Raw genomic sequence first — 72,089 nt, 5'->3', positions numbered from 1 at the left:
TTATTTAAAGCTTAAAGCTCAATAAATAAGCCCAGAAGGATCCGTTGTCGTTTGGTTGAATATTCAAAGAGCAGGAGACGAGATTTTTTTTTCCTCTAGAGCCGTTTGAAAAGCACAGATGCATCGGAGAAGCCACAGGAGAGAAGGTGCAAAGTAGAAGCTAGAAAAGATCCTCCCCAAATTAGCATCTGATGAACAGCGTCTGCAAATAGCAAACTTTTTAGCGGCTGATATCCTCCGTCTATTTACGCTATTTTTCATAACCTGGCGATATTAAAAAAAAGTCTATCGCTGCTTGTTGCAGCGATAGAAAAAATTCTCTCTTTGCAATTTACCAATCAAATGTTGCCGGAGCTACGGAGTGATACTCAACTCTCTGGAAATACTGGCTGGCGGTGGCGAGAGGGATCGCCAGCCACTGTGGTAGCCTACGGGCATGCGTGAACTGGCTGGCACGTGCAGCGAAACTGGAAGTCCAGACTTTCAGTACAAATAAAAAATGTAATAAAAATACCTGTAAAATAAACAAATAAATTAAAATATTTTTTATATATTTGTATTACGAAAAAATGCTTTATTTAAATAACAAAGAATTTTTTTCTTGTGCAGAGTCTCTGATATCACCATCCTGAGACGGCGATAGCAAAAAGGAGGAAAGTGACAGTACTTAAATCGGCTTGCCTGGGCTTTGCAAATGAAAACTAATTCATACTTGCCCACTCTCCCGGTGTGTCCGAGAGTCCACAAATTCCAGATAGGTCTCCCGGACTACCGGGAGAGCAGGCCACTCTCCCGTTCTTCCTAATACAGTGATCCTCTGTGATGTGAATCGCGTTAGTTTGGCCCCGCCCACACAGCAAAATGACGCTTTGATGTCATTACTTTCCGGGAATGATGCCATTTGCTCTGCCTCACCCACCTCTGTCCTTACACTTCAACTGCCCTCCGGGAGACCTCGGAGGGAAAGAGTAATACGTTTGTATGAACTAATTATCCTGCGTTGCTTATTCATTGAGCTTCACCAGTCCGGAAATTAGGAGAAGCCCTAAATCCAGCGAAACACTCCCATATTTCCCAGAAAAAGGGCTTTTCTCCCTCTGCTAAATAGACCCCATGTGAACTTGTAGTTCTACCAGGATTCCCATTTTTTGATTGCTGTAGAAAGCTAACCCAATACAGAGTAGAAAAATAAAATAAAGTTACAGTTAAGAATTCTAGAAACTGAGGCCGTAATTTAGAAATCTTAAACAATTGCAGACGACGGGATCAGTGAGTCAATAGTAGTATAGTGAGTATCTCTCAGTTGGTGCATTAATAATGCATGGTAACAACTCTAATGAAGTGTGGCCATTGCTTAAGAAAACCAATCAGGTGCTGTGTGTCCGATCACCTACAGAAGTCGCAGTAAGTACCAGGACCTACTGTATTGAGCAAACAGATGGGGAGGGATGTAAAAAAAATGTATAGTTATAAATCTGTGCACAGAAATCTGCATTCTACTGCGTTAATGTAGTCAGTATCCAGCAGAGCTGCAGCAGCCATCCCTGTAGATTTTCTCTTCTGAAGTCAGTGCTTTGTCGGTAGAGACGAGTGGATGTTCTCAGATATGTTGCGTTCACCTGACCACAGACAAGACCTGAAACCGAGCAACAGGAGACCAGTGAATTCGGCCACACACCCGGGAGACCAAATTGGTGGAAATGTGTCTGCATGGGGGCGATTCATAGACCACATCTATCTGCACCATAGTTTATTAGTGCGGTCAGAGGATTACCCCTTTACTATGTACGATTTATTGTTAGGCATCAGGGCCATTGAAGGGCCAAGCCGCCCAAGATTTTGGGTCAATTGCCAAATATCACCTGCAACACTACTGCACATTTGCAACGTTTTCCTTTTAGTTTCTTACTCTATTCAAGCAAATAATACAAAAATTGGCAACAGATATGAATTTATTGGTAACATAGTAAAACAAATATTTATATTATAGTTACAACAACAGTACAGGAAATATGAAAAACAAGCAAAACATTGTTTCAATATTCTGTTTTGTATAATGATTACATCACCCAACTTCTGGCTGTTCTCACCTCCATAAGTATCGATCTCATGTTCACCAAATGTAAGAGTCCATCCATAGTTATATTACGTACATAGGGGCTTATTTAATAAAGCACGATAGTGCTTTCAACGGGTCATTAAGGTCCCACAGTGTCCTCCGCAAATTTATTAAGGGGGCATCGCAGCAGATATCATGGATATCTGCTGCTTTGCATTCCTCTTCGTTTTTGGGAGCAGTCACCATTCAACAGAATGGTGACTGCTCCTGGCCGCAATCTAACAAGTCCCGAAAAAACATTTTTTTCGGGAACTTGTCATGTTAATGTACATCATCCGAATTGAGGAAATCTAATGCTCTCAGCTCTGCTCCGGAGAGCAGAGCTGGACAGCGCATGTGTGGAGGGATCACATGATCCCTCCCTGTCACTCAGCGCGCTCTCTCTGCAACTATCGTTGCAGAGACAGAGAGGGGATCTGTGTGCTTCTTGGAACTGGACATGAGCAATTGAAGAGTGAAGAGAAGACCCGAAGACAGCGCTTCCGAAGAGGGGGGTAAGTATGAATTTTTTTATCACTGAAACAGCAGTTTTTCGGAACTGCTGTTTCTATGCAGGGCTGTACATAAATGTGAGAAGTAGTTCAATCCTTATCATTGCGATAAGGATTGAAAACTACTTTTCACTTTATGTGAATAATGATAAATGTGCCCCATAGTTACTAAGAATTATCTTGCAGGTACTTTATTTTAGAAGTATCAGAGGAAAGAGATGGCGGATCTCATACAGGAATATTCACACCCTCCACCGTGCAGAAAATCTAATGGGAACAAATCACTGACTTCCTTTCATAGGAGTCACCGACTAATTTTATCCCTGCTCTTCCGAGATATTATAATGTGAGTGACAATGAGAAGGGTTCGGTGCTATAAATACATCTCTCCCGCATTTCAAGTGGAAAAAAACCCCACATTTAATACTATGTTTGTGGAGCAACCTGACACTTTTTACAAATCTGCCTCACTCTTAATTGGTTTATTTTCTCCCCCCAGCGGTTATATCAGACAGCCGCCATACAGATAGTGTAATATTTTTCCTAATGATGCCAGGGACAGCTCTGTCTGTAGCGTTATAACGGTGCCTGGTAGCAGGTAAGCTTATATTAATCATTGCACAGGTGTCATAGACTAAGGAGACTGTTTAACAAAACAGGGGAAAGCCCCAGTTTTCCCTATTTAACAAAACACCTACAAGGCAAGGGGAAGCCTCTTTACCAAGAACACATGTACTGCCGCCGTCCTCCTAGCGTTATCGCCATCTCAGGATCATGAACACCGGGGGTAAGCGCCTGAAAAAAAATGCTTTATTATTGAAATAAAGTATTTTTTTTAATTAACATTTTTTCTTTCTTTCTATTTATTCATTTATATATCTTTTAAATGAATATTTTACATTTTTAGCGGAAATGGAACTGACAACGCCGGACGGTGCCTGCGCAGAGGTACCCCACGCTGGACTGGCGAGCAGTAAGACGCTGCCAGCCAGTATCGCCGGCGAACTGAGGATCGTGGGAGAGAAAGAGGAGGAAGGTTCTCACCTGCGCGGCACTCCCGTGTGCTGCTCTTATCAGTCGGGCATCTTTTTTCGCACCAAGGACTTTAATGTTCGATTCCAAACTGACCTATGTCACCCTCTGCGCCAAAGGGCAGACCTAGAATTTATTTTAGGGGGGGGCAATTTAGATCCCTGCCCCCTTTTTCACTGCAAGCTGTAGCAGCTGGGTAGGATTCCCCGTCGGCCTCTCAGCCTACAGTACATATTGTGTTAGATGAGGATGGGGGGGGGGGGGGTAATGTTGCCCAATCACTGCCCTCTGGACCCATAACTGTCTGCATCATCCCCGATATGTCCAATCCCACCTTGGAAGTGCCAATGATTATAAGACAATCAGATAACTAAACTGTGATCAGGCTCAATGCATCTGTGTATGTGTAAAAGTAGGTCATTGTTTCATATATACATGTGCTATGTAAGTCACACTCTTTCTTAACTTAGCTAGTTCAACAGACGTGTTGTACCCCAACATTGTGAAGTCTGCTTACCCCCCGCTGTGCCTCCTTCTGGAAGAAGCTCTGTTTTTTGCAAAATAGTAATATTACATGGTCCCTGCTCCTGACAGTTCTCTCCTGTTTGCAAGATGAAGCATCTGTTTGTACACTGAGATATGCTAGGTTAAGTTAGCCAATAAGAGGCTGGCCGGGCATTGCTGGTACTTGTAGTTGTACTTAGAGGCTGATAACGCTGCTACCTAACAAGAGCCACAAGAACTTTCTCCATTCACAACTACAATTGTTATTCTTTTGTGTCAAGTGTTCCCCGCATCTCTTAGATTGTAAGCTCATTGGGTCAAGGCAATCTTTACCTTCAGTGATTTGTGTCATGACGCCCTCAATGTACAGCGCTACATAAATGTTGGTGCTGTATAAATAAAAGATAATAATAATAATAGTTAGACAACAGCTAGAAATCCAAAGTTTGCTAAAGCCCGTACTAGAGACCAATGGTATGAATGACGTCTACAAACTCTCAGGTTATTTCTATTTTGTATGTGTGAAATATACTCATTACTCTAATAATTAATAATCATCTTTAATTAACACCACAAATATTAGTTCCTCCGAAGTATTTGACAGCTCTACAACAGAACATGTCTGAAGAGAACGAGATAAGTTGGAGGTAATTAAATTGAAAACAGTTCTAACCAAACAAGTATAATAATGGTTTGTTGGCTGTCAGAGACGTATTCTGGAACTGCAACAAATCAGGAACATTTATCGTCAGGAACTGAAAACCTTAAAGGGAAGATACCACCCAATATCCCCTTCATGTCATTGGGGATCGATTCTGAAAACTGGATTTAAATGCCATTTGTTTTGAGTGCAGTTTAGAAAATTAAAGCCCATTCCGATTGGTTGCTACATCACCTTTTTGCTTTGCACTACTTTCCATAAATGTCCCCCATTGTTTTTAACAGGAGGTTGTAATTATTAAGTCACACGAACACTCTTTTCCAGGTACGGGACGTTACTGGAGAGAGGCAGAGTTGTCTTTGGAAGCTCTATGTCATATTACTTCAGTAGAAATGTTCTCGTGTTTTGTCCATTGGGCGAAAAAACGTAGAGATAAGTTTACACCGTAGGAAGACAATGTCCCCTCCCAAACATTCTTCATAGATCTTGGTTTTCCTGAAACTTTTCTAGACTTCACAGCAGATTTCAAAGTTATAATTATAAGCATATCTGTTTGAAAAGTTGTTTCCACTAAATACAAATATCGATGAAATGGAAATACATTGCATAAAGACAAATATATTGATTAAGCACAAATATGTTGATTACCTACAAAGGTATAAACTGAATACAGATATATTGATTGGTTGCAGATATGTATTGATTAAATAACAATATGTATAGATTAAATTCCAATTGGGATTGATTAAATAATTATTATTGCTTCAACACAGGAAGCTGCTTAACCTGGAGGACAGCACCCAAATTCGGGACTGCCCCACCAGATTCAGCACAGTTGGCAGACTGTCTCGCACTCTCCTACCTTTTCTTGTGGCTGCTGGTGTCTCAGCTCTGTTGCTGCTTTTCTGGATCCTGGAATGTTGGGGGCCCTGTTTGGAAAAAGAGAAGTACATGAAATTTAGAAACCTCCAACCAGGCCCAGGCATTAAATCAATAGCCCCCACGTTTAATAATTAGGCCTCCCTCCTTGCAAACATCCTGTTAGAAACTTACTTGTCCCACGTTCCTGCTCCACACTCCTGTGCTGCTCATTCCGCTGCCTCTGTGCAGAGGTCAGTCTCCTGGTGTGGGCGGTCACATGACCGAGGTTGGGAGGCGGTATATACAACCTGCAGGGTATATATAGCTCACCTTGACACTGGAGCTGTGTGAGGACAACAGGACACTACCTGGCATCTGGCTTTCCCTGTGTTCCTTACTGGTGTATTCTGATGATTCCCTGTGTATGACCTTCTGGCTTGTTGACTACTGCTTCTGGATATCCTTCGCTGTCTGTGCTCATGTGTATCCGACCCGGCTATCCATACTGACTACTGTGCCGCACTGTATACGACCCGGCTTTCCATACTGACTACTCTGCCGCATTTTATCCGACCCGGCTATCCATACTGACTACTCCACCCCAAAATGTCACATCAAAGTCTGCCCTCCTAACAAGCTGTTTCTAAGGCTAAGGTAATTCTAACAATAATCTACTTTTTAACAGAGCTGCATTGGAATGTATAGTTAACAATAAACAATGAAGTTTATCCTAATTTCAATTTTAATTTTGGGGTGTAATGATCCTTTACCAATATACATGACACAATTGGGGTGCTCACACTTCTCTATCCACGATGCCTTCTTTCATCCCTCTGCAGCAGTCTGTCATGTTAGAAAGATCACCCTTATCTAATACAGCAAGCACAGAGTGACCGAGTGCTCGGGAGAACTGCATTGTGGGGAGTGGTGGATCCAGTGATGTCACAGCAGCTCAAATGACTGCATTCTCAGGCTTTTTTTTGTCCTATATCAATATTTATCAGCTATTGTGGGATAAAAATCCTGAGACACTAAACCCATGAGAGCATTCAGAGCCAATGAGAAGCCTCCTTGAAATCTAGAATACTTCCTAGAGTTTGATCATGTCACAGACGGTTCCTCAGGAACACGTATGAAATAAATAACATTATACATTTTAAAAAGTTAACTATAGATAATTATACAGCTGTAACACCTATTTTGCAATACTAACCAATTGCACATAATCATTTATATTATTCTGTATACACAATGCAATGTCATTATCTATTCTTGTCCTCTGGGCTCTATAAGTTAATATGTATGTGTTTGTTTGTTTTTTATAAACTTTTTATTGGAGTAACACTAATCACACAAAAATCACAACTTACGTCTCATATTACAAAAATGGTCAAGATAAGTGAATGTATTATTAAGTGTGAACAGATACACAATAAGGGCCAGTATGATTGGAACTGAATGGATAACACAGTATTAATTCAAATGTCAGAATTGTAAATACACAGAGGTAATGCATATCTCCCAACATGTAAGCCCCCCGACAATGGGGCAGGGGGGCGTGGCCATGGCACACAGGGGGCGTGGTCATGTTGAGACGGGGCGTGGACTAAAATTGGTATAAATTGAACATAATCTCTAACATGCGTTCCTGATGTAACCAAGTTTTGGAAAAACCAGAACTGTATATAATATATTTGCACTGAAGTATAGGCTTGGGAATACATCGGGCCTGATTCATTAAGGAAAATAAAGCAAAAAAAGATAGCAACTTTGCAAAACCATGTTGCATAGGGGGGGGGGGGGTAAATTTAAAATGTAGGGACAGATTTATAGTTGGATTGGGCATGTTCTAGATCAACTTTAAATTTCAGTGTAAAAAGAAAAGCTATCCATTATTTGTGTGCTACATGCAAAAACAGCCAGTATTTAACTTATGTGCAAAATAATAAACTAATTTGCACCCCTTGCATTGTAACATGGTTTGTCCCGGAGAAAACTTACTCATTTTTTTGCCTTACTTTCCTTAATGAATCAGGGCCAATGTGTAAAAGCGATACCTGTCCATTTGTCAGATAAATAATATGTACATTGCCTCTTATAGGAGCGTCAAGTTAACATGTATTAAAGATGAGCCTTTAAATAGACAAAAATGGCATTATAATCATTTGTAGTGAACATATCCTAATAGGGGTTATAGTGCACCAAAAAATAAGGATAAGCGAACGCTCCTGTACATAAGCGTTAGTTTCGTTTGGCTTTGCGCTGTTACGTGTCTGTTTCAGCGTTGACTGCTGCGCTCAGAAGTGTTAGTGTTTGGTATAATATAATTGAGTTCTGTGGGAGAGCTCATTAACTGCTCTATGCTGCAGGAAACCTTGGCGAGCTGGCTTCAGACGCTGTGTTGCGAGCGAGGAGAGAGAGCGTTGGGTTTGTTTATATTTTAACAGGTTTGGGCTTCCAGCGTCTGTGTGTACGAGCCCTTATAGCTAACTAGGTAACCTGCAATCCCTTGTGTCTATATTTATATACACAAAACTGTATTTTCTATACACACTCTACACAAACATGCACAGGATTTTAATTGTTGCTTAGAAACAAGACCTACCTTTGGAAAGCGCGCAGTTGCCCTGCGAGATGTCTTATTATCCACTTCTTTGAAAGTAATATAATTATGCTGTCAGGAATGAGCAATTTCTCACAACAGACTGAGTCTGCGAGCTCCTCCGAAAAGGCTGATGAAATCCTCTGGTTATTTTTTGCACAGTGATTGCCTCGACTTGTTCCATTTTAATTTAAATCATTACTATCCACCTGTATCCTCAGACCAAACATTCGTTTCGCTCCTCAGTATACACATAGTATAGTTCTATTTTATACTGAGCCAAGACAGAACCAGTATCTAAATATGGAAACATTATATAATTATTAGAAAGGAAAATTTGTTTTGTTTTTTTAAATATGTTTATGAAGCGGGTTTAAAAAACATGCTGCAAAGCGTTTACAGATTTGTGGAAATCCTTTGTTTCTCTGCCAACAATGTGATTTCCGCGGCTTATCCCGTAGGGCTGTGGTCGCAGTAAATTAGAGTGGCTGCTGGCAAGACCAGGGACGTGGCCTATAATGCAGTATTATCGGGAGGTCTGACGGAAGGGGGAAGGGGTATATCTTTGGTTAAATGCACAAACCATACACAAGAAGTGTTATTACGGAAACACACCTAATTATGCAGTTATCGTCATACCAAATAACTGGGGTGCACATTATAGTATGTGCTCTCTCATACTACCTAAACAAATACAATGTAGGATGTAATAATAGCACATTGTCACCGGGCCAACGTGAGCGTTCCTGGGCCCCAGTGTGGCTGCTTTGTTTGGAGCCCCTAGACCAGGGGTAGGCAACCTGCGGCTCTCCAGATGTTGTAAAACTACAAGTCCCAGCATGCTTTGCCAGTAGATAACCAGCAGATAGGTGGCAAGGCATGCTGGGATTTGTAGTTTCACAACACCTGGAGAGCCGCAGGTTGCCTACCCCTGCCCTAGACAGTGAGAACTGCCTAGGGGCAGACAGACAGACCAATAGGTAGTTACTGGTCATCATCGTTACTCTACTCTGTGAATGGGTCTAGAGCCCCATCCGTCCCCATCTAATCACCACCACCTTGTACCACCACAGCGGAGACACCAAATAATGCTGAAGCTGGAGAGAGAGCAGATATGTCAATTTGTCACTAGGCTGTATGTATAGGGGGCGTGCTACACCCCTAGACATACAGGGGCCTGTAGTCAATTAATGCCTGCCCCTTCCGTTTCGGCTCTCCAGGCGTAAGTCTAAGATACTCTCACATTTATGTACAGACACATTTCGTATCCAGTGCGCAGTATGGGAATCCCTATATTTATGTCACAGAAATGGACACGCATCCAAGTTTCAATGAGGCCCATTGTGTTTTATTTTAGAAAAAAATGAACTTAAAGAAGAACTTTGCCGTCACCCTGAATAATAGAATAATCCTCCCTTCCTGCCAACTAAAAAAGGAGGGCGAGGAGCGCTAGCTCGGCTGTTCAGCAGACACTCACCCCAATGGCGCCCGTACAACAGTCCAATCTCCAACTCAAGATAGCAGAAGAATTTTGAGTTTGCTGTTTGAGACGCTGTTACTGTGTCCGCTCAGAGCTATTGTGTCAAGATAAAGGCCGTCTATTTGGATTGGTCATTTCCATTTGGACTAAGGCAGGAAAGGATTTATAAGTAGCTAAACGATGGGCGCGGGGGTGTTTGTATTCAATTACATTTTATATCGAAATTGCGACTTCCGCATTTTTTAGCAATAGTGTAGAGACACTCTGGAGGCTATGAGGCTTGCGTACATTATTATATTGTGTACGAATAGGGTAATGTGACATTTACATGGATGCTATTGTGGAGCATGAACACGCGTCTGTACCCTTGGTATAGAAATACCGCTATGTTTTGTGCATGATGTATCTTGAGATATGTGCGACTCAACATACACATGAGACCGCAATTTTTGGAAAAGAATATTTGTTCATATATTCAAGATGCAAACTAGGACAAACGTTACATAAGGGTCATTGTGTCACTCCGCCTGGGTGATGTAAACACACTGGTGAAAAACACAGAAGGAAAATATTGTGGACGACCCAAAATAGACTTTATTTCTGTACTTAAGATGTTTAATCACTATAATAGTGTCTCTGCTGCAGGATGTCATAGCATAAAACAGGGCAGCCTGTTCAGTATCGGGCTCTGTCCTCTAGGGGGCGCCCTTAACAATGAGTGGGTCCCTTGCCTACAGAGTAAGTGGGACAATGCTGAATAGCTTTGGAACCCTGGTCAGGGTAATCAATGTAAAACCATGGGACAAACTATTGTGGCACTACAAGTTTCAGCATGTATTGATAAAGTACCACGTCATCATCATCATCATCAACATTTCCAGCAAATTCCGTAGCGCTTTACATTTGGGAACAAACATTAATAAAACAATACTGGGTAATACATACAGACAGAGAGGTAAGAGAACCCTGCTCGCAAGCTTACAATCTATAGGACAATGGGAGTTAGAAACAAAAGGGCACGTGCTACATCATATTGCACAATGGACCAGCTAGAACGCAAATGTAAAAGTATTGAGTGTGCTGTGTGTGTTGCAGTGTTGTTGTCTTGCGTTAGCTGTGTAGAGGGTGGTAATAGGGTAATCTAGGGAAATTAAGATGGTGGCTGAGGAATATCATAACCTTGTCTGAAGAGGTGGGTTTTCAGTGAACGCTTGAAGGTTTGAAGACTAGAGGAAAGTCTTACTGTGCGTGGGAGGGAATTCCACAAATTGGGTGCAGCCCGGAAAAAATCCTGTAACCGAGAATGGGAGGATGTGAACATTTCTCTTTTTCACCCAACTAGTGGAAATCCACCACTAGATTAGCCGTGCCCATTACCAAGCCCTAAAATTCTATTTTGCACATTTTTGTTGTTGTTATGTTTAAAGGGGGGTTACAGCATGGAATCCCGCCAGCAAAAATATGTTAAGAAAAAAAAACCTTGCAGTACCATTTTTGACCACTAGGTTCAAAGCTCTTCCATATAACCTGTAGACTTACGGGTGTTTGTAGACTATACCACAGCAGGATTCATAGATACTGTATTTTTTTGCGCACATTGAATATAAAATGTAATTAATTGCAAACACCTCCACATCGTTTGTTTTCCCATTTAACGATCACACAGCAATTCTCGTTCCTGCACAAGTCTAAATGGAAATGCCAAATAAGTGACGGGAATAGCCATCCACGACTTTATATAATGCAGCAGTAACACTTATGAACTAAGAACTATCCGCTGGAGGGGTCCTCCGCATCAGTGCGTATCATTGCGCCAGACCCCAGGCCAACCTGTGGATTTGTCCACGTCTAATTGTGTCGCAATGACGTGAATACACCTGTACTGCGCTACTCTCCAGGTGACCATATTTTTGGTCCATATGCCGAAATGGATATCTAATGCAAAAAAAACCACCAATTCTAAATATGCCCTGTAATATGTATGCAAATACTTACCTCATTGCTGTTGAAATGGTCTGAACGAGTCACATCGAACAGTATTTCCATGTAAAAAAATCTGCTTGCTATACTGTATCCCCCCCCCTTTCACCCACCCCCCTAAAACACAGAATGAAAGCAATAGTGAGTGTGCATGCCAAGCAGAGATTATAAATATGCATTAAATCCAAGAGATAAAACCACATCTAAATATATCACATTGACGTTCAGCACGGCCCTATCTGAGCGCATAAAGCTTTGTTGTTTTGAATTTGGATCACCTTTCAGTGTCTGGGGATTGGTAATTTGGTTTTTCCTCCTATTCTTCCATATCCATATTCCCAGTAGTCAATGTCTTTTTCTGCAGTATAACACGTGAATGTGACCTCAGTAGCTCTCTCTATCTTTGCATCAACCCCCCCCAGGTCTTGTTCAGCAGAGATAATACTTTTAAATCTATAGTCGTTTACATCTACATATTTTTTCCGTCGACTTTAATTTTTTTTTAATTTCCTGCTGAGTCCCTCCTCTGGTGCATTGTAATTCACTTACATAGAATGGAATTTCTCTGTTTTTTTCGATTCACAGGTACTGTCTAAAAATATCCGTTAATTGTAACCGCTGAGATCTATTCTGTTAGGTCTCTTGGCACCGAGCCGAACGTTATACAATGCCAAGCGCCCATGTTTATTTCTTACATGCTAGAAGTTATGGGAACTTTTGCAACTTTTTATGAGCATCCACTTTGTTCATTTAATAGCGCTGTATTCGAAAATTAAGTACTTTGGCATATTCGCAGGGTTCATATTTCTATAATTGCCCCCTTGGGGAGAAATGTGCTAAGCAGTGGTTTGAGCAAGCCGTACGTTTTCATGCACTTTGATGTGTGGTTTGTAAACGGTGCGATTTACTAAAGGCAGAGCTGCGCATCAAAGTGCCTGAAACAAAACTGCAAGGTCTCAAACAGCATTTGCGGATTAGCGTCAATGCTGCCATACAAACCATCCCATGTATCAAGAGCTGATGGTTAATAGTGAAAAAAAAAAAATGAGATGCCCGTTATATACCAAAGGGTAAATGTATTAACTAGCGATTCTAGCAAATCGCCGATATTCAGCAACTCTGCCGGCATAATTTAAAATAGAAATGGTTTTAAAGTTTTGCTTTTAAACCCATTATCATTTTAAATTATGCTGGCAGAGTTGCCGAATATCGGCAATTTGTTCGAATCTCTAATTAATACATTTAATCCAAGTTTTAATTGACAAAATATATAGTGCAAACTCTTGTGGCACTACAAGTGCCAGCATGCACTGATAGGTCATGACTGTTATTGCATGCCGGCCCTCGTAGAACTACAAGCGTCTTCAGGTACATGTTCACAGGTGCATAGTAAAGCTGGGTACACACTGATGCACACATCATATAGTTTGATTTGGTTTTATAACCTTCCTAAAAATCACAACTGATTTCAGGCAAATATGGAAGTGTGCACACACTCACCACCAGCAGTGTAGACAGATATCTGTAGAGTGTACAGAGTCACGATCATTTCAGCACATGGTTATGAGATGAAGATCACAGATCTGAAGGTAAATCATGTAGGTGTGTATAAATCGATATGCTCATCTGGACTTTCAATTGTTGGTGAAAATCATTACAGAAATTGCATCTGAAGTAAGATTGCATAGGTGTGTACCCAGCTTAACACTTACAGTACCACAAATGTGTACTGTATGTGTTGCGCCCATAAATACTAATTAACTAATGTCCCCATAATAAATTAATAAATAACACTGCCGTAATAAAGAGTTAATGCTCCTATAATGAATACTTGAGTTAATGACAACATGATGTTAAAATTATCCAATTTTTGGCTTTATCCATGACATGTATAAGCTGCCGTGTATCTGAGAACAAATCTGAAATAGAGACCTAGGAATTTTCTTTTCCATCATTTCACAATCTCCCCCATAAAATGTATCTCACTCAAAAAGTCTTTATATCGAAAAGAAAATATTGATGATCTTATTTCAAAATTGTTTTATTCAACTGTTATTCAGCATTATACAATACAGTTTTTTCTTGTTATAAACAAATTTTCTTACCTTGTTTCCAATCTTTATTTAAAAATAAATATTATTGGTGGTGATTAATAATGACTTTGACATGTGCCTTTGAAGGAAAAAAAACAAAAACAAAATGTATTAAAATGAAATAATTTACTTAAAAAAATAACAACAGGGGGACTGGATTTTAAAACAAATAAACCCAAAACATTAAACACACCCTACTGAAAAATATTGTTGTTTTTTGTTCGTTCTTCAGGAGAAAAGAAATGTACAGATCATCATAAAAATAACTGCTCAACAGTTCGTGCAAAAACAACGACAAAGATAATTGTGGGAAGAAAATGTCTGATAAGTTATGGTTTTTTTTTTTTGTAACTTGTGTTCGGAAATCATAAACGCCATGCACGCAGCAAGGCTAAGACCAGACTTCTGTTTGTGTTATAGTTTGAAACTAGATGCATTATTTTGGGTGTTTTTTTTGTTTTACTTTTCTGTAAGTTCTCCAAAAATATGTTGTTCGGTTTGTTTTTTACATTTTATGTTCACCGCGAAGTGTTTGCCATGCTTTGTTCAGTCTTTTTCCTGTCCTTTTATTTAATTTGCAGCTTTCATTAAGAGGGGATTGGGATAAGTTCCTATGGGTTGTTTGGTTGGTTTAGGAATTATTCACAAAAATGGCCCATCAGTGGTTGAATAGTAAGAACACGAGCTGATGCAGAATCAACAGGAGCGTGTATACGATCGGATCGCTGGCAAGGATGGGTCCAGTTCCTGTAAGACAACAGATCGTCTGGTTACAATACACTCATTTTCAATGGCTAATTTCACTCGCACAAGTTAAACAGTAAAGTTAGAAAAAAATTTAAAAAACTGTAACCACAGAAAATGTAACATTTATTTAGTTATATTATATGCTGCATTTTTAGATATCTGTTTAATGTTTAGTTCCTCTTTCATATCACTGGCTTAAAGTAGACCACCATGTCCCATTATCTATGCAATTATGGTGGAGATCACACAACTGTTTGGTCAGATATTGCATTAGTATGTACGCTCCCACTATCAACTTTTATTGTAACAAAACACATCACATCTGTTGATTTGGTTTTAAAAACTTCCTAAAAATCATGGTCAACGATGGAATGATGTCGGGAAAATGTGGCAGTGTGTACACACTCACCACCAGCAGTGTAAGAAGATATCTGTAGAGTGTACAGAGTCACAATCTTTTCAGCAGGTGGTTATGGGAGATGAAGATCATAGATCTGAAGGTAAATCGTGTAGGTGTGTACACCTATATGCTAAATCTATATGCTCATCGGGATTTTCAGTCGTTGGTGAAATCGTTACAGAAATTGCATCTGAAGTAAGATTGTATAGGTGCGTACCCAGCTTAACTCAACCCCAGTAATTGCCATTGGAAAATCAGACGGATAAACAGAACATTATCAAGATATTTGCTTCTTTCTCAAAGAGTCAATTTTGTTTTTTGTACTTAAAAATTATAGATGATTTATTCTCCCCATCTAGTACCTAATGGCCAGTTTTCCAGCCCTCGTTCCCGGTACCCCAAAAGGTGAGTCAGGATTTCTTTAATAATGCACAAGTACATTAATCAGACACACATCCCCAGAAATGTAAATTCTCAGAGCAGGACCGGCTACGCTACATGCACGCGGCAATGCTTTGCCGTCCATGATGCAGCGAGTTTGAGCCGCGACTAAGCTGCGTACGACAAGCAGCTACTTGCAGCTCAATTTTACCATAATGTGGATACTGTGACACTGCTGTGAGAATACAGCAGTATCAGTACAGATTTGATCTAATATCGAGGACCCAACAAAAGCCCCTATATTAATCTCTTTCTTCCAGAACATTGTAAAGGTAACGTTACATGCACCTGAGGTGACAGAACAGGACATACTGCACAGCGGTTTAGAATATTTTTAGACAAATAAAAAAATGTAATGCTTCCCAGAATGCATCTCTCCAACGCCAAGATATTGGGTTACCATATATTTGTTTAATGTAGAAAAAGAAGAATTGATGTGACGTGTTCTAAAATGTCACTAATTTATAGATCTCATTTATTTTTTCCTTGGTCAGGAAGACACGGAAAACTATGCACAAGATTGAAGCAACTGTACAGGACATTTTATTTTGTGTGATAAGACAATTGAAATGAGGGAAAGTGGTGAATGGGGCCATTCTTTACAATGTGGAAGACATTTTCACACTGTGAAAATACTTGATCATAATTGAGGCCCATTTTATCATACCTCCCAAATGTCCCGATTTCCTGGCAGAAAGTTGGGAGGTGTGTCCTGTTCAGTGCTACCCTGCAAAGCAACGATGAACGGGTACCATGCGCATCTAACACTGGCGTACGTGGTATTCAAAGGATGTCCTTAGGGGAGGTGAAGGGGGCGGAGGCGGCTCAGCGCGTTGGAAGTGTCAGAAACGGCCCCTGGGGTGTGACCACGCCCTGGGACACTTTAGCACGCCCCCTTTTCATGCGAGCATCCCGATTCCCCATCTTGGAAAGATGGGGGCGGTATGTAACAGTTTGAGATCTCACATCTTCCCTCTTCCTTATTGGCTATAATAGAATCAGACAGACAACTGCCACAGCCAATAGTTTTGCATATTGATGTCCCTGTTCCCGGATTCTACGAAACCAAAAGTGAACATCCCGGCAATTCATCTTATTATAAATTTGGGATATAAATAAAAACAAAAAAGTGAGTGTACATTTCATTTATCGCCCATGACAGAAACTGCTAGACAATAAAACTGAAAGTGATTCAATGGACCCGAATTCATCAGCGCAAGTATCTTCAGATCCGCTCATTGTTGAATTCAGGAGTGCGCATAGCCGATTTACCTGCATTATAAAACAAACGCACGTTGCGCTCTGTGTACGAGCCCTAAGGAATCAGGACCAATAATTGTAACATAGAGAAATATACAGTATATATATATATATATATATATATATATTTTTTTTAAGCATTGATCTCTCCATATTGGGTGTGTAACAGCTCAGCAGCGATCACGGGAGCCAAGATACCTCCATAGAGCCAAGACCAAGGGGCTCTTCCTACCGTACAGCAGATTGTTTGTTTTTCCAACTAAAATTGGAAATGACTTGAATACACAACTATAACTTATACCAATGCCAAGATTTTGCTTCCTATACATTAGTCATAGCAGCTGTAACATATTGTGCCTACAGATGCAATTTCAATTTGTTCAGCCGAGCAATCCATGTGTGCTGGTTTGCAAAATCACTTTATATTCAATTACCCTGTCCCACATGTTCCCTTATAGAAAAAGCCATATATAGCGCAAGGTGTAATTACTGAGCTATAATGAGAAGTAAGCATGTCAGAAATACTAATGTGATATTTATTTATCCACAGAATTGTAAATAAGATCAGATTATTCTCCTGCAGACATTGAGTTCTGGGAGTGTAGATGGGCAAAATCATGGCAATTTTTTTTTTTGATGGTGGATCAGGACGTTCCGGTAAAGCAATATCTAATTTTGACGTTTGACTTGCCATTTCGCACTATGGGCCTGATTCATTAAGGAACGTAATTCTATCGGTGTGGTGCATTTTGCATATTTTCTCTTTGTCCATGCACAAAAACGAGACTTGTGCCAAAGAACGCAACTACATGCAAGTAATGTTCGCCTGTAAATGGTACTTACGATTCTAAGGGCAGAACGGGTAGGGGAAGGTGAGGACTAACGTTGGCAAGGTACAGTAAGGGCGAGCCGAGGTCAAGCGCAGATGCAAACGGCCGATTCAAGCTCTGGGCATCTCTAAGGTGCGTGTTTTTTAGCCGTTATCACTTGCACCTGCTACAGGGCCGTGTGATAGTGATGACGGACATGTAGGCGTGCTAAAAATGTGCAATTTGGAGCAACTTTAGCAACTTTAGCAACTTTAAAAATGAATTATATATACAGTAGGCTTTGAGAGCATCCCGATAAATATATTTCATGTAAAACATTCAAAATTTTTTTTTCCCCTTAATGATTACATTATTACCAGGTGACAATAATTGAATTCTTTTTTTTTCCCACATATGTATTGTACATATCCTGTTGTGTGTTGTGTCTGTCTACATAGGGCAAGTGCCGTATAGGCAGAGTTACTTCAGATCCGCCTGTAGTTGAATACAGGCGTTCAAATTGCATGCGTTCGTCTTAAAACATAAATTGGGCCTGATTCATCAAGTAAAGTAAAGTAAAGCAAAAAAAATTAGTAACTTTTCACCTTGGTAAAACCATGTTGCTTTGGAGGGGGAGGTAAATTTAAAATGTGATGGCAGATTTATAGTTGGGGTAGGACATGTCCCAGATCAACTTAAAATTTCAGTGTAAAAATAAAGCTATCAAGTATTTGTGCGCTACATGAAAAAACAGCCAGTATTTAACTTATGTGCAAAATAAAAAACTATTTGCACCCCTGGCATTGTAACATGGTTTTGTCCAAGAGAAAACTTACTCATTTTTTTGCCTTACTTTCCTTAATGACTCAGGCCCATTGTGTTCACTTTGTGTTCCTTAATGAATCGGGCCCAGTACTGGTAATTATATTGTATGAACAAAATACAGCTGGCAAGATGACAGTGAAATTCATTCTGTTGTGTGGCAAAGCTATAGTAGAGTTGGGAACACTTAAGGAGTAATTCTGCTGGAATATTTCAGTGAAATGTGCAGATTTGTGGGCAAATGTGGAATATATAGTAGAACATTTTTTAGAATTTCCTTCCTATCTTCTCAGAAGACTTGTGTGGTTTTAATACACAGTCATACAAGTAACATCTTAATTAACTGTGTGGCTTTAGTCAATGTCAGTGAAGAAATCATACCTCCCAACATCTTAAACTGAAATATTGGGACAGTATAGACCACATGCACAATTCAACTGGACTACACACTCTACCCAACTAGGTTAGATTTGTGGAGCAGGACGTTAGTTTTGCAGGGTAGCCTAGCTTCGGGGCCAGGAGCTAGGCGGACTGAGCGTGTTCCTTCACAAGTACAAAGTTGGACTAATTTGGAAGAGAGGCATAAAAATGAGGTTTCATTTTCAGGAGCGAGATTACTGGAATCAGTAACAGAGGTTGAGACGGTGTAATGTTAACAGCTCTGAGCTGGATTATCCATTAGGCAACCTAGGCTGCCGTCTAGAGGACAAACGACATTCAGTAGCCAAGATAACTGATTTTGCCAAATCTGCATGACCAGCCTAGGGGTGGTCCATAAAAAGCGGCTGCATCAGGACCCGGTAATCTTCTTGGAGCCTCTGGGTATGTACCTCGCTGAGAGCCGGATGGACCATTTAGGCACCAATGGAAAAACAAGTAAAGGTTGACTGGAATGCAAAAAGTAGAATCTGTGCTAGAAATGTCAGCACAATTGTCTGGTTCCGCTGTCCTTACTGATGAAAACATAAAATGTTCATATCCAAATCATCTAAAATTTAATTTTCCAAATAAATAACAAACTCTATACTGTCTTCACACACTACAGTGGGGCCCGTCGTTTATTCATCATCACCTATTTATTTATATAGATATATATATATGTATTCCCACTTGACTGTACAACACACAGATTATTTCACTAGGTGAAGAATAGCAATATTGTCATTGCTAAGGGGACCTCTAGGTGGCAGGTTTGTTCCTGTTATGAAGCACAAATCACACTCATAGTAATTTCACATTCATGCAGAAATTCAGGAATTATTCAAACACTCCGTAAATATAAATTATACAAATCGTATCTAATTTCACCAGACATTAAAATACTCATTGTAATGTATGAGGATGACCCCTATTCCTATTAATTTTTTTCCTTATGGGCAAAGAAGATCATTAGGAGAAAGCCCAGACTGCTTTGATAGTCCCCTAATGCTGGGATGTAAAGAAAAGATGGACATTTTCATGAACAAATTGCTTTATCTGTGCTCTATTCACTCCTGTTAACAAACATCAAAGGGATTTCCACGTTGGCGTATGTGTTGCAGGGTTTACATAGAACCCTATATTAATGATAGAATAATGTCAGGATTCCGACCTATATCTGTACCCTGTAATAGCAACCCCTGCTGGAGATCTGCTGGAATTACAGCGGGAGAGGTGGAAAAAGGTGGACTCAACTAAAAACTAGCTAATGACTGGTACAGTCCAACCAATCAGGAGACAAGAAAGTACTTTAGTCACGCCCATTTTTCCATTGCAGATTGCTGGTAGAAAAGCCTGGGACAAGTGCTTGAATTTGCCCTCCCAGCCTTAAATTTTTCGAGACTCTGGTGGGCAGTTTTGGCTTTTGCATGGTTGGATGATTTGCACATCAGACAGACGCGGTCTGCTGGAGTGCTGGAAAATCACATTATCACTTTCTTTACAACATATAACAGGAAATAATGTGTCACAGGAGTAAGCGACCTCAGCAGATTCAAGCTGTCAATTATATAGTACATTCTAGATAAATGATAGCTAGGATCTGATTGGTTGCTATGGGCCACACCTACATTTTTCCTTTTCTGAATTTTTTGTAAATCTACTCCTTAGTGTCAGGGTTTACTGAGGTGGGTGGGGCTTGAGGACACAATTGTCCCGCCCACTTGAAGATGCAAATTACATATTTAAGTCCCACCCACTTCTCCACCTATCTCCCGAAAAAGTAATGGACCGATTCATGATCTTTTTTTTTTTGCAGGTTGGCTTAACTTTGCTTTGAGTTATATCCTCTTCTGTAATATCCATTTATCCCCTCAAATATTATATAGAGTAAATAACTAAAAAAAAATATAAATGCTTTTGGGAAAAATAACTATGGCATATAAATATTTGTAATGTAAATGCAAAATATCTACACTATTCAGGTGTAAAATAAATATATTATAAATATGAATGATATATTTGGTCTAAAACTTGTCTTTGGCAATAGAATATTTTTTTCCTAAGTAATTTTCTCATTTTTATGGGCATTTATAAAATAATGACGGTCAGGATAAATAAAACACATTAGAAATGGTTTCTTTGTTATATGAGAAGAGAATAACAGCTAAGATAAATTATTTTTAAAGTGTGACAATGTATTTGTTCCCGGCTGCCGCCTGAGTGTCACACGCATGATACATTGTTTCTCTAGAAATGTCATCACTCATTCAAAGGTAACACGAGGCGCAGCCGGGACGCCGGAGTATAAGGGCAGGTTTGTCACCGATGAATAAACAGCTCATATTGACGCTCTGTCTTTTCTTTCTTGCAAAGTACTGTTTATTAGAGCAGTGTTTTAAGAAACAATTATCAGGCAACAGGTTTTCAATCATTTTTTGTCTATAATCAGATTTTAACATATTGGGTTAATAGATTGTCCTAGCCAACCTGGGATTTAGATATAACACATTCTCTAATGGAATATTAGTAGAGAAGTGGTGGAACTATCGAGGGTGAAGGGGATGCAGCCATTATCACGGGACTCGGAGGTGAGGGGGCCCAGCAATGCAAGTGGCTTCCCCTCTGAAGCCTCTGCAAGAGACAACCCCCCTCCTGACCCCATCTGGACCCCCATATCATGCCCTGAAGCTACTGTTTTGCTCTGTAAAGATTGGAGCCCACCTCTCATCGGGGTCCTGCTGCAGAGATAACTGATCTTCCTAAATTACGCTTACACAAAAAATAAAGGCAATTACCTTTTGAAGATACAATCCCAAAAGAACAATCTTAGATGTCCACTAACCACTTCCTGTGCGCCAGGTCTCTCCCTGGAGATATTTAATTACTCCTGATGTTCCTCCTCAACCTCCTCTCAACAGCTTCATTTTGCCTCATTAGCTCCAACATCCTTTACTGGAGACCTCCATGCAACATACTCCAAAGTACATCGTGGCTGTTGACTAGGAAAACCAGCACATTAGGAAGTGCAGGGAAAGATGGGGCAAATAGTCCAAGGTTACCCCCTCACATTAGAGCAGCAAGGGGCAACCTGACGCACTTTAAACCTTTAAAAATGGTCCCACACTGCCCTTAATCTCAGTAACGAGTTCAAACAATACATCAAAGATAGAGACAGCTATCTATGATAACATATCAGCCGGAATTTTTAACTAGTGTTACAGGGTATAACACACACATCTGACAATAAAGCAGGAAGGAGATGAGGGCCGCAGGTGACGGCTCGGAGGGCCGCCAGCTGCCATCTCTGCATTAGAGAATTTTCACAATAGAGGCGGCTATGCAGACGGCAAGGATAGAGCTGCAATCTGCACTAATTAAGAATTTTGTTTTAGAGCTTTTTATTGCTTTTTATTTGGGAATATGTTGCTTATGTCCGAAAAGCTTTCTATTTGGGAAACGAAGAAAATGGTTTTGTTGCCCTTTAAACAGCTCTTATATAAAAGAGGGAATTCATAACTGTGTATATCTGTAGATCATAGTATAGAACATTATGATTATTTACAGGTGTTAAGTGAGCACAAGAAAATTATAGGGGTTATATTATTTACAATAAAGACCCTTTTCTTGGTATATCCTTTTGATCAATAATACACAGATTCTATATTATATATTCATTCTATGCTCTTTATATAATACACTTTCTTGGGGGTGGTGGTTTACCGTTTGTATTATGCTGAGCAACTAATCCCCATGTAGCTGTGTCTAAACAGGAAGAGTCATTTATTTAGGAAAGATGGCTATTCCAGTTAGAATATCTAATCAGTGATATTTTGATCCGTTGATTGGCCTCAGAGTCCACCGCGTCGCCAGCTCTCATTGTGTATACTTTTATGCAATCAGGGCTGCAGCGTGAAAGTAGAGCAGATGGTAATAATCGTGTATGATGGCCTCAGCACAGTCAAATAATTTGGGTTTTATGCACCGGGCAGCTGCACAAAGGATCGTAATCAGAGATGAGGAAAGTGAAATCTAATCAAAGACATTATCAATCCAGTAGACGCAAGTGGCAGAGCCTCACTGGAAGCTGCAGGCATTGGAGACCCCTGCAGATAAGTTATTGGGCAAAAAAGCCCCCAGGTTAAGATGTTTCCCAAACGGCTCGTTCACACGGATGGATGTTTTGTATGTAGTTGAGTCTAGTAAACATGTCCATTACACTAGCGCATTAAGACTCCCTTGGTACTTTGCGATTAATTGAATTCCTCCCTAACAGAACTTTGGCAGGGTGCTTGATATATAGGCTCTTCCATACAAATGGAGGTTCAAAAAGTGGGCAAGTATGTTTGCAGGGATTCCTCTGGTAGATCGCGAAACCCTGCTCATCCTGGCTACTCTTTCTTCTTCCTTCCTTCTTTTTGTGCCACCAGAAATTTGGTGCAGAGTTATCTTATTACTCAGGGTCACCTCTTTTGCGCACATCATAAAGTACTAACAGCATTATATATAAAAGAACCTTTATGGTGGATAAGTTATTATTAAGTTATTTTATTTATATTTATATACTTGACTGTTTTCTTAATGTAAGCTTTGCCTAGTTTAACCTATATCCTGTCCTGTGTGGTCTTTTAGGGTGGATGTGAGTTGGAGAGGATTGTGCTACACCGAAATAAGAGTACTGTAGATCACTGTCCAGTAGATTGGCCCTTATGGGGCCCAGTGGTGAAAGGGGTCCAGCAATGCGATGTTGTGAACATATGTAACTTAAAGTCCGGCCATCCCATGTTAGTAGATGGACAAAACACAATATCACCCGCTCTTCTGATTTAATCCATAAAATCGACAGCAACAATCTGGGCAACGCAATAAGCAACTAATGGGTAAATTCACTTTCTAATGTGTTGTTACCATTTTTTTTTCCTTATTGCAAGAATATAAAAATCACTCAGTGCTGTTCAAGCTGGAGTTACTGCCAAGCTTAAGTCATTCCTGGGCCAATTTGTTTTGCTCTCCTGACTGGTAACTTGGCACAGCAGAATTCTCCGTAGCAGACTACTGTTCTGCCCAGGGACAAACAAATACAACTTTGCACACCAACGTATTGAAAAGACGTTTTATAGGACGTCATCATTTGGCCGGCCATTATAAACGTCGGTGGAAACCATTAATGAATACCCTGGAACATGGATATTGCTCGTTAGACCTCGTGATTGGAAATAATTCTCTGTTCTGCCGTTCCACTGGTAGGAAAAATAAGGTGAGGTGATGACGGGAACCACAGTTCATCATCCCATAGTAGAATTTGGCTAAGGGCACGGCAAAAAAAGCTCTAACCTCTGGGGCCCCATTTGGTCATACTCAGGTCTTGTTCACGAGCAGTAAAGCAGTAGTCGTGGCTTAACATCACACTCACCAGATCCACGCATGCACTCAGGCGAAGGTGCTCCCAGGGAGTGTTTCCACACTCAAAAAACATACTGGTAGGTCAATTGGCTTCCACCACAATTAACACTAGTCTGGGTGTGTGTGTTAGGAAATTTAGACTGTAAGCTCCAATGGGGCAGGGACTGATGCAAGGGACAATTATTCTCTGTACAGAGCTGCGGAATTTTGGGAGCTATATAAATATATTGTGATGATGATGAGAGTTTGTGCTACATAAAAACTCAAATTAGTTTGTGAGATAATTTGAGGAAAACATACAAGACTAGTAATAAACTATTAAAAGCAAGAACAGTCCTTGACTCCAGCACATTATTGGACATACAAGCAGACCCGGCGCTCCCATTAGGCAAGGTTAGGCACTTGCCTAGGGCGCCGGGCTCTGGAGGGCTGACCATACCTGTCACGGCCGCCGCACAGCATTCAGATGCACGGGGGAGGGGGGAAGAGGCTATTGCTCACCACCGCCGCCTCTCTGCTCCGTCTCCTCCCCTCCACTTACTAGTGTCAGTGAGTGGAGGGGAGGAGACGGAGCAGAGAGGCGGCGGTGGTGAGGTAAGGAAAGACGGGGTGAGGGGTGAGGAGGGAGGAGGGAGGAGGGCGCCGTTTTTGCATGGGGGGGCGGCACCGATTTTTGCGCGGGGGGGGGGAATCGCCGATTTTTTCAAAATGCCTAGGGCGCCATGGACCCTAGCACCGGCCCTGCATACAAGCACGTCATGACAGAGGACGACTTTGGGCTGAAGGTTATTTTTTTTAGGCTGGAGTAAACATACAACATTTCTTTCTATTACAATAATATCACCACTTACTTTCAAACTAATTTGTTTCAGTGGTATAATACTCGCCTACTCTCCCGATATGTCAGGCACTCTCCGGGAGAGAGGAGGGGCTTAATGATGCAAAATGCGCCATTATGCCCCACCCTGCAATACTGCGTATATACGCAGGTAAATAAATCCAAGCTTCTTTGCATGGTCACAGTCATTCTTTGCATAGTCTAGCCCCACCCAAGCAGGATCACCTGACTGCCGCCCAACTAAACATCTGACCTTAGTGGCAGGCTCCGTGACAACTGTGATGTACCTGTTACCTACAAGCAATAGGAGCGGACATTTTTTTGTGTGGTCCAAATTTTCGGGCCTATCAATTCGTTAGGGACTAGTGACATCACGGAGACTTGAGGCTAGATTTGATAGGCTGCTTCTCATGAACCAGATAGTTACCAAGGATGGCTAACATCTAGAATTAGGTAATTGTCTCCACCAATCAGATAAAGAGTAACGTGTGAATAACTATATCGAGGGAGAGAGAAAAATATATTTATTGATATAAATATATTTATAATAATAATGAGCGCAGGAGCACATATCACGAGGCTCCACGGGGAGTGGAAGTCCCACTCCTCTTGCCTCTACTTTTTGTGGGAGACCCAGTTGATGACGTCAACGGGTTCCACTTGAATCCGGGAAAGGATCAGCACAGTACACAAGGTCTAACAATGACCACTATGTCCGGGTGATGAGGACGGGATCAGAACTTGATCCAAATAATTTTGTTTATAATTGAATCAGAAATTCTAAGTTCATAGTTTTTTCGGACGCTTTTATGTAAAAATAAATACATCTACGTTTCTTGTCTACTACTTATGTGAGCGCCGTATGATAAATACATTTGTTTTCCATGTACAAACATGAGTCAAACTATTTGTATCTAAATAGGCAATCAGTAGAAATCTGTTTTGTTTATCATGTTTTGTTTGTCATCCTCTGTTAAAACACAAAAAGACATCAGCAATTGCTCAAATCAGCCTTAAGCTTGTGTCCGGGTGCTCCAAGCGAAGGCTAAATATATCTGACAAGCTGGAATATATTTGCCCTTGAAATCAGCATAATCCTTTCTTTTTTGTTTATTTGATGGGCAAATTAATAAAATATTACAAAATGATGTGGTCTCCTGAGCACCTGCGGAGAATACAGCGAATATTTAATACCAGCTCAGCCTCCTGCTCGATTTACGCAGAGTTTAAAGACATCTGTCTAGGGAACCATTAAATCCATTGTTAGTCAAGGTCCTTCCCCCTTTATTATTAGTTCTTTAAATAAGATGATCCCAGAGACACTTTGCTGCGGTCACGTTTACAAAATCTGATTACAACACACTTTTTGCATTTTAAATCAGCAATCCCATTAAAAAAAAATTTTTTTTTCAGTCTTCAGCCTGACGATATTGGTTTATGATTCTGAACTACCATGGCAACCACAGTCACGTGGCACATGATATAGTGAGCAGGGAGGTTTTGGAACGCCTCTCTGAGCACTGTCTGCACTGTGACATTCTCCTTCCCCCCCCCTCTGCCATCACATGACATGCTGAGAGCTATGAGTCTGTGCCTGTGTAGCAGTCTGACTGTGTCTGTCTGCCATTTTTTCGTTTGCCAGTCAGAGAGATTTTGAAAAGGAGATAATCATTTGAAGGAGGATAACTTAGAAAGATACATAATTAAAAGGTACTTAACTTGCTATTTAAAGAAATAAGATAAATAGATATTCTGGTCTTGATTAATCTTCGAACGCAATGTGAATGCAACTTGTGTTTAACAAACACGCGCATAACTTGCTCGCACGTACACCCGTATTCAATACAAACGGATCTCAAGATACGTTTCCATTTGAATCTGGGATACGTAAATGCATATGTGCAATATAAAGTCCAATCAGAATGCATTCCACAAAAAAATACTTTATAACATTAATTTACAACTCTTAATATTGTAATCATTAGTTAAAATTATATGAGTTTTTTTTTACATTAAATACATAAATCAGGGTGTTGTGAATGTGTCCTGTACATAAAATGTATTTTTACAGTTTGTTCTAATTGCAAACACGTTGCGACAAGCATACATCTCAGTTATCACTATCAATCGGCACTTACACCAGACCTGTAGCTGGAGCAAGTGATACGGCTAAAAAACACCTACCTGAGAGATGCTCAGAGCTGGAATCGGGTGCTTGTGCGTGCACTCAGCCTCGGCACGCCCTTACCGTAGATTGCCTACGTTACTCCCCATTCCCTCCCTGTTCCACCCTTCAAATCGTAAGCAGTCGTAAGCGTCATTTGCATGCAAACAGGAATGGCATGTAGGTGCATTCACTGGCGTAAGTTTTTGCACATACGCAGAGGGATTTTATGCAAGATACAGCATGTAGATGGGCTTATGTTCACTGATAAATCAGGCCCTCTATACTTAATCTGTCCTCTATATTATTCTGTTCAGCTGTCACAGAACCATTAGTACAGGGAAAACGGTTCACGGATGTGCGGAGAGATACAGGGCCGCCTTCAGACGCTCTAATCACCAATGCTCGGTCAGTGATTACAGGACTCAGGCATCAGACGCTGCTGTAATACTCAGAGGTGATCTCCACCTAAACTTCCAAATAAAGTGTTTAACAGAACTAATACTTTGAAGACCGTTATAGAACTAAATTTAGCTTGGCCGGTGGTTTCAGTCTGGAAGTGACCTCGAATTACCGTTTTTTTTTTGCCAGGTACATTAGAGAAAATGTCATTAATCTGAAATGATTTTGAAACAGGTTCTGGAAACAAACACACAATCGTTTCGTAGGAGCCTGGCTGCGTTATGTTTCCATAAATTTGTCTTTTATTTAATGACACTGAATTCATTTATATTTTGGTGCAGGAGAAGCAGGTAAGGGGGGGGGGGAGGGGGGGTTGCGAGGTACCAAATGGGAACCTTGCCTGAAAAAACACATTTCCTAAACACTCGGTGAACGTAGTCTTGGCTGCCTGCGCGGCCCTCCATCTGCCAGGGTGCGTTTAACCGTAACTAAATTAGAGCTTTCCTGCAAGGTCGCAGATGCCAGACAGAGAGTGTTAATTTCTAACTAAAGCCTCCAAAAAGGCCGACAGAGGTGACAGAAAACAGATAATTAGAGGGAAAGATTATATAAAACTCTACAGTAGACGCATCACCCACACACAGCGCAGGATGGCGTTCTGTCTGCTGGACTCAGCCTTGTGACCTGGGGCGTAAAAATCGGCATAGTGCATGTGGCAGCTATAGCGCCTAGCGAGGTAGGGGCCCCACGACCTTTGACCTCTGCTGCAATCGTGCTCCGTGACACAGCGAAACAATGAAGGAGCTGCCTGGTCAGGACGATGGTGAAGGGGCAAAGTTTAGCCCTACAACACAGAACACCTTGCTTTTGTACCCGGGCACTTAAATGGTTCACCCAGCGCATTTCACGTTGCACGTCTACTCTACACTTGCCAAACTATCGCAGAATGCCCAGGAGACTTCTGAATTCCGGGTAGGTCTCCCGGACTCCCGGGAGAACTGACAATTCTCCCGCATCTGCCTACTTCCTAGTTCTCCGCTCTTGGGAAACGGGTCCGCACACTAGGGGCCTGATTCATTAAGGAGCGCAAATTCCGATACGTGTCTTATTTTGCGCAAAATCGCTCTACAATAGCCCAGAAATGGACCATATGGCAGAGAACGCAGCAACGTCCAATTAATCTTTGAGCCCAAAAGACCCTTACAACAGCCCACGATTTCAGGGGCGGTACGGGGAGGGGAATGGGCGTATGCACAGTCAACGTACAGTAAGGGCGTGCTAGGCTCGAGCGCATTCAAGGTACGTGTTTTTTTTTACTAGTGATGACGTCTGTGTATACAGCTAGAACATGTGTTTGCAACTAAGAGCAACTGTAAAAGTGCATTTATGTACAGTAGACATTAATTACATCCTAATAAATGTATTCCATTTATAAAAAAAATAGAACTTGTTTTTTTAAAAAAATCTTTCTATTAAACATGAGAGTGAGGGGATTAGGGGACTATTTCATCACTCATTTGTGTGTTTGAAGCTTTTTAGGCAAAGTCCGTCTAGAAACGCGTTTCTCCTCAGTAGTATATCTAGAATGTGCAAAATGCGTCTCGCTAAAAGTACAGGATGAGAGTGAGAGGAGTCACCAATCTGGCGTGGCCCTCCCCCTTCGGTGGCTATGTACAGGGCCCCAAGAAGTTCAGTATTGGGTCGGAAATTTGTCTTGGGGGCCCAGTGAGAACCCATGCGCTTGAAATCGAGAGTCGTCTGGATGAAACCGCAATCACAGTTTGTACTGCGCCTTGGTTGTGTTTCACTATATAAATTAGACCCTTGTATCTGTAAACCTTATTAATGTCCCAAACCTTTATGTATGTATGGCTGTCCTAGCTCATTAGTTAGTTCCTTTCTGTGTGCAAGACCGTCAAGAGGAAATTCAGGGGCCCCTTCCATAGACAAAGAGGGGGTAGGGGCAAACACAGGATTTGTAGAGAGGGGTTTCCACACTACGCCACCAGTGGGCGTGACCAGCATGCATGGGGGCGTGGCCATAATATTAGACAGTGCTTGGCTGCTCTCGAACTCATCCTATCCCCATAATATACATGGGCAATGCTATGTGCACTACTGTTAGGTGCACGCAGCTCTCCCTTTTCAAGCAGAGCCGTGTGAAGCGGGAGCAGGGTCTAGCCACCTCAATTATACAGTGCCCCAGGCTTTGGGGGGTTTCCAGGCACAAGGAAACCCCCCCGGTTTACTTATGAGGGGGATTGTCTACACCAGGTTAGTAGCTCCTCCCACTACACAGAGAGGCCGGGGCCCCCATACAGGCCGGGGACAACCACATGGGTCTGACAGGTAGGATTGCAACATTGGATTTTACAGGGATGATCCCATTTTATGTATAGAAATACTCTATAAATATTACTTCCAGTCCATATAGCAAACATCATACACATCCTGCTGTGGACTACAGCCTACAAACTGCACTGCTATGAAAATAGGAGTCTGTGTGCACTGTATATGGCAGGATTTCTTTTTATATTTTAACCAGTAAGTCTGCTCCAGGGGGTGGGGGGGTTTCTGGCACCTGGAATCCACCCTGTGTTTGCCTTTAGTTCCAGGTACCGTACTACCGTTTGACAAACCTAGACTTAAGGGGACATCTAAAACACTGATTGAGTGACATAAATAACTCATCCAGTGTTTTTAATGCCTCCGTGGTGCCCCCAAATGGAGTGCTATTTGTCCCTGTACACATCCTTTATATTTGTTCCTCTCTAACCTATATGTGTCCCTATCATTCCAGCTATATGTATACAACAGGTGACTGACGTATCTTTGGCATCTTCATTTTGCTTGCCGTCAAGTCTATGGGCTCCAAGGGGCCCCTGCACAATTTTGCTAAGAGACCCTGCAATTTTTAGTTATTCCTCTGTTGGTGACACCAGAAACCACTGACTCCATTTGGCACGTTCGTGTGATTTGTAGGCTGTTCTATGACGTACTTATGGCCTTGTCTGTAAAAGTCCTGTGCTCGCCCCTGAGATTGACAGGACCTTTGAGTGGGACAGAGTCACAATCCAGGGTCAGTGAACTGAGAGTCACAGGAAACGTGTCTAAGTTCAGACCGGACTCGTTCTTTCTGTATTCAGTCTCTCATGTCAAACTCGTTCAGATCCATTCTTCTACAACTCATTCAAGTCGCACAGCAGGGAAAGTGTTAGACAATGACATAAAAGAGAAATGTATCACAACATCTTTGATGCTTTCTGTGTGAATGTCAAGGTGTCGCAGGGAATGTCAGAAACAAGCGAACGTGACTTTAAGAACAATGGAAGAGAAAGGATTTCAGAGTCACCTCCCAGACAGACATTGTCCTTACTTGCAGCCGCAACTGTCAAAGATATCAGCACCTTCATTCATCCCATTGTCCTTCAATATCAGTTACAAGAGCAGGCAATGCGCTACCCTTTGTAAGAGGACCGACAGGGGCCAAGTCTACAATCATAACTCACTATTACACTCTAAAAGAAGACGACCAATTTTTGGAATAAGGTGCTCGTCTCGTACTTGCCTTCAGTTCTCTCCCGAAATGTCCGGGAGACTGAAGCCTCCTAGAATTCTGGGTGCACAGACTACCCTCCCGCATTACGCCTCTCCTCTTGTAAAGAGGGTGGGGCTTCCATGATGCTATAGGCATCATCAGATTACCCGGACAGGTCCTGATAAGACCCTTGGGGCTAGATTTACTAAACTGCGGGTTTGAAAAAGTGGAGATGTTGCCTATAGCAACCAATCAGATTCTAGCTGTCATTTATTTAGTGCATTCTACACAATGACAGCTAGAATCTGATTGGTTGCATAGGCAACATCTCCACTTTTTTAAACCCGCAGTTTAGTAAATTTACCCCTTGGTGTCATCACGGCCCGTCCCCCCCACTTTGCGATGAAGCCGATTCACGGTACAGAGGGAGAGGTGCAGATTTGCCAACTGTCATTAAAAAAAAAAGTTTTACTAGTTGGCAAGAAACAAAAGTAGGCATCAGTAAAATTGGATCATCTCCTGCTACCATTATTATACACATAGAAGTGTAATAATACGCTCAGATGATGATAACTTATTGTGAAGCAGACGCATGTACTTCTAATGCAGAGGTGGAGACACCGTAAAAATGTTTAATGGGAAATACTAACCGTCAGTAAATTTTTAACACCTTGTCAATAAATATATTTTTATGGCATGGCAACCCTGATAGTATTTAAAGGGGGGGGGGGGGATAAAGGACTAAACAAAACGCAGTGTTTATTAACATGACACAAAATGCCCAAACGTTCTGGAACCCCCTAGGAACCAATCACATGATAGCTTTCATTGTCTAAACTGTGCTGGAAAAATGACAGCTGCAATCTGATTGGTTACAGCACATTTGTGCTCGTCGCCAACATTCTAAAATAAGCTACTGTTAAATTACTACATCTTAATTCACTAAAATTATACCTCAATGCACCAAAATTGATAACAAGTCTTTTCTAAATGGGAGCGGCCGTGGTCTGTTGTCACGGGGACACGGGAAGCTGTTTCCATGACCACGGAGATGGCTCGTTGTCGTCTTTACAATTATCATAAAGTGTCATCAGAATATTAAAAAATAATAGCTGTAAAGGGTGGAATAAACATCGAGCCCTCAAAATATGTAACTGCTTTTGTTTAAGCTGTAAAGCTAACTATTAAAGGGAATTCCACCTTCATGCAACATTAGCGCCATGTCTTGTGCGACTTTTACAAAACGCGTGGCTTTATCTCTCAGGCCGCCGTTTAACTGGTTTCTTCTCTAAACAGTACCAATTTCCTATACACTGCCAGCGACACAGTCATTTGTGCCGTGTATTTGCAGCAAAACATCCCACTGTAAAACAAAATTTAAGTTTTAAATATGGACAGTGTTTCCCGTGGACATCAGCTGAATAATCCTCAGTGCAAGCGGATATCAGAGCAATGTTCTAAAAGCAAAGTATAAAAAGACTTTTTGAAAGTCCTGCTGCTGCTTATCACGCTGTGTTATTGTGCTGCCCACTCTCCGCTGGCGCAGAGAACGCTGCCACGGTACCATTAACCAGACGTAGTCGTTCTGTATTCCTACAGAATTAATGGAGCGTTGCACGTCAGGAGGGGGACAGTAATACCCGGTCTTAAGAACGATCTGCTGAAACTTTATCCTCTTGGATGACTAAACAAACATTGGATACTTATATATAGATGAGATTCTTATCAATCACCCCCAGTTGTGAACCTGTCAGCCACACTGGTGTTTTTAAAACCTCAAATAAGTATTTCTCTAGAAGGCCGTGTGTGAAAAAGATGTTGTAATGACGTTCTTACTTAGAATGCTCTAAAATTCCTCTATTTGCACACAGATATTGTGAGACGGAGAGGAGTCACGGCAGAGTAGGCCACAGGTCTTCTAAGACCTGCTTCACTTCCTTCAGAATTGGACATGCCTTGATGACTCTCTTCACTGCGAAACGCGTCGTCATAGCTCTGGCCTCATCTCCGCTGCAGGAAGGCATGAATAACGTCAGTGGGGCCCAGAGCCACGATGATGAGTATAGCGATGTCACGCTGTCCCACTTGTCCCTTGGACTACCTCTCCGACTTCTCTCATAGGGGACATCTAAAAAGTAGGCAAGTGGGGGCCAGGTTCTGATAGTGTCGTGGCTGCAACTCATAGCTACTTTATTAAAAAAAAAAACATGTGAGAAGTGGACCAGGGCTGAATAACCTATTTAAAGACAGACCAGCAGGGAAAGCAGCTCGTCTGACAAAAAGCAGAGTTGCCGGATTGCTATTTCTGGTCTGCATTTCAGAATCAGAAAGGCCAGGATTCTGTGTCCTTGGAAGCTGCACTTCTAATTATCTAAGGGAGTTATTATTATTCACCAGATTACAACGGTGGGGTGGAGATGGCCTTGAGTAGAAGGACCAATAAGCTGCAAGCTCAGTGCTCGTGGCTTCGTATTGGTCCACGCGGCAACACCCACCCAATCCTATTACAGCATGAGACAGCTCTGGCTTTTGACCCCATCTGTGAGGCGTAGGTAGGAGTCCTGGGAAACGGCTTCGGTGTGTGATGGGGGGGGGGGTGATTTTTAGGTTTTGTGGTTTTTTTAAAACAAAAATTTAACCTTATTGAAACAGATTGGAGAAAAACCAGACAGTCAGCAAGTCTTAGTAACCAACTAAGTAGACCAATAAAATAGTTACTTAACCCTTTGGGATGTGGATTTGTCTCTCAATATATACATTTGTTCTGGAGATGGTCTTGAAATACTGTGTGCTTAAATATAGTATGCATAAGGTGCAGATCCATACAAAAATAAACAACGAAACAGCAAAACAATTATTGCTATTAATAGATACATTTAGCAAATCTGTCTGTCGTTTGTGTAATTCTCTGTACGTGATCAAACATAATCTCCTAAATCTGATGTAATCAATTAGAAGCTCAACAGGAAATGCCCAGACTGAAGAACTGATATCGAGCAACATAAAATGAATTTAAATCAAATAAAAAAGTCTCTATTGCTTGATATTTCTATTTTAGGTATGTTTCACAAGGGTAAGAGCGCCTATTGTAGTCACTCTTCATAAAACAGGAGACACACGGACAAGCCAGAGAGGAACTGGGTGGGGGCTAGAACATCCTGTAGCCATTCAGAGCATTAGAACGTTAGCCGCAGCACAGAGTATGTCAGCTCAGCCATCTCCTGCATGTCCTCGTGTAACAAACTTTAAAGCATATTTGACGTTGGTGGTGAAGCGTCACAATCTCATCATCGCGGCCCCGACCACTGCTATAATAGACCAAAATTGGTATTGTATAGCAGGGAGCGGGGCTTATGACACAATGAGCATGACCACGGCTAAATGGAGATCTCCCAGGGGGTAATCTCCAAAGTTGGCAAGTATGCGCAAATGGTGTCTTTTAGGACCTCATCCCGGATCTGGAAGAAAAATCTGCAGTCCCGGGGGTCAAGGAGAACTACCCAAAATTTGGGAGTCTCCCAGACATTCTGGGAGACTATGAGGACTTTAAGTGGGAGGGGCTACCCAGAAGCCAATCTGCACATCACAGCTGAATCCCAATAGTGTTTCAAATTATTAAATGACATGTAAATGGATAAGCTGAAAACTGGTTCATCTCATAAGCTCTTTGTCTGTTTTACCCAGTTTGTTTATTAGTTTACTGTGTTTGTCCCCATTTTAAAGCGCTACTGAATATGTTGGCGCTATATAAATAAATGATGATGATGATAAGTGACTGCCTCACTGCGTATAGATGACGCGTCTGCTTTAAATATTCAGCCTCCTTTCCACAGGCTGCACATTATAAATGATCAGAATTTTTCTGCATACACTATATATAGCAACACGTATCTCAAAGCCTAGGTGCAATGTCTCACTGGCATTTATGAGGCTGTGAGATCTCCATCTATCCTGGATACAGGAATGTGGTGTCTTTACGTTGGTTTAAGCCCCCGGGAAGGTTGAAATGGCACCGAATCTATCATTTCATGAAGAATATCTGACAGCCGCCAGCCTACTTATCGGTAACACTGAGCACACGCTTAACAGATTGCTGTTGTGCTGAGGGCTTCTTGGAATTTTGAAATGTCATATATTAATACGCTCTACCCTTGTTGGAGATTGCTACACTGTATTACTATAGATCCTGTGCTACCACCTTGTAGCCAAACACCAGAGGATACATTTTCTCTCAGATCCCTGCTGCAATGTTTTCAAGGCATGGGAAAGGTTCATATGTCCGCGCCGAATCTGCGACTCAGGAGATCGCACAGTTTGTGGCACTTTCCATCCCCGCCGGTTTTGCCAAAAATAACGTTTATTTTTTTTACCCTTCTCCAAAAAAAAATAGGAATTGTTTTTGTTATGGATAAGGATTTCTTCTTTTTAAGTGTGGTAATAGATAACTGTGATACAATTTATTCTTACAGGACCAGAAAGTTTTCTATCTGTGCTATTTATATGTGATTTGGGCTCCTTCTGGTTCCACAAAGTTCTAAGAACATTGTGGAAGCCAATGTCCTATTAACATAGGTTTTTAACTGGAATAAATACCACAGTAGCTGTAGTAATAGATCATCGAGTTATATTTTATTAGAGATGCTCAGAACCGAACTTAGCAGATCTGAGTACCGAGCCGGCTCGGTACTTTTGCGCTTTTTCGGATTTGAAACCGAAGCAAAATGTCATTGTTACGTCGTCGTATCTTGCGATTTTTAGATTCCTTTTTAAGATCCAACATCACGGGGGTGGGAGGGAGGGAGGACCCCCCTTTTTCTTTTCTGCCACTGCTGTGTGCTAATGTGTCCTAGATGTGCTAGGAACTGCCGTGTGTTTGTGTCATTGCTCTGTCGCTTACCATCCAGCCAGGTCGCTGCAGTCTTTGTCCGAAAGTGTATGAAAATAATATTGTGACCTGTGAGGGGGTAAAAAATTGACTGCAAATGACTTGAAATTAGTGTGATTGAGGTTAATAATAATGTAGGAACAAAAAAAGAGCAAAATTATGTGATTTTAGCATATTTTATCAATTTTTCCCAAAAATTCAAAACCAAATCAAAACACATGAAGGCGGTTTTGCCAAAACCAAAACATGAAGCTAATCCAGATCCAAAACCAAAACCAGTTCACGGGGGTCAGTGAGCAACTCTATATTTTATTCTTATAGCACCAGAAAGTGTTCTATCTGTTCAGTACATTATTAAATTGCCGTTTTTTTGTTTTTTTTTTCATTTTAAAACCACATTCCACTTAGGGCGACCGCAATATACTTGAGAGATCGAAAATTAACCGCAAAATTCACCAATGTATTCATCTCCAAACTTGTGGTGAACGGGAAACTGACTGTGATGGACAGATAGATGTTGATGGCTTCAACGAAACAATGATGGTGATTTGTCTTTCAGTTCAGTTCAGTCAAATAAATATCTGTGGTTCAAATGATTATAATACAGTTTACATCAAACATCCCTTAAATTGTCTGTCTTGTAAATGCCTCTCATATGGATGAAGTAATTGTAGAGGGGTTTAAGCTATATTAATACTGTGGCAGAAAATGTTCTGTCTTATAAGGGCCTTTTAATCATTAAAAAACAACACAGTGTATATGGCTGAAATGATCGACTATACTGTACACCCCCTGCTCCAAAACAGTCTATGTGATAAACACCTTTGTCCACTTAAATTCATTTAGCAGTAAGCGTGGGTTAAATTATTTTCCAGTAATTAATATACTAAAAAAACCAAAAACAATTTTGCTTAGAAACTAGGGGATAGAATTACAGTTGAATATATAGATGTTCCTGTTTGGATATGAAGTTTCATTTCCAAAAACTGTGTTTTGAGTTCCAAACATCTAATGATACATACCACCTTAAATATAGCGTACAAATGCATCCGGAACAAGGATGTCATCATCATCATCATCCCCACCACTGCCGCCAAACCTTGCACTCAGTTGACCTAGGTGTTAATTATATTTTTGGTAGCTAATATATTTCAAAATTTGTGTAGCCCAAAAAAAAAGATTTGGCCTGTGCTTAAGTTACTGAACTAAACTTGCATATTAATGCCCTTGATGCGCCCTTCGTAGTGCAGGGGACTACCAGGGCCAGTAACGGGGAACTCTAAAGACTGACGCCACTTGTGCTCCTGCGCAGCGAGCGAATGCACTTCCCTGCAACTCTAACAGATTGTGCGAGTATGTAGTCAGACCATGAAGTATATAGCCATAAAGCACCTATAGCATTTGAGGTGTGATTTCACCCACCCCCCCCCAGGTCCCCCTCTCCCCCGGGTGTGAGCACAGCTTTGTCAGATTCTGGCTGCTCGTGCCGTCTAAGAGGAGTGTGACCCCATAGACAAATAGGCTGCTATTGGTCTGCACAGTCACATTCTCCAGACTACCGTCTTTGTCCGTAGCTCCGTCCCCAACATGATCCCCACTGCCAGACCCCAGAGGGAGGCCCAGACCTGAGTACCATGTACTGACCCGCTCTGGTAAGAACAGACTTAGAATGACTTTCAGTAGACAGACGAAGATAGGATGAGATGTACGAACGTATAAAATAGGAGTCGATACTGAGATTACACCCTGTATACAGAACAAGAGAAGTAGTACTATGTATTTGTCTTATAGAAGAGTTTATAAAGAATTATACCCACTAAACAGAAGAAGAGAAGTAGTACTGTGTATTTGTCGTATAGAAGAACTTACAAAGAATTACACCTAGTATAAAGAAGAAGAGACGTGGTACTGTGCATTTCTCTTAAACAGAGAAGAACATACAAAGAATTACACCCAGTATACAGAAAAATAGAAGTAGTACTGCGTATTTGTCTTAGAGTAGAACGTACAGAGAATTACACCAAGTATAAAGAAGAAGAGAACTGGTACTGTGTATTTCTCTTGAACAGAGGAGAACATACAGAGAGTTACATCCAGTGTACAGAAAAATAAAAGTAAAAGTAGTTCTGTGTATTTGTCTTAGAGAAGAACTTACAGAGAATTACACCCAGTACACTGATAGAAGAGAAGTGGTACTATGTATTTGTCTTCCAGAAGAACTTACAGAGAATTATACCCAGTACACAGAAAAATAGAAGTACTACTGCGTATTTGTCTTAGAGAAGAACTTACAGAGAATTATACCCAGTACACAGAAAAATAGAAGTAGTACTGCGTATTTGTCTTAGAGAAGAACTTACAGAGAATTACATCCAGTATACTGATAGAAGAGAAGTGGTACTGTGCATCTGTCTTAGAAAAGAACTTACAGAGAAGTACACCCACTATACAGGAGAAGTGGTACTGTGTATTTGTCTCAGAGAAGGACATACAGAAAATTACACCCATTATACAGATGAAGAGAAGTGGTACTGTGTATTTGTCTTAGAGAAGAACGTACAGAGAATTACACCCAGTATACAGCAGAGACGTGATACTGTGTATTTGTTTTAGAGTGGAACGTACAGAGAATTACACCCAGTATACAGCAGAGACCTGGTACTGTGTAATTGTCTTAGAGAAGAACGTACAGAGAATTACACCCAGTACACAGCAGAGAAGTGGTACTACAGAGTTATCCAGACATGCAGAAAACATACAAGGAACTGTATCCAGCACATAGAACAAGAAGGGATACTGTGATTATATAAAACAATAAGAACATTATTAGTAAATAGCTTCATGTTTACAGACTGATCGCGTTCCTGCCACTTACGATGAGAGAATTGCGTTGGACGGTCCTGTAATTCACACGGCCGGATTCCACCGCCTGAACAAACTGTGTCCAGTACAAGATTCATATAATCAGGGCTGATAAATCTCATGGTCACATTTAATAATGTGGGGGAAGTAGAAGGATGAGCTGGAAACTTAATGACGTATAAGAGATGTCAGGGGCTCATGAAGAGTAAGGAGGGTCCCTGTGCTTCCTCCTTTGGGTCACGCAGCAGATACTTTATATTTGCAGATTGCATGTAAATGCTCTGAGAATTAACACGGTCGTTCTCCCTGCATTTACCACTTTGATGAATGGATCCTCCGAGCCGCGCCGCGCTTCAGGATCATTAGACCATTTTAGCAGACAGATCTTGTTCTGGTGCCAGATTGCGGTGACCTTGAGTAAGTCACTCTATCGCTGCAATGCCCTTTGGCAGGAGCCCAGGCAACTGTGAATTACATGCGGGATAATGCTTAGTACCACTGTATCATCGGAGAAATATTATACTTGTCCTAATTAATTGCTACCAGAGAAACCAAACTGATTGCTGTAACGTGGCCGCTCAGACTCTGTTCGGTGCGGAAATAAAAGTCATTCGGATGTAGGATTCAGGAGTAAAAATGTATCAGAAAACTATTGTTCAATCTGATGTATAAAATAAAATATTATTGCATTTAATAAACATTGTGTTTAAGTGAAAAACAGTTTTGCTGTGTATTGTTTTCTTCTTTCTCTTCTGTGTATTATTTAAAGGACCGTTGCATTGTATAAACATGAAATGATCTCCTATTAGCAAATATTATCCTTATCTTCTAAGGCGGAGGTGCCTGAAAAAATCCTGAAAACATGACCTGTTTGTAGCTCTGTTCTAAGAGATATAATATAGAAGCTGCATTCCTCCAATAACCAATACAAGAGTTGGTACAATGACACCAGGGGTCACCCTCCCCCCTTTCCTAAATTAAGGATGGAAAGAAAACTATCCCAGGTTACAACTTGTTTATAAGATGCTGGAAATTTTGTTTGTTGTTGTGTTGTAAAATATTAACATTATCTGTTAGTTGTTTTATGTTGTTTGATTTTCCTTTACGTCATATTGAACGGGTTTCTGATATGTGACAACAGGGGTGTAACTAGGCATTTGTGGGCCCCTAGCAAAAAATTGGTAAGGGTCCCGCTTGTGCAGCCTTCAAGCTCACATACACATGGGGCTTTCACAGAGGAAAGTGGCCCCCAATTCATAGCAGCGGCAGCCCCCCCGTGTCTAAGGCGGGGGGGGGGGGCTGCAGGACAACGTTGAATAAAAGTCTCACAACCTAAAGTTTGTTTATTCTGTCTAAAGAATCTTTTATATGCTACTTTTACATAAAAAAATAATTCTTGCCAAAGAGAACTCGCCATTCGTACCAGAACTGATGGGGGTACCCCCTGGATACCCCTCTTCCTGGCTTCGATACACACCTGGGGGTGTATTTACTAAACTGCGGGTTTGAAAAAGTGGAGATGTTGCCCATAGCAACCAATAAAGGTTCTAGCTGTCATTTTGTAGAATGTTCTAAATAAATGATTACTAGAATCTGATTGGTTGCTATAGGCAACATCTCCACTTTTTCAAACCCGCCGTTTAGTAAATACACCCGTTGGTAAGATTGTCGGGGCTATGATGACACAAAGATGGAGAGGAGTAGTCTGGGAGGGTGGCTTACTTCACTTTCTCAAAATTCGGGAGCCTCCAAGATATTCCGGGAGGGTAAGAAAGTATGTGGTACAGTGCATGATGTAAATATTTAAGAATAAATGCTCTAAACAGATATTAGAATACAGAAAAGGAGACGGAACTGCACAAAACATTCAGGGCCTGATTCATTAATGTTCGCAAAACAAACGGACATAAATCGGGTAACACACGTCCGTGTTCAACAAGGAGCGGATGTGAAGATACGTCTGGTGATGAATACGGGTCTAGGTCCGCTCTGCTCTAACAGACAATACACTGCAGGATACGTCCAATACATATGTGGAATATAAAGTCACAAATGAATGCACAGAAAAAAAAATGCATTCAAGTAATGTCACCTGTTACTAATATAGTCATTAATTACAAAACTTTAATAAAATAAATATATTATTTTTCATTCCACCCCCTTCAATAAAATACATTTATTAGGATGTTATTAACGTCTACTGTACATAAAATACATTTTTACAGTTGCTCCTGATTGCAAACACATGTTATAGCTGTGTACACATGTTCTAGCTGCATACACAGCCGTCATCACTAGTAATCGGCCCTTAAACCAGACCTGTAGCTGGTGCTAGTGATACGGCAGAAAAACACAGACCTTAGAGATGCCCAAAGCTTGAATTGGACGCTGCTGTGTTAGTGAGGACAGAGCTGCATGTGACGGGTAGTGACATGATGTGAGGATGGGAATGGAGGCAGCAGGAAGTCACAGACTGAGAGTTATATAGTGGGAGGAGCAGGGTCCCCAGCAGCACAGAGTATATCAGGAGACGAGTGATGTGTTAGTGAGGACAGGGCTGCATGTGACAGGGGCAGTGACATGATGTGAGGATGGGAATGGAAGCAGCAGGAAGCCACAGACTGAGTGTTATATAATGGAAGGAGCAGAGTCCATCAGCAGAACAGAGTATATCAGGAGATGAGTGATGTATTAGTGAGGACAGGGCTGCATGTGACAGGGGCAGTGACTTGATGTGAGGAGGGGAATGGAGGCAGCAGGAAGCCACAGACTGAGAGTTATATAGTGGAAGGAGCAGGGTCCCCAGCAGCACAGAGTATATCAGGAGATGAGTGATGTGTTAGTGAGGACAGAGCTGCATGTGACAGGGACAGTGACATGATGTGAGGAGGGGAATGGAGGCAGCAGGAAGCCACAGACTGAGAGTTATATAGTGGAAGGAGCAGGGTCCTCCAGCAGTACAGAGTATATCAGGAGATGAGTGATGTATTAGTGAGGACAGAGCTGCATGTGACTGGGGCAGTGACATGATGTGAGGAGGGGAATGGAGGCAGCATGAAGCCACTGACGGAGAGTTATATAGTGGAAGGAGCAGGGTCCCCCAGCAGCACAGAGTATATCAGGAGATGAGTGATGTATTAGTGAGGACAGGGCTGCATGTGACAGTGGCAGTGACATGATGTGAGGAGGGGAATGGAGGCAGCAGGAAGCCACAGACTGAGAGTTATATAGTGGAAGGAGCAGGGTCCCCCAGCAGCACAGAGTATATCAGGAGATGAGTGATGTATTAGTGAGGACAGGGCTGCATGTGACAGGGGCAGTGACATGATGTGAGGAGGGGAATGGAGGCAGCAGGAAGCCACAGACTGAGAGTTATATAGTGGAAGGAGCAGGGTCCCCAGCAGCACAGAGTATATCAGGAGAGCTTGAATTGGACGCTGCTGCGTGCGCTCCAGCTTGGCACGTCCTTACTGTACATTGACTACGTGCATACACTCCCCTACACCCCCCCCCATCCCCGTTCCGCCCCTGTAGTAAGGGTCCTTTGAATTGAACGTTTATGGGGACGCGCAGAGCGATTTTACGCAAAACACGACACATATCGGAATTTACATGAATCAGTCCTCAACTATCCTGAAAACCAAGCAAGTTTTTGTAATGAAATATATGTTAATATTCACTTATATTTAATTTCTCAGAACATTATTAAAAAATATATTGGTGATAGTTCTCCTTTAAAGTGTTATTCCCCGTGGTTTGTTTATTAGGAATATTAAGGGGATTTCATTCACATAAGAAAACACAGCCCAGCGGGCTGATCGTACTGGAAAGAGACCAGAGCCAACGGGGCTCTCATCTTATCACCCCCGGCTGCTGGGATTCCCGCGGAGAGCTGAGAGGCAAACGACACTGTTTGTGATATTAATTATTCATTTTAAATACTGTCTGGCCGCACTTTGTACTCTGGCGGGAGGCCCCGAGGGCCGGGAATTTCAATCACATCAGTGGATATTTAAAATTTAAATAGACAAAAAGTGACTTTTCGGCACTGGCTCTAAACTCGAACCACCGGATTGTTACTGATACAAGGATTAGTCTGAATGTGCCGGTTTTATCTACTAGATGATCAACTGTTAATGGCCGTGGTGGCAGCAGTCAAAACAATGCAAAACAATTGTTACATAAAGAGAATACATGTGCTGAATCATGAAATAACAGAGTTATATAGAGGCAGCAGGAAGCCACAGACTGAGAGCTATATGGTGGAGGGAGCAGGGTCCCCAGCAGCACAGAGTATATCAGGAGATGAGTGATGTGTTAGTGAGGACAGGGCTGCATGTGACAGGGGCAGTGACATGATGTGAGGAGGGGAATGGAGGCAGCAGGAAGCCACAGACTGAGAGCTATATGGTGGAAGGAGCAGGGTCCCCAGCAGCACAGAGTATATCAGGAGATGAGTGATGTGTGAGGACAGGGCTGCATGTGAGAGGGGCAGTGACATGATGTGAGGAGGGGAATGGAGGCAGCAGGAAGTCACAGACTGAGAGTTATATAGTGGAAGGAGCAGGGTCCCCCAGCAGCACAGAGTATATCAGGAGATGAGTGATGTGTTAGTGAGGACAGGGCTGCATGTGACAGGGGCAGTGACATGATGTGAGGAGGGGAATGGAGGCAGCAGGAAGTCACAGACTGAGAGTTATATAGTGGAAGGAGCAGGGTCCACCAGCAGCACAGAGTATATCAGGAGATGAGTGATGTGTTAGTGAGGACAGGGCTGCATGTGACAGGGGCAGTGACATGATGTGAGGAGGGGAATGGAGGCAGCAGGAAGTCACAGACTGAGAGTTATATAGTGGAAGGAGCAGGGTCCCCCAGCAGCACAGAGTATATCAGGAGATGAGTGATGTGTTAGTGAGGACAGGGCTGCATGTGACAGGGGCAGTGACATGATGTGAGGAGGGGAATGGAGGCAGCAGGAAGCCACAGACTGAGAGCTATATGGTGGAGGGAGCAGGGTCACCAGCAGCACAGAGTATATCAGGAGATGAGTGATGTGTGAGGACAGGGCTGCATGTGAGAGGGGCAGTGACATGATGTGAGGAGGGGAATGGAGGCAGCAGGAAGTCACAGACTGAGAGTTATATAGTGGAAGGAGCAGGGTCCCCCAGCAGCACAGAGTATATCAGGAGATGAGTGATGTGTTAGTGAGGACAGAGCTGCATGTGACAGGGGCAGTGACATGATGTGAGGAGGGGAATGGAGGCAGCAGGAAGCCACAGTCTGAGAGTTATATAGTGGAAGGAGCAGGGTCACTAGCAGCACAGAGTATATCAGGAGATGAGTGATGTGTCAGTGAGGACAGGGCTGCATGTGACAGGGGCAGTGACATGATGTGAGGAGGGGAATGGAGGCAGCAGGAAGTCACAGACTGAGAGTTATATAGTAGAAGGAGCAGGGTCACCAGCAGCACATTGTATATCAGGAGATGAGTGATGTGTTAGTGAGGACAGGGCTGTATGTGACAGGGGCAGTGACATGATGTGAGGAGGGGAATGGAGGCAGCAGGAAGCCACAGACTGAGAGCTATATGGTGGAAGGAGCAGGGTCCCCCAGCAGCACAGAGTATATCAGGAGATGAGTGATGTGTTAGTGAGGACAGGGCTGCATGTGACAGGGGCAGTGACATGATGTGAGGAGGGAATGGAGGCAGCAGGAAGCCACAGACTGAGAGTTATATAGTGGAAGGAGCAGGGTCCCCCAGCAGCACAGAGTATATCAGGAGATGAGTGATGTGTTAGTGAGGACAGAGCTGCATGGGACAGGGACAGTGACATGATGTGAGGAGGGGCATGGAGGCAGCAGGAAGCCACAGACTGAGAGTTATATAGTGTAAGGAGCAGGGTCCCCCAGCAGCACAGAGTATATCAGGAGATGAGTGATGTGTTAGTGAGGACAGGGCTGCATGTGACAGGGGCAGTGACATGATGTGAGGAGGGGAATGGAGGCAGCAGGAAGCCACAGACTGAGAGTTATATAGTGTAAGGAGCAGGGTCCCCAGCAGCACAGAGTATATCAGGAGATGAGTGATGTGTTAGTGAGGACAGAGCTGCATGTGACAGGGGCAGTGACATGATGTGAGGAGGGGAATGGAGGCAGCAGGAAGCCACAGACTGAGAGTTATATAGTGTAAGGAGCAGGGTCCCCCAGCAGCACAGAGTATATCAGGAGATGAGTGATGTGTTAGTGAGGACAGGGCTGCATGTGACAGGGGCAGTGACATGATGTGAGGAGGGGAATGGAGGAAGCAGGACGCCACAGACTGAGAGTTATATAGTGGGAGGAGCAGGGTCCCCCAGCAGCACAGAGTATATCAGGAGATGAGTGATGTGTTAGTGAGGACAGGGCTGCATGTGACAGGGGCAGTGACATGATGTGAGGAGGGGCATGGAGGCAGCAGGAAGCCACAGACTGAGAGTTATATAGTGGAAGGAGCAGGGTCCCCAGCAGCACAGAGTATATCAGGAGATTAGTGATGTGTTAGGGAGGACAGGGCTGCATGTGACAGGGGCAGTGACATGATGTGAGGAGGGAATGGAGGCAGCAGGAAGCCACAGACTGAGCGTTATATAGTGGAAGGAGCAGCGTCCTCCAGCAGCACAGAGTATATACAGCCCTCTCCTTAATATGATAATCTCACACTAGTGGACACGTCATTGCATCTCACAGCAAAATCATTTCAGGTTTTTTAATGGAAACCATCTATCTATCTATCTATCTAACACCGTCTATCATTGCCCTGTGATTGGATAGTGGTAATTAATCTACATATGACGATAGGTTGCTCTGAGTTGATACTGTATCACATTCAAATTGCAAATATAATATATGTTGCAAGTTACATCTCAAATTAATACTGGAACTTTATCATATACATTTGGAAACATTATAAAACTGTTACATAATACATATATCCAACTTATTATCTTCAAAAAATGAGTTGATCCAGAGGAAGAAAAACAACAATGTAAAACATAGAGCAATTTGCCTTAAGACGGGAAGAACTCAAAATACTTCCCTGGATCTAAATACTATATTGTTATTAATATCAAACTCCCAACCATTTCTTAATGTTTTCTACAGTATCAGTAGAAATATATTCACAGTTTGACAATCTGTTGATAGCTGGAGATTTAGGGGTATATTTACTAAACTGCGGGTTTAAAAAAGTGGCCCTGTTGCCTATAGCAACCAATCAGATTCCATTTATCATTTATTTAGTACGTTCTACAAAATGACAGCTAGAATCTGATTGGTTGCTATAGGCTTTTCCACTTTTTCAGACCCGCAGTTTAGTAACTCTACCCCTAAATCTCTTTCTTGCAGCCATAAGTGGTGGCCTTGTATCCTCTGTGGAGACCTTAAACTGAACAGATGGCCACAGAATCCTCAGTGTGGGCCACTAATATATTTATGTGCAATGACCATATCATCACTAGTCATCTCTAATTTAACTCTGACAGTGGTTGATGATAACTGGGAACGTAGATACCACTAATTCATTTTGTTGCCCTTCTCTGCCTTCCACCCAGATCTCCCTAATAGGTTATAAAGGGACAAAATGATACTTCTATCACTTGATTCTTTGCCTCTCTTTAATACATGATAATATCCTGCTGGCTCTAGAGGCAGCTGATTGACATTGTGTGCTCAGGCGAAATCTGTGATCTACAAATATACCTGCATGCTTCTACATTATAGAGTCACCCAATAGTGTCCCAGCTAAGGTGTAATCTGCTGCATATTTGTAACCCCCAAATTCATAACTTTATTTATCCACGCAGTACCTTGTCTTATCGTGATTGTAATATATCCAGGTACTACCGTATAACCTAGCGCCAGCTAGTGTTTGAGTAAACAATTTTCTCAAACAAGTTCTTGAGTGCGGTCCATTAACAACTAAGATATAGATGTTACATTTACTGGACTATAGTTACCAGGCAAAGACCTCAATCCCTTTATGAAAAATCAGTATCACATTTGCTTTTTGCCATTCCATAGGTTCTACATCAATTATGAGGAAAGTCTTTAAAAATGATAAATATGGGTTTGGCAATAGCACTCCTAAGTTCCCTGAGCACCCATGGGTGTAAGTCATCTGGTTCAGGTGCTTTATTGATACTAATTTTGGCTTATTGTTTTGGACAAAGACTTCTGTCAGCCACAGTGGTACATTATTATACAAAATATCCACACTAGCTTGTTCCATACACAGATAAAGGACACATCTAATAATTCTAAAAAGGAAAAGCGGAGGTGTTGCCCATAGCAACCAATCTATCTATCATGTTATAGAATGTACTAGATAAATGACAGCTAGAATCTGATTGGTTGCTATGGGCAACTCCTCAACATTTCCTTTTAAGAGTTAATCTACCCCTAAATATGCTACTAGTATTCAGAAAGGAAAAGTAGAGATGTTGCCTATAGCAACCAATCAGATACTAGCTGTCATTTTGTACAATGTACTAAATAAATGATAACTAGAATCTGATTGGTTGCCATAGGCAACATCTCCACTTTTTCAAACCTGCAGTTTAGTAAAATATACCCCTAATTGTAAATGTGAGTTTAAATGTTTCAGTTGGTCTGAATTCTACGTTCTTGTTTACAGGGTTAATACTCCTGCTCTCTTTGCATATCTTGGGGTATTCAGGATTAAACTGATATATACAATTCTCCCACAGACATGCCCAGTGAGAAGACAAACGCTCCATTATGGACTCTCCCTCTCTTCCTGCTCAAATCGCCATGTACAGATTAGCAGCATTGTTGCAACTACATGAAAATCTATCAGTGCTCCTGGCTGGCTCCCAAATCCTAAATAGTGAATAGGGAAGTGGGGAGATCTGTATATATTTTTTTTTTTTTTTTTACTCCAAGGTACCAGAAAAGTTAACAGCAATGCTGTTCAGATCATCTTATTATTAATTGGTTATGTGAATATAAATAATATATAAATAAATATGTACATAAAATAAATAAAAGATTAAATGGATTGTCCCCGTTAAGGATATAATAATAATGTTAACAACAACAACAGCAATAAACAACAACAACAACAACAACAACAACAACAACAACAACAACAACAACAACAACAACAACAACAATAATATATAAAGAATTTTACATGGGAAACATCAGACCTACTATTATCTAATCTATTAGATATTCTATGTTTTATCTCAATATGTAGCTTTTAAATCAATAACTGCTGAGACTCTTTCACACAAATGCACCATAAATATCTTATTATTTCCCATAACTGACAAAAATGGAATCAATAATGATAAATGGCTACAGATGTTCACCTTATTATTTTTTGTTACATGGTAAAATATTCAACAGTTTTTAAAATATTTACAATATTCAGCAAATCCTCCCTATGACTCAATCAACTCATCTCAATTTTCTTCTGGCAAGCATTGAGTGGCAGTGATCAGTAACCTCCACTAGATGGCAGTGTGGTACAGCGGTAAACTCACCAGACCCGTGCTGCTGCCGCAGGATGGCTGCTTTTCCAGGGGCTGGGGAAGCGGAGGAGGATGCTGCAGTGGCTGGCGATGCAGCCAGGCTCTGTCCTGGAGGGATGGGGCGCTTGTTTCCAGGCTCCGGGGTGGCTCTATTGCCGGGGTTATTCCTGCGGGGCCCACTGCTCTGGATGTGGGAGACAGCCTCTGCTGCCTGCATGTCGGGCGGAGAGAAACGGGAAATGACCCGAAGCATCGCCTGGGCTTTGTGTTCCTGAGTCTCATCGTCTCCATAGTCCGACACCCGGCACTCGTAGATCCCCTCGTCCTGCTTCCGGACGTTGGAGAGCCTCAGCCGGTGGGAGATGTCGTTGCCTTGCACCCGGACAGTCTGCAACATTAACATCACATCAGCTCGCGTCACGGAATCCCAACATTCTAATTCTAAACAGACAGTATTGCAACATTGTAACAACAGACGCAACACAAAGGCGCGTGAGTTGGACGCATGCTGGTCCCCATTCAACAAGGAGCAGATGTGAAGATGCGTCATGACGAAAATGAAAGAAACTATACAATTAATATTCCATGTTAGTAAGATCATCATCATCATCAACATTTATTTATATAGCGCCAGCAAATTCCGTAAGATAGTCATTAATGTCAAAATATTAAAAAAATAAAGGGTTTTTTTTTCCATGAAATACATATATTATGTTATTAATGTCTACTGTATTTAAAATGTTTTTTTCCACAGTCGCTCCTGATTTCAAACACATGTTCTAGCAGGGCATATGCGGCCGTCATCACTAGTAATCGGCACTTCGACTAGACCGGTAGCTGGAGCAAGTGATACGGCTAAAATACAAGGACCTTTGAGATGCCCAGAGCTGGAACCGGACACTGCTGCGGGCACTCGAGCTTGACACGCCCTGACTGTACATTAACTACGGGCATACGCCCATTCTTCGCCCCTTTCCTTCCCTGAAATCGTAGGCTGCAGCAAGTGTCCTTTGCATTCGAAGATGAATTGAACGTGGCTGCGTTCTGTGGCGTATGGTTGGGTTCTGGGCATGCGTAGAGTAACTGTGCGGATTATACGCACGACATCGTCGTTTATGTCCCTTAATGAATCGGTCCTGCTGTGTGATTTTGAACTAAAAAAAGTTAAATTCAACATGACAGAGCTGAGAGATACAGTGTCACTCTGGTTGGTGGGTTTCAAGGGGATTTGGGAAAAGACCACTTAAAGCAAGGCCAAGGGATAGTTAAATACCACTTCATAGGACAGTTTCCTGCTGGGCTCTGCAGACCATGCATGCAGGACCGTGCACCACCTAACAGGACCCCTGGTAGGAAAATGGTTCAGGTGATTGTATATTAGACGCTAGGGGACATATTTACTAAACTGCGGGTTTGAAAAAGTGGAGATGTTGCCTATGGCAACCAATCAGATTCTAACTGTCATTTTGTAGAATGCACTAAATAAATGACAGCTAGAATCTGATTGGTTACTATAGGCAACATCTCCACTTTTCAAACCCACCAGAAAACTCTCAGCTTGATACATTTACCCCTGAGTGTCCTTTGGAGGCACACAATTCAAGAGTGTCCCTCCAAAATGGGGAGAGGTGTGAGTTTTACATATTAAAGTTTAAGATCTCTTTCATAATCTTTAAGGGGTAGATTTATCAAACCTTAGAAACATAGAATTTGATAGCAGATAAGAACCACTTGGCCCAAATAATCTGCCCATTTTCTAGCCTATGGTAACCTCAAACCCTATTTGATCCTTAGTTCTTTGTAAGAATATTCTTATGTCTATCCCAAGCATGTTTATATTGCTCTACTGTATTACCCTCTACCATCTCTTATGGGAGGATATTCCACGTATCCACTACCCTTTCTGTGAAGTAGTTATTCCTCACATTTCTTCTGACCCTACGTCCCTCCAGTGTCAGTACATGTCCTCGTGTTCTAATACTTCTCTTCCCCCCAGTGTCAGTGCATGTCCTCGTGTTCTAATACTTCTCTTCCCCCCAGTGTCAGTGCATGTCCTCGTGTTCTAATACTTCTCTTCCTTTGTAGAATGTTTCGCTACTGTAACTTGTTATAACCCGTGATATATATGTAAGTTTCTATCATGTCCCCTGTTCCCTTCTCTGCTCCAAACTATACATATTAAGATCTTTTAGTCTTTCCGGGTAAGTTTTGTGCTGTAGACCATGCACCATTTTAGTTGCCCATCTTTGTACAGTCTGTAATGTATTTATATCCTTCTGGAGATATGGCCTCCAGAACTGAACACAGTATTTTAGATGAGGCCGTACCAATGACCTATACAGTGGTATTATTACTTCTTTCTGCTACTGATTCCTCTCCCTATACAACCAAGCATCCGACTTGCCTTCCTCATTGCTTTGTAACAATGCTTACCTACCTTCTAAAACTTAAAAGTGGAGATTTTGTTCATAGCAACCAATCAGATTCCAGCTATCATGTTCTACAATGTACTAGATAAATGAGAGCTAGAGTCTGATTGGCTGCTATGAACAACGCCTCCACTTTTCCGTTTTCGAAGGTTTTTATAATTCTACCCTCAGTGTCAGAGGGAAAACTAATTTTTCACCCAAAAATGAGGGATTACCCCCTATAAAAGTTGTGTTTGAATACAGAGGGGAAGCCATACTTGTAGCATGATAATTTATATTACAGCCAGGACTGTAAGTGTGAGAGGCCAGTAAATGATTACCTATGAGATATATTCACATCTAACCAACTCATTTGAGACAAAGATCTTCCGTGACTCACATAGAGAGCCCTAATTTCAGATGAACTACACTTACATTTCATTCCTGCAGTGTCTGCACCGCAGCTACTCAGAGGTGTCCTATCTACAAACCTTTCCTGCTATCGGGTCACAATCATTAATCAAGCGTAATAATGAGAGGGAGAGAGTTATCTATCTATCTCTACACAGATATCAACCCAGGGGAAGAACGGCACAGATACCTCTTCTCAACTGAACTTTATAACCCCAAACAATGACAAAAATTAATAATACAAATAAATAAACCTTGTAGGAGATGGGTGGGTATGACGAAAGGGAGGAGTCTATTTAGTAAAGCATGTCATTAAGAAGGGTGGGTGGTCCGTATTGTGAACAGTTCACAGTGGGCCAGATTCATCAGCGGGCGTAAGTCCATTTGCGTGAAAAAGCTCTGCGGGTGCACCAGAACGTTACGCCAGTGAACGGTCTTGCGTGCAATTTATGTCTAAACGCAACTGGCGCCACTGCCTGCGTTTCGAAAGGGGGGAACGGGGGAAGGGAGAAAATATACCAAAGAAAAATATTTTTTACAATTATTTTTATGAATGATTGTGGTATTAAAGAGTTGTTCATTTGTTTTATAAAATGTTTTTTTTCTTGCACGTGCTCTGATGAGTCTTTATCTAATATATAAATGCTTAGTGGCGTCTGTGCGTGTGGGAAAAAAAAACAAACAAGTTGCAGCGCCACCTGCTGGGCAGAGTTATACACTGACCTACTAAATTCTTAGTGTGTGTGGGAAAAAAATTTCAAAAAGGGCTGAAATTTGGTAGGGCTCAAACTCATTTTCGTGAGGTAATTTTACCTCATGAACACACATGTGTAGAGGCGTGCGTTAGTGTGTGTGTGTGTGTGGAAAAAACTATTTTCTCAGAAAGGGCTCATCCAATTGACCTGAAATTTGGTATACTGACATTATTTGACAAAAAAATTAGAATAGTCAAGTCAGTTAACTTCCATCATCCCCCCTTCCCCCCGTGGGAGGGGTAGTAAAGGCTAAATTTACAAGTTGAGGGCTCAAACTCATTTTCGTGAGGTAATTTTACCTCATGAACACACATTAAAAAAAACGCTTGCGTCAGGAAGTAACGATCTTCCCCTGAGGAGGCCTGGGATAGGCCCAAATGCATGACAAGAACCTTTTTAAGACCTTAAGCATCTTGATTTGACTAGAATGCATGAGTATCATGCACGGGTGAACTTATATATATATATATATATATATATATATATATGTACATACCCTGTAGTCTGTTCTGGCTGATTACAACTGGCAGGTAAGGTGTAACGTACTTACATCCAGATTCAAGTGGAAGCGAATCTTGAGATCCGCTTGCATTCGAATACGGGCGGACATGCGTATAAGTGACGTGCGTTTTTTTTAAACACAAGTTGCGCTCACATTGCGTTTGAAGATGAATCAGGCCCAGTATGTGCAAATACACCAGTATATCATCCTAAACATGACCTTCCAGTAGAAGCACCTGTCCTCCAACACTCTATTAGCTAATAAATGCAAGGCACATTTATAATTCATACTCTACATGGTTGGTATAGTGATTGCAGGGAAGGATAGATTTCGCTGGGGGCCTTAGTAATGAAATTATTGTTGAATGAGGAATTACGTCTTAATGTTCCCACCTGGAAGACACACAGAGGTCACATCGTCTTCACTTTCGCTCATATTCTGCTAAATATTTCATTAACAACACCAATGAGGGCTTGTACTGTGATCTCGCTCTCCATTTAAATGTAGAATTGGATTATTTCTGAATAACAGAGGAAAAGCTGCTTGTCCTATCTGAAGGGCAGGAGTAATGAGCAGGCAGTAGAGGCAGCTGCCTTGGGCACTTGCAGACTTAGTACATACATGTTAAGCATCGAAGGCAGAAGGCCAGAAAGAGCCATGAGTCATAACACAGGCCCTGTGTCATCCATGGGATATGGGGGGCTGCATGTTTCACCCCACTATCCCATGAATCATTGAGTGGCGCCGTGTGGCAACTTTGTCTTAAGGGCCATCCCCAAAACTCCCATCTGCGATACTTCCACACTCCAAAAACATACTGGTAGGTTAATTGGCTGCTATTAAACTGACCCTAGTCTGCGTGTCTGTCTGTCTGTTAGGAAATTTAGAGTGTAAGCTCCAATGGGGCAGGGACTGATGTGAGTGAGTTCTCTGTACAGCGCTGCGGAATTAGTGGCGCTATATAAATAACTGATGATGATGATGGTGTATTGATTTCTCTTCCATGAATAAAGGACCTGTGTATTCTGCATGACCACGGTCTCACCTTCATCTAGTTTTTAAATCTTATCGTCATTTTAAGTGTTTGCCATTTGTACCCGTTGTGTGATTGTGGCTTAAGCTGTCTAAGCATAATGGACCTGTCATTGTCCTTTCTCCCAGTCCTAACGCTGGAGAGATTTCCTGCTCAAATATCCCTAACTCAAGCCCAACTCATTTACCATCGATCCAAGAGTCAAAGAAGAAAAGCATTAAAAGGATCACTGGCATTTTAGACGACCGCTCTGATCCCCTAATAATATGCCGCTTGTCCGCTTGCTCTTATTAATATGAACTTATCTCCCTTCGCAGAAAGCCGTTTCCTCTTTCTACTCCTGCTTTTATTTCCATCCAGTATAAGAAAAACTCTTCCCAAGCTCAGAGTCCCTCATTTCACACATGAGGAAAATCTAGCGAAAGATTTATGGCCAAATCTAATGTTTTATCGCATCTTTGTCCACTGCTGAAAACACCGACCGCATATTACACACACAAATTGTCTAAAATCCATCTCCAGCTCAGCGACACAGTCCCAGTAGCTGCACACAGGCTCCCGACACCGGCAGCCTGTTTAAATTTAATCAGAAATGCCCACTGCAGTCAATTGCCACTATCTTCAATCATAAATAACTCTCGTTTTCCTACGTTTGCTCGGAGATTCTACTAGGCTTGTGGTGACATTATGGAGATGTGAGCGCAGAGGCTGCGGATTCATCTAAACACACTTGAAATATCCCGGTCTTCCGCTGCTCTTGGAGGCTGTTATTTTCCAGAGAACGCTACATTTTGCAGCAACAAAAATCACTTTCCAACAACCAAAGCTGCATTTAAACAGCCCACTGCATAGGCAAACCGAGGGGAGGGGGGGGGGGGTTCATAGTGCCTGGAAACCCCCCCCCAAGCCTGGGGCACTGTATAATTGAGGTGGCTGGACCCTGCCCCCGCTTCACACGGCTCTGCTCGAAAAGAGAGAGCTGCGTGCCCCTAACAGTAGTGCACGCAGCATTGCCCATGTATATTATAGGGATAGGGAGAGTTGAAGGGCTGCCGAGCACTGTCTAAAATTATAGCCACGCCCCCATGCATGCTGGTGACGCCCACTGGCGGCATGGTGTGGAAACCCCACCCTCTACAAATCCTGCGTTTGCCCCTGCACTCCTTGGACCGTTCTGCACTGAATTCTGCCACAAGGCAAAATACTGGAGCTTGTGTTTTTATATAGGCTGTGTCTCTTTGCAATACGGCGTTCTGTTAAATAGTGCCTCCGGCACCCAAGAGGTTACAGGCCTCTTTAACCCGTTGAGTGACAGATCGCTTGCCAGGCAATCTTGGCTGACCTCTCTGTGGTCATGGGATAAGAGGATTTAAAGACTGAGGCCTCTCGGTTGCATTATAAGAAATGCAATGGTCACTGATTGCATAGATCATAATATTATTATAATAATAAAAGTAATAATATTAAACACACTGAACATCATTGTTGAATACAAACATTATAAAAAATTGTTTTCTTTAAAAAAAGCAAAAAAGACTTACACTGATTTTTGTCCCATCCTTATTCACAATGACCTGAAAGGTAACAGAAAAGGTAAATATTAAGGTTATGATGCATTTGTTGCTGTGGTACAGTTTTTCTAGGGAGTTAGCAGTAGGGGCCGTATTCAGCATAACCCCGATCAGGGCATCTGGTGCGTGAAGCCGTCAGCACGCCCAGCAACGGTGTAGATGTATAACGGCGTTGACTTGTCATTATAATAATCACCATAGGTCTGCTAGGATGGTGTTTACACACGCAAGTAACAGGGATAAATATCAGGACTCCGCTGCAATTGTCAGCTTGTCCTCCCACACAATAAACAAACAGTCATTGCATCAGTTTGCAGTCTAAAGTGTAAATATTAAACGTAAACATACACACAAATAAAATAACATTTATTATACATTTCTATGTGTTATAGTCTTTTGTATTGGCACAGTTGCACCACTAATAGAAGCAGCCTGGGCTGCACTCAACAGGGGAAATATAGACTCAGGGCACAAAATATTGTGACGAAAATATTGGGTTTGAGCCTGAATTAGAGGTTGTGTGTGACAAAGGGAGATTATAGATATAAGGGTATACAGATAGATCTAACGTAGTCTGCAGTGTTGTGTGGTACGTGATATACATAGGCACACAGCTGTAAATGGCTCAAACAGGGCATGATCCCAGGAGCTTACAATCTAAGGGTGATAGGAAAGATTATGTGAGAAGGGGGGTATTGGGACTCGGGAGAAGGACAGGAAGAGACAGAGGGGGAGAGAGAGAGAGAAAGAGAGGGAGTGGATAAGAAGAAAGAGAGAGAGAGAGAGAGTCAATGGAGAGTGTCAACAGTAAATAGACAGGGAGAACCCACATAAATATCTGTATGATGCACTATATGATTTTATATGGCAGGATAGCAATACTGTGTGCAGGCATTTGAGTGAGGCTGTTATGGAGATAGATGGAGGAAGAGACAGAGGGACAAAAACCTAGAGGGAAGGAGGAAAAGAGACAGTATTGGGGCTGCAGTGAGATAGGTGGGTAGAGAGATATATTGAGGAGAAATAGAGGTATGAGAGAGAAAGAGACAGTGAAAGAGAGAAAGAGAGAGAGAGAGGGAGAGAGAGAGAGGGAGAGAGAGAGAGAGGGAGAGAGAGAGAGAGAGGACGAGAGGGAGAGAGAGAGAGAGAGCGAGAGGGGGAGAGGGAGAGAGAGGGAGAGAGAGGGAGAGAGAGGGGGGGGAGAGAGAGAGGGAGAGAGAGAGAGAGAGAGAGAGATAGAAAGAGAGGGAGAGAGAGGGAGAAAGGGAGAGAGATAGAAAGAGAGGGAGAGAGAGAGAGAGAAAGATAGAAAGAGAGGGAGAGGGAGAGAGAGGGAGAGAGAGGGAGAGGGAGAGAGAGGGAGAGAGAGGGAGAGGGAGAGGGAGAGAGAGGGAGAGACAGATGGGGAGGAGCAAAGCGTAAGGGATAAAAAAAGAGAGAAGAAGTTAAAATGTTCTGGTTTGGATATTGCAACTACATATATATGACATATAAATATATATATATATATATATATATATATATATATATATATATATACTTTGCAACATGTGAAGGGTTTATTAATTTTTTTCTCTATCTATCTATCCCTATATATTAGCTCTGTGATTTTTCAGAGGGTCAACTGTATATACAGAATTTAAATGTAAGTAACACAGACATATATATATATATATATATATATATATATATATATATATATATATGTGTGTGTGTATAATATATATAACATATATTATAATGTTCGGTAGCTTGTATGGTGAATTAACTGCGGCTGGATGATCCTGCTCAGGGAACGTGGGCCAAATTATATAAACTTAAATTATTGCTGTAGCAAAGTACTGTCCCTGTATTAAAAAGGGGTCAATTGACTTCTATCTCCAAAATAGCAAATACTCAATTTACAGCGAGGGGAGGGGGGGGGGGGGGGGGGAGCTGAGTGCAGCATCTCATCCTGTGCGATGGCTTTTGGCAGCCAGAGAGCCAGATCCATTCTGTTCCTGCGACTGCCCTCTCCTTGCATACATTTAGTTCAGTGATACCGCCTGTCAATATCTATTTACTTCTATTTAAATAACTAATTACAGAACTGGGAGGCTGCCTGGTGGTTCAGTCAGAATGGATTTATGCTTTAGAAGTGGAATGGGACTACAGAGATCTTGATGCTCCTCTGTGTTTTCATTTTGGGGTGCAGGGAGGATTTGATGAGACCTCCCCTACAAGAGGACTAGAGAGTTGCCTTTTGACTATCTTCTAATGACTCATTGCCCAATCTCTCCCTCTTCCTATTGGCTGTGGCTTGCATTGATCATGAGTCCAAGTAACATTTGGGGGGGGGGGATGTCAATCATGTGTCTTACTGTACAGAAAATGTAGAGTAGTCATTACCTTGTTCCTGCTCCCGGGGGCGGTGATTGCTAGTTCCAGTGCCGTTTCCCTGGCTGCCTCTTTAAGGTACCACCATTGGATTTCCAAAGAAAATGATGTGGAGCCCCTGGCACGGAAAGCACAAGGCATCTCTATGTCATCTCCCTCCCTTATTGTCACATCTTTGGGAACTTCAGTGAATGTGGCTGAGAGCAGAAGACAGAATTACAAGAGGGGGGGGGGTGGTGGTTAACAGTAGAGATTAATAGACAAGATCAGGCCGTTCTCTGGAATAATCAGATCTAGCTATACTCCTGGGTCTCCAGCAGTTTGTTAAATTAGACTCCAGTGGATTAAAAAGTGAAGCAATACAATATTGCCCAGCATCCCTGTCCGGTTCTCCATGAAAAGCAATCTTTGCCTACGTTAACTGATGATGACAGCCCCCCCCCCCCCTCTTTCGCCCACTCCACCACCTTTTCTGCAGACCAGTCCCCTCTACAAAAGAACCCAGACAAAAAAGACGTTTATACTGCACCAGTACTCCCAAATATACCACTGTAACAATGTATCCATACGTTAAATACACTCTGACATTTTATGCTGTCTAAAAAAACAAAAAACAAAGGGCACATAGACCCCCTCAAAACTGAAATGTTCCCACCTGCACAATGACCCAATTACTACCTACAGTAAAACCACCCACAATTATATACATATTTCAGGCTAGTTTTCTCACAGGCATCCAGACGTTATATTGTTCTCTACATTGCTCAAAACTCTCATTTGAATTTCTAATTCTTGCTTCCTAATGCAACAGTGATTTAATTCTGCACCTGTAAAGCTGAATGCCTATTGTAAGTGATTCCTATCCCCCCAAAAAATAAGAATGACTGTTGCTATTACATAGGCTGGATATTAGCTGGCGTTGGATGAGGATAGAAGGGATTTTGTAGAGTACTCACCGTGTACAGAGAAGAACAGGGGAGAATTCAGCATTAGGTAACAGATAGCACTGAACAATCCTTGCTTTTCCATCTCATACATGTCAGTTTTAGGGCAAAGAGGCAGGAGATATCAACACGGACGATGTCCAACAGAGAATTAGGAGATTTCCAATCCCATGGCCAATGTGGAGAAACGACTGGAGGTATAGGAGGAAAGTTACAGATGATATTTCCTCCAAAAATTCAGACCACGCCAAGATGTTCCCGGTTTATAACATCCACATCGAGACCGACGAGATCTCCTCTTGGATCAACTGTGATCCGGAAACAGGATCCCTTCAAGACCCATGCCAATATTAAATCTGTTGGTACAGGAGCTCCAGTGAGTCAACACAAGTCTTCATATCACTCCAAATCACTGAAACGATCGATTGCTTGTTGTTTTCTGACCTGGATTTTTCTCCTTGCACACACAGGCAGGAGATATAACCAAGAGCTGATTTGCCTCATCCAGATCCCCTTCTATCCCTTCTCCTACCTGGATCCACTCTGAGCAAGACAGATCTGTAAGCAAAAACCAAGGGGTGGTTGTTGATGGGGTTTTTTTTTTGTTGTTGTTTTTTTTTTACTCTCCAAAATCCACAACAGTGATCAACCTAACAAAACTGAGCTCCTGCATCCCTATATCCAGCAGGAATTGACCCCCCAGATATCTACAAAAGGTTATCAGGCTCCTTTAGTACCATCAAATAGAGAAGGAGTTTAAAACAGCATCCACTTAGCCCCAAAAAATGCTCATCAGTGCACCACTTCACTAACAGGAGGAGGAGGGAGGAGGAGGAGAGGGCACGTCTGTTTAACCCCTGCAGAGCTGGCTATGGAGGGGCTTTGCTGCTGTACATTATTCAGCTGTGTGTCTCCTATAGCCACCTCCAGGACTGAGGGAGGTGCTGGGTACAACAGACCTCTCTCTTTCTTTACCAGGGGAAGTATGGAAGACTGTTGTGTCTTGCAGGAAGGAGGAGAACTACAGGGGGTGATAAATCAATGTAGCGGGGTATGCACTTGTCGCAACAATAGGAGCATTTAAATGCCTTATTGAGAGTAGATCAACCCAGCTAATGGCTTTGTTAGTGGAGGGGGCAATGAACATCACAAGCTTCCTCTCAGCCCATGAAAACAATCGCATCTAACCTAAAGGTTGGCGCACTTTAAGGAATAATATGCAATTAAAATGATTAACCCCCCTGTGCTCAAATTAATTTAACCCATTACTGCACTAGCCCCTGCTCCCCCTATTAACACAGTTAATGCTTCTTTTCCTATAGCCTGATAAAAGTCATACACAGCATTTAATTTCCATTACAGATGAAATAATCCTGTTGCAGAGATTTCCTCTAGCATCACCAACCCTCCAGTCTAAGCTGCCTTATATTTGGGAGAGAGAGAGACGAAACAGTGTATTGCAGAAGAGGGTCTGCTAGATCACTGTAGAAATAGCACAGAGACCCCTCTATTGGGATTTGCGTATAAGCAACAATACCTCACCTTTTCTATGTATATCCATCAGCCTAATAAACAGAGAGACATCATAAAGTTCTCTCCTATTTATTCTGACTTCCACCTACCTGTACGATTGATACAGACAATATTATGTCCTTGCCCCACAGCAGGAGAGAAAAAAAAATGCAACCCTATTGCAATACAGTGACTTCATTCAAGCACTGAATTAGGGGCTTGGATAAAAGACCCCCCCACCGCATTCAGCCAGTAATATCCAGCTCTACAGACGAGACAGGCATATTCTAGGATTATTTAGGAGTTAAGGGGGAGAGTGGTACCCTTGATAAGCCCCAGCAGTAGCAGCAGACAGAAAAGATAGCTCACCTCTCAGTTCTGCCATGCAGTCTGAAGATGAAGCTGTGTAGCATTGGTGTCTGAGTGAGAGGAATTCCAAGATCTGCAGGGGACGACGGGTTCTGGGGAGGACATCGCTGCAGGTACAATCTGCTGGCAGAACCTGGTTTTATTTGCTGTATTTCAGGAATAAAGGACCTTCCAGTCCCTGCTTCACTCCTTTCTGCAAAGTTAACAGTCAGGGATGTAGCCAGCGACCTCCCTCCCCTGCCTATGCAGTGAGATGGAACAGGCTTGGTGTAGCTAGCAGTGTGGGGAGAGAATTAACCTATTCATATGTGAATTTTACATCATTCTCTTGCAAGCAGTGGGGTGGTTCATGTTATCGGTAGACAGGCTTGTGCCTGCTTCTTACATGCCAATCCCCTGCTCAAAATTTTGTTTTTGCAATCCCTGGACACTGCAGGGGTAGCAGAGATGTCTCTCACAAACAGCTGCTACAGGACTGAGAAAACCCAGGCAGTGTCTCTCTCACAGGGAGGGGGCGTAATGCCTCTAAGTTTCCACTATATGTGACCCCCCCCCCCCATCTGAATTACAGCAGATTCAAAAGGGTCTCACAGATGCAGGGACAATAGGGGGGGTGCGAGAAGGGGAGAATGGGAGGATTAAAAAGAGAAATACAGGAAAAAATATCTAGAGCAGAGGTAGACATATAGCTCTGCAAGCGGTGTGGAACTACAAGTGCCAGCATGCTGGGACTTGTGGGTTTTTGCAGCAGCCGGAGGGCTACAGGTTGTTTCAGCTTGGTCTAGAACTGCAGGGGTAGGAGACCCTCCCAGGAGCCACTGCATTAGAAAAGGAATAATTCAGCATCTGGAAGAAGTCCAGGTCTAAATGTTTATTTAGTCAGGGATTGTAACACATCTGGACTGAAAGCTGCCCCGTGATTTCAGCCAGGTCTGGATGGGAAATCTGCAGCGAGCCATGAAGCTCTCAATTCTAGTAATGTGCAGTCATTGAGAGGCTGTAACATTGGATTGACAGCTGCCTAGAGACTATGGAAAGGCGGGTGTGTGTGTGTAGAGAGAGCGGGGGTAGATGTGGGTGACCTGGAAGATAGAGATGGGGAATATAGTGTTATATTCATCATCATCATCATCACCATTTATTTACATAGTGCCACTAATTCCGCAGCGCTGTACAGAACTCACTCACATCAGTCCCTGTCCCATTGGGGCTTACAGTCTAAATTCCCTAATACAGACACACACTCAAACACAGACAGACAGCAGGACTGATCACCCAGTAGATTTACAGGGTGCAAGGCTTTTGGGGAGAGGGGGGCGCAAGCCAATGTTTTGGTGGTGAAAAATTGTAACGAGGAGAGGTATAAACTGATTTTCATTTTAAAATATTAGAGAAAATTTGTTCTCAAAAGTGAAAAAGGAATCATGAGAGACAAATGTAGTAAGGTTTTAATCTTGTCGAATTCCTATGGTACGGGCTGAAGACAAAGGGGTAAATGTATCAAGCTGAGAGTTTTCTGGTGTGTTTGAAAAGTGGAGATGTTGCCTATAGCAACCAATCAGATTCTAGCTGTGATTTTGTAGAATGTTCTTAATAAATGATAGCTAGAATCTGATTGGTTTTTGAAACCCACCGGAAAACTCTCAGCTTGATACATTTACCCCAATGAGTCATCCTTGGGCGGGTGCTTGAGGAGCGAGTAGGAGAGACAAGGATGGCGACAGACGCAACAGTCCCTGCCACCTCCACTGCGTTACACTCAGTGGCGCTCATTCACCCCTCCGTTCTGCTATACAGTTCTGATTTTAATACAAATGAGGGGCAAAGATCGCTGTGACCCTTCTAAGAGCCGAACAGAGTTGAGTTTGAAAATATGGGAACAAAAACATTGGCGGTGGGGGGGGGGGGGAGGGATGAAGGAAGTTGGATTTTAAATTAAAGATGTGTTCGTGTTTACCTTTCGGGTATTAGCCTAGCGTGGAAGGTGAGGGGGCTGCAAGCGTATTACCCTAGTGCAGCCTAAACCGTTAATTATCACATGCAACTTGGCGCCATTAAGAACATTCAAACGTTTACTACAACTCAGGAATCTCCCCGTCTGTTCTTGTAGAAACAAACTTCAAGCGTGGCCAATATGCAGCCAATGCGATCATTTAAACATTAACAAGAGCACATAAATACATAAAAAACAAACAAAAAAAAACAAACATATATTCATGATAACTTGTCTTGCTACAGTAACCTAAAATACTTAATAATCTTGTCAGTAGACCAGTAATGATTGGAATGATAAAATTTGTCTACTACAGCACAAATATATGTTAGCTTGTGTGTTAGCTTGAAGGGCGCCATTTACTTTCCACTGAAGCAGCGGAATGTTCAGGTTTACCACTCATTGGATGACGTACATCCTATGAAATCAATACATATTAAACCTAATGTACAAATCTAGGGCCATTGAGCAGTTGGAGCAATCTACTATCTCACCATGGTTTCTATTATTATAAACATAATAATAATTATTATTATTATATTGTTTTGTTTATTAAACATCTTTTTCTTATGTGCCTTATATGGGCGAATAATAATAGTAAAAATGGGGGGAAAAGTTTCCCTAATTTTTCCCATAGTTCCTTTCACCCGGTTTAGTGTAACCCCAAATATTTCAACCAAAATGTCATTATCTAGTTGTCCTCAGTTTAGCAGTGAAATATATATCTGGTCTGATGTAATTATAGGCGGATCCATGGCTGGACAGAGAAAGTTTGGGGGACTGGGGTCGATTTAGTAGGTTTTGGGGTGATTGCCCCTAAATTTCCCAAACGCTGGAGATAGGGTTAAGGAGGGTTTAATTTTTTATAATCTTTTCTTTACTTCTCTTGTAATTATTTTTGTCATAGGATCTTTGAAAGCTAATTTATAATTTTGGATAAGCACTGTACAGTGAGGAGAGATTCTGATAGATCTCCCCTGTACACCAGCATTAATAAGTCTTGTGCTATCTGGTCCTGATTTTGGGTTACATATAAGGTGCCTTTATCTCCAGGTTACACTGGATCTGACGGTTCTTCCTTTATTTAATAAGATCAGTCAATATAAATCTCATTATAATTTACTCTACTTTGTCGTACCTCTTTCTACAGTAAATCACTCTATCATATCTCCCAACATGTCTGTCCCCAGTAGCGTTACAGGGGGCGTGGTCATGTCACACCGGGGGCGTGGTCATGTCACACCTGGGGCATGGCCATATCACACAGGGGGTTTGCCATGTCCCCAGACGGCTGCTTACCACACCATGCCACCAGTGGGCATGACCAGCATGCATGGGGGCGTGGCTATAATTTTAGACAGTGCTTGGCTGCTCTCCAACTATTCCTATCCCAATAATATATATGGGCAATGCTGAGTGCACTACTATTAGGTGCACACAGTCTCCCTTTTCAAGCAGAGCCGTGTGAAATGGGGGCAGGGTCCAGCCACCTCAATTATACAGTGGCCCAAGCTTGAAGGGGGGTTTCCAGGCACTAGGAACTCCCCCCCCCCTCGGTTTGCCTACGCGGGTATTGTCTTGGTAGACCTTGGAGCACAGCAATCCCCATCATGCCATGGGAGACTCCCAAATCTCAGATCCCAGACTCCTGGGACAGTATTTGGGCATGGATGGCAATGCAGTGCTGTTCTTTACAGGTGAGTAAAATTTACAAAATTGTTCAGCAGAATTGTATTATTTATTATGAAGATGATTATTATTATTATTAGTAGTAATAATAATAATAGTTGATGATATTATTATTTTCTGATTTTTACTACTATATTTAATATTAATTATTATTATTACTATTATTGCAACAACAACCAAGTCTACATATCTTCCTGTTTTGTTCTATCCATGAAATACTACGCGTGTATCACATACAGCAATCTAAACATAATGGACACATACTTTTATTACTAATAATAATACTTTTTGTTTTTCATTAGATACATGTGAGATTACCTGGACAGGAGATAGTCCGATTCTCTGCTTGTAGTGTTCAGTCTCTATGGAAACATTGCTGTTTCCTTCTTGTTGTGCTTTTTTGTAATTATAATGCTTTCTCTTATTACCGCTCAAAAGTTTAAGGTTAAGTGATATAAAGTCTACACTTAAAATTACTTGTTTGTCATTTCCTCTTTAGAAACCTTTAGTTAAATAAAAATGAAACCATAGATTTTGTGTTACAGAGGTCACTTATTTCACGTTACTTGCTGGTGTTTAGGCACACAATCCTGAATACAATTTCAAATTCTGGCTCTCAACTACGAAGTCCTCCATACTGCTGTTCTCCTTCCGGCATCCTTTATATGACATATGCCCATCACTCTCCCTTATAACCAACTCCTATTGCTACTTTGAAATGTACTACCTCCCCTAATGAGACAAGCCTTTAGAGTTCAACACATGCCCTGAGAACACACCTCTTCAGGGAAGTTTATCATGTTGCCGGAGTATCCTGGTGGTATATTCCTTGTTGCCAATAGTCAACACTACACTTTTGGTGGCTGTTCCATCAATATCTCCAACGCATCACCCTTTTGTTTCTGTGCTTGTATAGAAACTAGCTGGTTGACTAGTTCTTATGGAATTATCTAGTACTGGAAAAAGTTTACCTTTAGAGATTCCTTATACTCCAGCAGAGTGAACAGGTTGAAGTAAAGAGACCTCTAGGAGCGTCAAATCTCCCATTTGCATAAATTCATTTTTTCTGGTTGCCCATTGATAAAATGTACGGTGGGATTTTTTTCTTCCAGAGGACGGTTATATAAGTCTTTGCCGAATTTCCTAAGCTGTTCAATAGAGAACGCTTTTCTTGCCCGTCTTGAAATTATTGTGATGGAGCAAATACAAGGCCAGCTCCTCCAGTAATCGTACACCAGTCGCATCCCTAATGGTATAAATCACATTGTACAAATTTAAACAAATCATAGAAGATATGGCGGAGAGCACCTCTCATGTACACATCCCCAGCACGTTTGAGGAAACTACGGGAAATATTTCATATTCTGGTATGAGAACCCTCTACCATCTCGACAAGATCTTAAAATCAGATTCTGGGAATCTGCTGGAAATGGAACACTTGTGGGTAAAGGGAGATATTCCTTCTCAGTGTTCATCTGATTATGTAAATCCTACTCCAATTTCTCAACTTGCAGAGGTAAGATCTCATCCCCAGGGGTAACCAGTAGATTGCATACTTGCCATAACATACGTGACACTTTGCCTGTGACTGTAGAAAGTTTTCTAAAGGGAGTGAGAGGGCATATGGTGGAATGTTCCCCAGGTCGGGATTCCAGGAAATTTGCAACCCTTAAAATGTAATTGTCTAGGCAAGACTTCAAGTCTTCAAGGAAAGCAAATTCTATTTCATTCAATAAATTTATTATTCGCAACTCAACCTGAACTAATCACGTCTGAATGGACCTCTGATCCATCTCTGAGGAATGGTAAGGTGACCTACTATAGGGTACAGAGCAGTTCATGAGGGCAAAATTAGATCTTACAGTACATTTCCTTGTTGTAGACATAATGGACTATATAGTCAGCTGAGAGCATAGAGAGGGTATATTTGGGCAGCATGGGGGCTTAGTGGTTAGCACTTCTGCATCATAGCACTGGGGTCATGAGTTCGATTCCCGACCATGGCCTTATCTGTGTGGAGTTTGTATGTTCTCCCCGTGCTTGCGTGGGTTTCCTCCGAGTACTCCGGTGTCCTCCTACACTCCAGAAAACATACTGGTAGGTTAATTGGCTGCTATTAAAATTGCCCTTAGTCTTTCTCAGTCTGTGTGTGTGTGTATGTTAGGGGATTTAGATTGTAAGCTCCAATGGGGCAGGGACTGATGTAAGTTCTCTGTACAGCACTGCGGAATTAGTGGCGCTATATAAATAAATAGATGATGATGATGATATTTGTACAGTCTATCCACAGCAAGGTAGAAAGGGGTAGATCACTGTTCAATCTCTGAAGGCAAAGATTAACCTTAGACTGTCTCATCTAGTCTACCACCCAAGTAATCAGCCAGCTCTATAATAAAGGATCATTCTGAACACCCCATTTCCCGTGTATCGCTTTGACGTGATCATAAGATTTCTACGACAGTCAAACCACAAAGTCTGTGGTTAACACCAGTGCTCTAATTACAGAAAGAAAGGGGAATATACTCATAGGGTATATTTTGGAAGAATCTGCGGACAATCATATTACAAGGACATTTACAAGGCCCATTTAAAAAGGGTATTTAGCCGACTGTAATGTGGCTCTTGGCCACAGATTTATTGAAATTGATATTGACATTGGAGAGATTGCCCAAATGAACTAAATTCCAAGGAGAGAGATATGTGGGCAAGAAACAGAGAAGAAAGGCCATCCTCAAAAGCGGCTCTTTTATATCGAAAACCTCCAAGTTCGATACCATGTACATAAAGGTTTGACTGTATCCATCTTAAAAAAGGGTCTAATGTTAGCCCTTTCCATTCCATAATAGCAGAGGGGAAGAAAAGACGACAAGGATTTGGAGTCAAGCCTTTGGAGATAACATGTGTACCCCAAAGCCCAAGAATATTAGGGCGCCCTCCAAAAACACCTGTCCGTCTAGTCAAAGGACCTCTTCACAGCAGTAGACATCAGCATCGGGGGGGGGGGGGGGGGGGGGGTGACCTCTGAATCGACTCTGGTTAATGTACATGGCCTGCTGGTGTTGCCTCTCACCTCTTGGAAAGGGTCAACCCCACCTGCTCCAGACATATGATCTTCGGATGGAGCAAACATAACTAACTAGCTATACTTGTAGCATATATCGAAATTGAGGAAGGAAATAGGTCTGTAACTGGGAGGGAACAAAATGTTCCTGTATGACTTCAAAATGAGCTTTCATGGTTTAAAGACAGGGTACAAGGCTAAATGTCACATTCCATCAAAATGTGGGCCAAGTGGGCACCAAGTTGTTTTTCGTACATTTTATAATAAGATAAGGTGAGCCTGTAAGGACCTGTAGGTAGATTTATCAAACCTTCTAAAACGGAAAAGTGGAGGTGTTGGCCATAGCAACCAATCTGATTCTAGCTATCATGTTCTAGAATGTTATGGTTGCTATGGGCAACAGCTTCACTTGTCCTTTTTAGAAGGTTTGATAAATCCACCTACAGGTCTTTTACTTACAGGTATCTGTCTTAAGACCACCAACCACTCCATTTCGGAGAACGGCATCTCTTAGTCCTGGGCATCCTCCCCCGAAAAGCCTTCAAGAAATTTATAGGTAGATGTGAAGAGACAATGGTAGTATTGGTCAACATAGGTGCTCATCCAACCCAACTTCTTGAAATTTCCATTGGGAAGCTTATAATAGTTGTGGCATCAAACTTGTTGCAAACTACTTTGTTTACCCACTATTTTTTTTTTTAACTTAAACAAAGATCTTCTTTTTTTTTTTTCAAAGACTACATTATCTTTGTTATGTTCTTTACAAATTCTATTTTTGTATTTTGTAAAAGGACAGATGCTTGATAGCATTTCATGTGCTCTCCGCACAGGCTTGCGGCGTGTGGCATTTTACAACACTACCCCTCGCTGTGCCTTCCTGTATTGCTTCATGTCAACAAGGCGTACGCCTCTCTGCATTCCTCAAACTAATTTGACCCCTTTCATGTGGGGTCATGCAGAGAACGGTGAAGCCTCTTGTTGGCTTTCAGAGAACATTGACCTGCGCCAACTCTACAAACACAAAGAACGGTGCAGGACATTCAAATGTTCAAATGCCACAAAGGAATTGTATTTATGGAGTTTGGAGCAATAGACGAATGTCATGTGCATTGTAATATCTGAAAATTAATTGTTAATTATTAAATTAGCCTATATTAACTAGTGTATATATATATATTTAATAATATCAGAAATGTGTAGTGTTAACTTTATTTATATAGCAGATGACAGTCATCTTGGATGACGTAAAATTATCAGTCATTTTTTCAAATACACAGTCACAGTCTATCTTCCGTTTTCCATGGTCTTTTTCCAGGGTCAAACATGATTAAATGAAAAATAAAGTACCTGTTGCCTACACCGATTGGAGATTGGCATTTATTATAGTAAGTATAATATTCTAGTTATTAACTTGATGCAAAGTACACAATGTGCTGTACCCACTTAAGCCAATCAAACGTTCTCTTTCATTGTCCAGCTTGCACTAGGTCAGTCAAAGCTAACTGCTGATTGGTTGCTATAGGTTATTGTGCATTTTAACACCAAGTTATTAAATAACTCCCAGGGGTATATTTACTAAACTTCGGGTTTGAGAAAGTGGAGATGTTTCCCACAGCTAAAATTGAACACATCGTTTTCCCTCCTTCTAAGTTCTCACCCCACCTTGATCTATCCGTCACCGTAAACAAAGCCACCATCTCTGCTGTTCCCCATCTCCGCTGCCTGGGTGTCACCCTTGACTCCTCCCTCTCTTTTTGCCCCCACATTCTCTCTTGCCCAATCCTGTCGCTTCCAACGTCGGAATATTGCGCACATCCGGCCCTTCCTCTCTCAGGATGCTGCCAAAACTATCATCCACACTCTCATCATTTCCCGACTTGATTACTGCAACCTTCTCCACACAGGCCTCCCACTCTGCCATCTCGTTCCCCTACGCGCTATTCTTAATACATCGGTGAGACTTATCTTTCTTTCTCGCCGCTCTTCCTCTGACTCCACTTTCTGCCTTGCCCTACACTGGCTCCCTTTCACCTACAGAAACCTCTTTAAATTCCTTACTGTCACCTACAAGGTCCTCACCCACTTCACTCTCCCTTATATCTCTAACCTCCTCTCCATCCACACTCCCTACCCATTCCCTGTGATCGGCCAATTACCAACGCCTTTCCTCCACACTGATCACCTCTTCCCATGCCAGAATTCAAGACTTCTCCCGTGATGTCTCCTCCACTAGAACATCCTCCCTCCCTCTATCCGTCTGTCCACTAATCTTGGCTCCTTGAAACGGGCTCTCCAAACCCAACTGTTCCTCAAGGCCTATCATCCATCCACATAACCTTCTCCTTCCTTTCTCTCCTTTCCTCCCATCTCCCTCTGTCCCCTCTACTGACTCCTCTCGTGCCCGCTGTCTGTCTCCCCATCCCTTAGTTTTTTAAGTTCCTATGAGCAGGGCCCTCTTCCCTTCTGTCTCAATACCATTTCTTCCTCTCCTACTCCACTGTACCTATTTTACTCGGAGATAGAAGACTTGGTTATAATTGTTTTACCCTGTACTGTGACACCCTGGTATACTGTCTGTACTGTTAATCTGTATTTTGTACGGCCCTGTGGATACCTTGTGGTGCCATATAAATAAATAATAACAATATTAATAATAATATTAATAATAATAATAATAATAATAATATAGCAACCAATCAGATTCCAGGAATCTGGAAAGCAGGAAATTTTGAGTTGGGCCCAAGTGCATTTATAAATGTGCATCTTGCGTAAAAATTTGTCACGTTGCGCGTGCACACAGCACGTATCTGACACTGGTGCCAACGCAGCACCGCAAAGGTGGGTAGACACAAGCTAAGCCCGCCCCATTGAAATGCGTCTTATTTTTGGGTGTGCCGCTCTTTGATACACGTTTCTTACCAGGAGTATATTCTGTGTCTACACAAGATGGGTGCAGTTGTTGGATTTTGATGATTGTGTATATTTGTTGTGGGCGTATCTATAGGATAGAGTTAAGGTCTTAAGATGTGTGTCACTCAAAACAAAGACGAGGGAATACAGGGGGTAAATTGATCAAGCTGCGAGTTTCTGGCAGGTTTGAAAAGTGGAGATGTTGCCTAGAGCAACCAATCAGATTCCAGCTGTCATTTATTCAGTACCTTCTACAAAAATGACAGCTAGAATCTGATTGGCTGCTATAGGCAACATCTCCACTTTTCAAACTTGCAGCTTGATAAATGTATACGCATATTTGTGCAAATGCAAACAGGCAACTTTCTCACTCTAAATCACCAGCCTTAGCTGTCTCCAATGCATAAGAGTACCTTTGTTTAATTCAGCAAAAAGTACACTGCAGTCTGCATGCTGTGTTCAAAACAAGCCTTATTTCAATATAACAGTCATTTAAGTTATATTTCTGCAAAAAATGGACATAAAACCCTGTATGTAAGAGAGACAAAGGTGCTTTCACTTCAATTCAGCGCCCCACTGAGTTCTCTGCAATGTGAAAAGCTGGTTTGTGTGGGGAATGTAAGATTAAAGAGTTTTAATGCCATTTGCATTCAGAATACTGTTTACTATAGAGGACTGTTAACAGTTTTTCTTGCCGATGAAAAGTGTTGATTTATACATCTGACTGTACTTAGTATAAATGGTTTAATGCTTCGGCATAAAATAATGATATGTTTTTCTCTCTCGTCCATTATAACGTAAGTGTTTATCGTGAAATACTACTAATTATTTTTCATCTGCAGCTGTACAGGCAGTCCATCATTTTCACACTTGGAATCTTACAATTATAATTTAAGAGAAATAGTTTTTAAAGAGGGCCTCCACCTGCAATAAGGTTTAAAGGGACTCTAAACTCATATTTCTTATTTTCCCTCTTGAATTTGTCTAATGAAAATATTAAGGAATAAATGCATAATATATAATCTTTTAGGAGATTAGCACCTATGATGTAAATCTGCTTGCAGAGCCCACAGGTTAGTAGTGCTAACCCATTGTTTGCCTTCTCTTCCCCAGAATCTCTTTATCTCCACCCAAACGTCTCCTGTCAACTGAGGTGTGTTTATTTTTTTAACGGTAGATTGGGGGGTGAAGCTTAATGGAAGGGATGTTGATCCACTAGGGCAGGGGCTGATGTGCCTGAATAAACATTTTTGAATGTACAGAGCAGAGGAAGATATGAATAAAGGAAGATAATAATTAATAATATTAATAATAATAATAATAATAATAGTAATAATACAATTTCTATTCAATTGATTGTTACCAAGAGCTAGGTAGTGAGAATCTTCTAAACAGCTGGGGTCAGTCTAAATATATTAGACTATCGTTCTTTGGCTTTTGCAAGGGGGGGGGGGAGGGATTTGCAAGGAATATTAACGATCAATGTAGTTCTTCAATGTTTTGGGTCATGACAAGAATTACTGCCTATTTTCTTATAGCTCCCCTCTAGGAGGAGACTTACGTTAGAGCACCCCTTCCCTGCCTGTGGCCCCACTTCTGGCGCCAGTGTAGATGAGCGCAACTCTGCCAGCGGCGCACGGAGGATTGTCGGGGGGGGGGTTTCCCCCCGCCGACCCAAAAACAAAAACAAAAAAAACCAAAACGAGAGAGAGCTGCTCCGTTTCGCCAGCGCTGTCCTATACAGCAGCCGCGGCGCTGTCTAAGAAGCGTCTGCGGCGGTGCTGTATACAATACAGCACCGCCGCGGACGCTTCTTTGCAAGCCGCGGCTGCTGTATAGGACAGTGGCCACTTAGTTAGCGCAGGGGGGGGGGGTTTCTTGAGACTCAGAAACCCCCCCTGCGTGCGCCACTGTCTGCATAGGCTAAGGTGCTTGCAAGTTTTTTTGCATGCATGCGCAGAGCGGATTCACGCAATTTACACTACACAAAAAGGCACACTTCGACTGGTTTGTATCAGGCCCGTTGACTCTAATAAATACATTGTTTACTTGTCCTGTCATTATAGCTGCAGATTGTGTATACATCACACACCACTGTCATTGAAGAAAACTAACCTCTGGGTAAAGCCGGGTATTTTCAGTACACTAAACATCACCACTCACTAGGAGACAAAACATCACACCAACACCTAACAGCTTGGTTGTTTTACA

General features: G+C 41.9%; 1 protein-coding gene across 2 annotated transcripts; it reads right to left on the bottom strand.

The window, feature by feature from the left end:
* Positions 1–13,755: 13,755 nt before the first annotated feature.
* Positions 13,756–60,675, bottom strand: VSTM2B (V-set and transmembrane domain containing 2B). 2 transcript variants are annotated; one of them, XM_075189225.1, is made up of 6 exons: positions 60,226–60,675; positions 58,357–58,902; positions 57,413–57,597; positions 54,995–55,027; positions 48,357–48,732; positions 13,756–14,570 (listed from the first exon to the last, which is right to left on the bottom strand). In XM_075189225.1, exons 2-6 carry the CDS (start codon positions 58,436–58,438, stop codon positions 14,482–14,484), a joined length of 765 nt encoding a protein of 254 aa, XP_075045326.1. In that variant the 5' UTR covers positions 58,439–58,902; positions 60,226–60,675; the 3' UTR covers positions 13,756–14,481. The 2 variants fall into 2 exon arrangements, with proteins under 2 accessions (XP_075045326.1, XP_075045327.1); XM_075189226.1 differs by lacking the exon at positions 60,226–60,675 and adding an exon at positions 59,967–60,021.
* Positions 60,676–72,089: the final 11,414 nt, after the last annotated feature.

The sequence above is a fragment of the Mixophyes fleayi genome, chromosome 10 (genome assembly GCF_038048845.1).
Source record: "Mixophyes fleayi isolate aMixFle1 chromosome 10, aMixFle1.hap1, whole genome shotgun sequence".
NCBI lineage: Eukaryota > Metazoa > Chordata > Amphibia > Anura > Limnodynastidae > Mixophyes > Mixophyes fleayi.
This window is presented reverse-complemented; position numbering and strand designations above follow the sequence as displayed.

Bases quoted from the DNA above. Each gene is read 5' to 3' on its own strand.
- VSTM2B (XM_075189225.1), bottom strand. From the start codon at position 58,438: ATGTATGAGATGGAAAAGCAAGGATTGTTCAGTGCTATCTGTTACCTA. The intron at 55,028-57,412 runs GTAATGACTACT...GTTACCTTTCAG, and splicing joins CCCCCGGGAGCAGGAACAAG to GTCATTGTGAATAAGGATGG. The intron at 48,733-54,994 runs GTAAGTCTTTTT...TTAATGTTGCAG, and splicing joins AGGATGGGACAAAAATCAGT to ACTGTCCGGGTGCAAGGCAA.